At 40.4% G+C, this 72089-nt stretch overlaps 1 protein-coding gene across 1 annotated transcript; it reads right to left on the bottom strand.

Moving 5' to 3' along the window:
• Positions 1–35727: 35727 nt before the first annotated feature.
• On the bottom strand, positions 35728–69580 carry LPL (lipoprotein lipase). Its single transcript, XM_042447961.1, has 10 exons — positions 69296–69580; positions 57711–57886; positions 56531–56710; positions 51089–51200; positions 48920–49153; positions 47176–47418; positions 44227–44347; positions 43026–43208; positions 40386–40488; positions 35728–37888 (listed from the first exon to the last, which is right to left on the bottom strand). The coding sequence occupies exons 1-9, from the start codon at positions 69441–69443 to the stop codon at positions 40401–40403; spliced, it is 1485 nt and encodes a 494-aa protein (XP_042303895.1). The 5' UTR covers positions 69444–69580; the 3' UTR covers positions 35728–37888; positions 40386–40400.
• Positions 69581–72089: the final 2509 nt, after the last annotated feature.

The raw sequence follows: 72089 nt of genomic DNA, 5'->3' as shown, positions 1-72089 counted from the left end.
CAGGATGCCGCCTGATTTAAGATTTAAACTGGCTAGAGGTAAGCCAATTTTGCAAATGATGCAATAAGCTCCTCACTTACTTTCATGGTCATGTTCGGTTAAAAAACAACAATTAAAATGCTAACTAATTCATGAGGGAGGCTGTAATTAATGACTTCTATAATAGTTTTACAAGGTCTGCAACATAGTCGAAGCAGTACAAATGAGAGCAAATATCATCAGGAGATTCTTCCAGATTCAACCCCAGTTTATAAACTGAATGACATAACAGGAAAAAAGGATGGTGAAGGAAGGGGGGAGAAAACTCAGACCAATTCTTAAAATTAAATCGTAGATCCTACAATGACCTATTGGATTCAAGGTGAACTGTAGCAAATTCAATAGTTTAACCCTACACTATATGAAGTTCTATTTCTCCTGAGCCGTTCCATTTAACTAACTGTCCCTTGGTACTAGTATTGTGAAAAAAGAAGAAACACTTCTCTCGTCCCGCTGCCCTGCATAGTATATCTCCATCAAAGTCCCAAATGTTGTAACTTTCCCTTATAGGGGAGTTGCGCCAGGCCTTTGAGCATGCTATTTTTTCTGCTACTATGGTCAGCTCGGTGGCGTGTGCATGACAACTGCCTCACATGTCCAGTCTTGTGTATCCTTTCACTTCCTGGGTCCTTTGTGCAATCTGCTCTTTAAAGAAGGCCAACATTGTGCAATCTTGCTGGTGGGAACTTGCACATGTACAGCTTCTTCTCTTCACCCACTTTGTCCAGAACTTTAAGTTTGACACAGTGTTGATGTGATGACTCCTGTCAATGTCCCTTTTTAGCAGTGTTTTTGCATGTAAGCATTTTGACACTGGTCTCAGCAGCATATTTATGTCTCCTTGCTTTGATACCTTTGTCCAAATATTGCGGAAACTGAACAGAGAAGTAGATGAGGAAGAAGTTGAGTCAGGGACAGGATCACAGAATCATAGAATTGTAGAGTTGGAAGAGGCCACAAGGGCCATCCAGTCCAACCCCCTGCCATGCAGGAAATCACAATCAAAGAACAGACAGTGTAGTGACCAAGTGCTGGGCTATATTTCCCATCATTCCCAATGATAGGCACTGTCATCCAACACATGATGAGAATGCAAGTTTGAGGAAGGCTGCACTTGCAATTAAAATGGAACAAAAGATAAAACTTGGTGCATATCAGACAATAGAGTTTTATTATGCTTGAAATTATCAGGATTAATTTCTTTCCAAGGCTATATTTTTCACATTCAGACAGAGCATCGAATGCCTTGAATTCCAAATCTTGCAGCATACCTGCTGTTCAGTGACGTCTTATGCAAGAGACCTACATGCATTTTGACCACATTATCTCTGGATTATCTTATGCATATTGGACATACATGTCATGTGGCACTGAAGCTATCCCAGGCCCAAATTTAAAGGAGTTGTCCAGGGTGCTGAACTATTCCCCAAATGAATTTGGCAGCTTTTGCAGCTCTTTTAAACCTGGGACAGTTTCCTTCACCCCACTGACATTGACGTTGCTTATGGCATTACTATATCCATTCTCCTCTGGGCAAGACACCCTGAAATCAACAAGGGTTTATGTCTGAGTATGCTTATGACTGCTTTCCACAGGCATGTCTACATGAGCCAAATGGACCGTTTTTTCCTACCATTGCCACAACCTGTCTTCACTACACAGGGCCAAAGCCCTGATTTGACTGCAGACTCTCTTCATGATGTGAGGCCAGTTCCACACCAAATTCAGGTTGTCCCTACCTTAAACCACATTTAAAAGATTTACTTTTGTTCCAGATTTTCCAGGAAAATCCAGAGCGCACTGGAGTGCTCCCTCTGAGGTCACAGTGAGGCACCCAGTTTTGTGATCAACACTGGACACCTCATTCTCGACCTCAGGGAATGGTGGCGCCAGGTGGCACAATGGGACATATGTGTAGACTGCTACCTGGTGTCACTCCAGAATGTGGAGGTAATGGAGTAAATTCACATTTCCTGGAACAGAATATTCCAGAAGCAACCCAGGGTGTTCAGGCTAGTGAAGACCCATCCTACACCTACACATTGCACTGTAAGCCTTCATTTTGGAAGTCTAATTCTTTTATCTGAGCTTTTTTTCTTGTTCTTTCCCTTCATTCTTTCTCTTTGAGAAGAAAAATACATACATAGAAGAATATTAGCTCCATAATATTCCACATTATGGAGGATTTCCATTGGGGGGGAAAAGTACTTTTTTCCATTTCAGAGCAGAAGAATGGCCATCTAATAAGAGATCTTAAACTGACACCAAAATATTTATGTTAGGGAAATAAGAAATGTGATGGGTGGGGGAGAAACATGTCCATTGCCTATGCCTTGGTAAGGATGCAAATTGGACAGAAAAATGGAGAATGAGTTTTCCCAGCATCCTTAAGTGAGGAGAACAAAACATCACCTTTGTGTGAGTGAGTGCTTTTGATTATAATAATAATAATAATAAAATTTTATTTATTTATATACCGCCTTTCCATTGATCAAAGCGGTTTAACAACATATACAACTTACAATATATATATATATATATATATATATATATATATATATAAACATGAATATATTAAAACCCCCATATACAACTAAAATAAACCATATCTCATGCCAGCTCAACAGTGCTGTATGTTTATGTAGCCAAACAACATAAACAAGAGGAAATATCAACAGATTTAGGGTAAACTCAAAGTTGAGGGTGAGAGTTTTGCTAAAAGCAACTGAGATTTGTACCTGTTCCTTATGCACTCATTATCTGATATGCTACACTATGCCTTGCCTGGCTATGTTGTTGTTATTGTTGTTGTTGTTGTTGTTGTTTTTGTTGTGTGCCTTCAAGTCATTTTTTACTTATGGCAACCCGAAAGCAAACCTATCATGGGGTTTTCTTGGTCAGATTTGTTCAGAAGAGGTTTGCCATTGCCTTCCCCTGAGGCTGAGAGAGTGTGACTTGCCCAAGATTACTCAGTGGATTTCATGGCCGAACTGGGAATCAAACCCTAGTCTCCAGAGTCATAGTCCAACATTCAAATCACTATGCCATGCTGGCTCTGAGATGACCATAAAGGCTCATCCATTTTTGTGTGTGTTAAATAAAATAAATAACATCTTGGGGAGGTTTGGTTTTTTTTTTAAATGTATTCTTTTACAATAATTTTATACTATTTTAAATGAGATTATTTTAATTGTTTTTCAAATTAAATTGTTATGAGTTCCTCTGTCAGCTGCCTTGGGTCCCACTCCAGGAGAAAGGTAGCATATAAATAAAATAAATATAACTAAACTAAAAATGTGTTGCCATGATTGTGCCTATGTACACCCAGCTTAGGCTGTGTATTGCAAGAATTGTTAAAGGAAAAAAATGCACTGTTGGTACTGTTTCATTTACAGGTCCCCCTTTGCTCTTGTTTTTGTGCCTTGCTAGGCCCTGAAAATATCTAAAACTCCTTACTTCATGAGGAAGTACATACTGTGAATATATATATATATATATATATATATATATATATATATCCCAAATAATTTATCATTACCTTTGACACTGCTCCAACAGTGTCTGGATCAGCAACTCAGGAAAATTCCACTAAGGTTTGCTGCAGGAAAATGAAAATACTTCAGATAGTTTGGTTAGATAAGTGGCTTAACTTATGTGTGCAGACTGTGCCAAGGGCCCCAGACTGAGCTGAAATAATGGACACATCTGAACAGAGATAGCTAGCGATTGCTGGAAGATTCCCAGTGACTTTCTTCTAGCAGTCACAATCAGATTAGCTACTCTTAAGGCAGTGCAACACAACAGCCATTTCTACATTAAAATGACAATTAAAAAGAGGAGGGTGTCATTTGAATTCACAGCCAGCCCATTAGCAAAGCTTATTGATAGGTAACCGTTGAGTGGGGCGGAGAGGGTGCAACAGAAGGATGCTTAAAAAAGAAATAAATGTTGATAGTAATAGTTTTCATACCCCATCAGCAGCTTGGAATGTTAAATACAATTCAATTGTGTGTATATGTACATACAAATGCACACACAGAGTGCACATAGTTACTGTTGGGATTGTAGCCACTGAGATCAGAGTAGCCTACATCTATTCATCTAGTTTTTAAATGTTACAGATTCTCCATACACTGAAGGAAAGGATTTGCTTCTGAGACCCCTTGGGCTTACCATACATTCTCAGAAGCAAATTCACCCCCTCAATGTTTGGAAATTCTGTAACTTGAAGGGTGCAAACAGGATCAAAGAAGTGCTTGGCTATGAGAAGAGAGCAAGATGCAAATTGATTACAGCAACCCTCCAGGGTCAACTGGAGGTGTCTTGATGTCATCAGTTTCTAGTGTAGGTACTAGGTAACCTAATGTAGGCCCACATGCATAAGTACTACATTCTGCGGAGCCATAAGGGACTGTAACCATAGGCTGCGCCCTGATTATGATTTAAAGTGAATTGCCTATTGGTTTATATGACTGTCGTTCCCATTCTTATCCTACTGTGATCAGTTTCAATCATGATGAACCCACTCTTTCCTGACACTAATCCTTTGGTGTTTCTTTTGAAAAGAATAGATTCTGATGCATGTTCAAGAAGTGGGAATGATGGATCTGAATCCTATCATTCTGGAGGGGAGGGACTAATGGCAAAGGGGTGTTTACCAGCCCTCCTCAGTTTTTGGTAGGCTCAACCACTCCCCCCCTCCCCGTGCTGCCTTTGGGCTTATGGTTTGACCAATGGGCACATTATTTTTAAAAACAAAATAAAATTGATAGAAGATTTGATTCATTGTTTTTTCAACTGTTTGCAATCAGTGAGGCAAGTAGTTGCAAAACCAGTGAATCGAATCTTATATCAATTTTTACTGCCCAGGCTGCCGCTTATGTCACTGATGATGTGCAGATTATTGACATGCATTTTGAAGCGGCGCAAACTAGTAGGGATGACAATCATGCCAAAAAAGAAGCAATTACAAGGGAATAATGAAAAGATCCACTTTCATAGTTCAAATGATGGATCTTTTGGAATCGATTCACCAATACGGAGTGAAGGCAAATCGCAAACTGGTTTAAATGTAAGTGGGAATGAGCCCATAGTGTGATAAGAAACACATGCAAACCTCTCTGGTGATCAATGAGAACATCTTACTGAACTGTAATTCAGCAGCCTCTTGCTCTAATTTCCCCTTGATTTTTTTCCCTCCAAAGTTAGCCAGTTTAATGTCTCTGTTGAGTGTCTTGAGAGGCTGAAATGTTCTCCTCTTTTCCTTAGAGACTGGATTGTTTGCCCTATTTAGAGTTCAGAAGGGCATTGCTGACAGAGGACAATTTTGCAAGCTCAGAGTGGAATACATTCCAGAGCTGTATTTTCTGGCTCTAAATATCGAGTCTCAGTCCAGTGTGGCTACCCCGAGATCTGAGGAAGGTCAGTGAGTAGCTCTGTTATTCAAGTGATGTGTCTTCATAGGAAGTAACACTGCCCATGAAGACTAGGATGGGCAGGAGCAAGGAGATATGACTATAACATTGTCATTTAAGGGAACACCCATGGGGCATGGTTCAGAGCAAGCAAAGAGGCTCTTAGCCCCATTGTAAACATTAATGGAGCTCACAATGCAGCCCTAGAATAGATTTCACTGTGCAGTAAGGTATGCAGCAGGAGTTCTGCATTCTCAGATATATGTATCTACTGGTTATGTTGCTTCTTCTGTTTCTTTGTTGTAAAAATGCAGGGGGACTACAAATGAAATTCAAATGTCCATCTATTTTTAAAAAAAAAAATCAGTTCACAAAATGTTGTAAACTAAACTGAAGCATTAGATGCATTCTTTTTAAGTAAAAGGAAGAGAAGAAGATAAATCTCTTTAGTATAAAAGGAATTCTTTGACAGTGAGGCATATTAACATATGCAGTGCAAAGAACATACAATCACATCTCTGACAGCATGGAATCGTTCCAGAGCAATCTTCCAACATTCTGTCATCCTCAAGTATGGCCAAGAAACAGAACCATGACAGGCAATGCAAATAGGAAGAGGTTTGATGTTTGTGTGGGTCCATGCAGCAGAAACTACTCCAATGGCTTTCTGTCATGTCAGTGGTAAAAAGAACTTGTCTCCAGATGTCATGGGCAACATGTTGTCTCCAGATGTCATTTGGCCTACAACTCCCATCAGCCCTAGCCAGCATAACTAGTAGTGAGAGATAATGGAACCTGCTGTCCAATAATATCAGGAGGGCAAGAGGTTGCCTACCCCTGCCTTAGAGGCACCATGTACTTTCTCTCATATCTGAGCATCACAGCCATTCACCCATATGTGGAAAAGTGAAAATCTATGATCATGAGGGCATTTCTCCTGCAGTTCATGCCCAACTAATACACAAATGTTTCCTGTACTGGGTGAAATATGTCCTCTTTTTTGCTCAAAACAAATCTCTTTCGACTTGCAGTTAATGGCTTTCATGTCAGTGGATGCTGAATGAACTAAAGTTTGCTGTCTGAGGTTGCTGCAATAGTGCAAAATTAATGCAGCTTGACACCATTTTAACTGTCATGGCCATCCTATGGAATCCTGAGATTTGTAATCTGTTGTGGCACCAGAGCTCTCTGAGAGAGAAGGCAAAATATCTCATGAAACTACAAATCCCAGAATTTCATAGCACTGAGCCATGGCAGGTAAAGCAGTGTCAAACTGCATTAATTCTGCATTGTAAATGCAACCTAAGTTTGAATGTAAAAGAGCTGTCCAAGGTCCTGAAATCATCCACACTTTGGATAGCTCTTTTAAAGATCATATTAAAACTAGGAGGTGATTCAATGCTCCATGGACATGGAAACAATTAACCATAACTGCCTGGTCTCTTTCAGTATATACCTCTCATACAGGTTCGTGCACACACAAACAGTGCATCCTATTGGTGACATATGCAAGTATATAAGTCCATCTTACACTTGCATATGTGTTGTTGATGTTTGCTGTTGTAAGCATTGGTATTCACTCTCTCTCTCTCTGCAATGTCCAAAGCTTCTCTCCCAGACTCACAGTTTTACTGAGAGAGCCCCCACCCAATAGCCATTCTGTTAGTAGAGGACAGCAGATGCCATTGGGAAAGGGCGCTAGACAATGTTTTTATAGCTAGACATGGATCAATGACTTCATCTGCTGAGACCTCCAAAGAACCCCAGTTGGAACCCCTGGTGGAAGATGACCTCAGCCTGCATCTGGTTATGAGAACATCACCAGATACTTCTCTGATTCACCATCATCCACCAGCAAAAGAATGGCCATGCCAGGGGCTATCACAGCAAACCAGTGGGTCCTGGAGGTGGCAACAGAGAATTATTAGTGGACTTCTGTGTGCAGAACTCTTAACCTAAACCCACCAGTCCATTTGTCTGTCTTTCATAAAGTTGTGCATTTATGGTGAATGGTCACAGTATGATAGTGATGACACCAGTTTTAAGTTTCAGTAATATTCTGAATGCTATCTTCCATGACCCACAATTCATAGAGCATACGAGCATCTTTGAGTAAAATGAACACCATGATGCCAGGGAAAAGTCAAAATAAAGTGTGCTGGTCTCACCTTCAGCCTCTGTATACTCACTATAACCCCTGAATAGCCCAAACATATAGCAATCTGTACCCTGGCCATTCCCCACCCGTTCCCAGGTCATTCTCCTCAGGCATGTTGTCTGAGTTTGGGGGCAGCCAAACACCACTAGAATAAACTATCTTGGATAAAAATTTAGTCTAGGTGTAGGTGTCACTCCCGTTGGCCTTAGCAAGCACACATAATGGTGAGTGTGAGCTGCAATTCAGCAATAGTCACAGAACCACAAGTTGTCCACTCTCAACTTAGACCAATCAGTGTTTCATTTAGAAGAGATTATTATGTCTATTATATTGTATTTTGCACTGGGTTGTTTCTGGGTGACAAAATAACATGAAACAGCTCCCCCCCTCCCAAGCATAAAATAGCCCCATAAAGGTACAGGTCCCAAGCGCTACATTTCCTCTCTTTTATATTATACACATATTATTATTATTATTATTATTATTATTATTATTATTATTATTATTTGTATTTTCCGCCTCTCTCTGTGGATCGAGGCAGGATTACAGCAAAGAATAAAAACCACAATACAATACAAAATACAATATTATCTATTGTAGCATAGCAGCAGGGAATGATGAGAGGATTATTCAGTGGCAATGGAAGAGAAACTAGAATTTATTCCTGCCAAGATGAGGAATGGGTAACCCTTTTGATGTAGTCAAATTGCAAGTTTCCTTAACCATCACCATTGGCTAGGGCTGATCAGAGTTGTAATCCAGAAAGAACTGTAGGGTCTCACATGCCCTATTCCTGTATTAGTGATTGGTCATAACCCAACAAAAGCTAAGCTGGGCTAGGACAAAAGTATATAAAATAAAAAATAGAAATGTAAAGGCAGGTAGCTAATACTGAAAGTTATCCACCTCAGCCAGTCACTCAAGTTTGAATATCTCTAATGCTGTATCTTTCAGTCTGCTGTAATTCTTGAATACATAAGCATGCTCTGTAATATTGTGCCGATCTTGGCTGCCTTCAGGGCCATGCTGGGGTTTTTTTTCCCACTGGCACAGCAAGACTGGGCTATGACTTCAGAAGTGGAATAACCCCATAAAAGAGATCCCAGTGTTATGCAAAGTGGCAGAACATACTTGGGGCGGCTGTCTTGGCATCTCCCCATTCAGAGATAACCTATCATTGAGAAGTGTATATAGCCACAACAATCAGTGGTTGATGCAGGGTCATTGGGTGTGCACTGACATTTTTTGTCTGAAAAAACAGTTTGGATTCAGATAGATCACATTTGCTGCTCTTGTCTCTCTGTTTTTTATTTATTCATTATATAAAGAAGGTAGAATCTAGGGTACAAGACTGTGTTGCAGTGCATAGCTGCATTGCCAGTTTGTGCATAAGAGACACATACACACACCCCAATTGCAATGACTTGGACTGTACATGGTATTGAAAATGTGGTTTCAGCATAGATTTGTGGCATGGGGCAATATTATATTCACAGTTCTCTTTTCAGTACCTTTTCTCATTCTGCTGAACATGGGATCTGTGGCTATAGACTGGATTTTTTTTAAAAAAGTTGAGCCTCATTTTGTGATACATTTAGGGGTTTAGAATAATCCAGGAGAATATCTTCTAAGAACTTTCTCTGAGTAAAGTTGGATTAAACTCCCATTATCCACAGCCAGTATGGCCTCCATCTATATGTGACATATTTGGCAGTTTGCTGTCTGATTTCAGGAGAAATAAGAAATTTCAGACCCTTATAGAGAGCATCTCAGTCTATGTCTTGCTGAAGTGTGGTCTCAGTCTCCATGAAAACACAAGTCACCACAAAATTGCAAGCAATTATGTTCCAGCATTTATTGGAGTACAGAGATATTAATAGATTTCACCTCCCAGCATTCTTCACCACTAGCTAAGCTGGATAGAACTCACAGACATTGCAGTCCAACAACAACTGAAAGATACATACTCCTATTTTAGGAAATGAGGAACAGAAACTTCTTGATGATGATGATGTGTTCCTTCAAGTCATTTGTGACTTGTTGTGACCTATCATGGGATTTTCTTGGCATACTTGCTAACCATAAAAGCCCATTTTGTCTAACAATTTATCTATTAAATGATGTACCTATGCCATATGATATTGTGCTCAGATGAAATCCACCATGGAGATTAGAATCAAGAATTACTTGTAACCTTTCCCAAACTGTCCAGATACTTTGGAATACAACTGCCACCATCTTCAGACAAAATGACTAATGGTTGTGGAAAGCATGCTGTTTGGAATCCTACGGAATCACTGCCATTCAGCACTGACAATACTGTGCTGGGTAGACCAGCCATCTAAGGATCAAAGACTATTGTACGCTTAGGACATTTTAGAAGAGGTGCTCTCTCAAATAGTGAAAGGCTTCTGTTTGTCCTATCACATAATTGTCCTCAACTATGTATTTTGCATTTTGCCTACTTTGCTTTAGAAGTGCCATTTGAAGATAAACATAGGCTTAATCTGCAATTCTGGCTGCTTGTGGTGCAGTTTCAAATAGTGCCACTGACAATTGGACAGCCTCCTAAGGGTGCAAAGAGATGGTATGGTATAGTGGTTTGAGCGTTAGACAATGACTCTGGAGACCAGGGTTATAATCTCCACTCAGCCATGGGAAGAGAGGTGTTACTAGGGGGTGCAGGGGGTGGACAACATCAGGTGACAAGCCAGAGGCGGGTGTACAACTGATGGGGTGGTACATCTGGAGAGACCGGCATGGCTACTGGGCAAACAAGAAAAGGTGCCACCTCCCTTTCTCAGCAGCTGCACTAAAGCCCAAACAGGCCCTCCTCCTGCTGCTGGGAGGATAGTACTTTCTGTTCAGAGTCCGGTGTGGCTACTTAAAAAAAAAAAGCCTGATCATGTTGCAAAATCACCAATGCATTTCCTAATTGTGTTCATTTCCCAGTCTCCAGTACTTATTTACTTGGTAGGGGAAGTAACCTATTGGCTTTGTAACACAGAGTAGAAGCTCATAAACCACAAGATTATGAGTTCAATACCAGCCAAGGGCTCAAGCTCGACTCAGGCTTGCATCCTTCCAAGGTCGCTAAAAAGAGAACCCAGGTTGTTGGGGGCAATTAGCTTACACATTGTAAACTGCATAAGGAGTGCTTAAGTGCATTAATAAGCGGTATAGAAATGTACTTGCTATTGCTATTGCTATTGTGAGTTTGTCTGACAGGATATAATATGACTGCCAAAGCACATCAGCGCATGATAAATTGAACTTAATTAAAAAAAAAAAACCTTTTTTTTTTTTTTTATTTAAAAAAAAGATTTTACTCTCCTAATATTAATATTTTGATGCAATATTGGTTAGCTTTGCGTGGTGCCCATCTTGCACTGAACCCTGAAAGGGCCCTCTGGAGGCCACACTGCCATCCTCCTCGGCAGCAGCCATTCTCAGGGGAGTGATGCTCTCAGCAGCTGCTCCGGACTTTGAAGGCCATTGCTTCAGAGCTGCCTTCATAGTCTGGAGCAGCTGGGCCATTCCAGACCCTGAATCTGGAGGCTACAGTGCCATCCCCCTCAGCAGGGGTCTGGACAGGCATCCAACTGGCCAGACAGCTCCATGGACATCAAGGAAAGCAATGCACAGGGACAAAGAGAAGGAGGGAAGGAGGGCAGGGAAGTCTGCCTCCCCCACCAGGTGGCACCAGCTACAGTGACAATACTGCAAAATGCCATCACCTTATCTTCTACTTGGGCAAATCACACTTTCTCAGCGAAGAGGAAGGCAAAGGCAAACATCCTCTGAACAAACCTTGCCAAGAAAAGCCCTTGAAAGGGTCACCTTAGGGTTGCCATAAGTTGGAAATGGCTTGAAAACAAATAACAACAACAACAACAATCCTTTAGCTATCATTTCCACTTAAACATTTTTATTTTATTTATTTATTTTGGAACATGTGGACTCGCTTATTACTCTATATGCTTTATCTTTGTTTTCTCAGTCCTTGTTAATGTGATTGTGAAGTGACTGTTTCTTTTACTCCCACCTCCTTTTTTCTTGTTTTCTCTTTCTGCTTTTTGTTGCATTAGCATTTTGAATATGTAAAAATGTGAACTGGCCAACATGTGTGTGGGAAAGAACGGTTTATGAATGAAAATGTGTTGTTCTGCCTCTAATTTATCCTGTTAGTAGCAGGATCCAAAGGAATCACCCACAGCGTGTAGGAAGGAATACTTTTACCCAGCCATATTGGATCAAAGGTGCTCATGGGTCAATAAGCAGCCAGCCTTGTGAACTGCAAAAAGTGATATGGGGGATCATTATCTGGGTGCTAAGATTATCACAAGGTTGCTCTGGGTCAGAGGTCCAAATATGGCTGAACTGCAACTGTCTTTATGCTTCACTAGTAGCTTTGTTAGAGAGGGCAGGATCCATTATATGACATACAATGTCACAACACTGGGGATTATGCCAGTTTATCTACATTTGGAGGAGCTGATGAACATAGATATCCAGTACCTGCTTACCAAGCCCTGTCCACAGTGCAACCACAACTTTATGATCTTAGGGTGAACTCTTACAACTAATTCATGGCATTGAGAGGGGCAGGCATGCCTGGGCAACATCTGGTTGCAGATGTACAGTGGGGAGAAAGGAACAGCCATTTTCCTTCTAGACCAGTGGTCCCCGAACAGAGATTTTGGACTTCAGCTCCCAGAAGCCTCAGCCATTTTGGCCAGTAGTCTGGACTTCTGGGAGCTGAAGTACAAAATCGTAAGACCGATCCTAAAGAAGCCCTCCCTTGACCCCCTGGTACATAATAATTATCGGCCTGTTTCACTGCTACCATTCTTGGGGAAGGTGATCGAGAGAGCGGTTGCGATCCAGCTTCAGGCGGTCTTGGATGAAACGGATTATCTGGACCCATTTCAAACTGGCTTCCGGGCGGGTCACGGGGTTGAGACGGCCATGGTCGCCTTGGTCGATGATCTCCGTCTGGGCATCGACGGGGGAAGCGTGTCCCTGTTGGTGCTCTTGGACATCTCAGCGGCTTTCGATACCATAGACCATGGTATCCTTCTGGGACGCCTGGCTGAGGTGGGGATTGGGGGCACTGCGCTTCAGTGGTTCCGTTCCTACCTCTCCGGGAGGTCCCAGATGGTGCAGCTGGGGGACGTGTGCTCCAGCGAGCGGGCCCTTAAAACCGGGGTCCCTCAAGGAGCCATTCTGTCCCCCATGCTATTCAACATTTACATGAAACCGCTGGGAGAGATCATCCGGAGACATGGGGCGCGGGGTTATCAGTACGCTGATGACACCCAAATTATTTTCTCTATGTCTCCGACTGATGCAGTGACTGGGGATGGCGTCTCTCCTCTCGTGGCCTGTCTGGAGTCAGTAATGGGCTGGATGAGGGAAAACCGACTCAAACTTAATCCAGAGAAAACGGAGGTACTAGTGATAGGTCCCCCTGGTCCAGGAATGGCGGTGGTTCCACCTGTCCTGAATGGGGTCACGCTCCCTGTGAAGGATTCCGTGCGCAGTCTGGGGGTGCTTCTTGACTCGTCCCTTCACCTGACTGCTCAGGTGAATGCGACGGTCAAGAGTACCTGTTATCAGCTTCGGCTGATTCGCCAGCTGCGCCCATATCTGGCCCAGAGGGACCTTGAAACTGTTGTACACGCTCTGGTAACTTCGAGATTGGATTTCTGCAACGCACTCTACATGGGGCAACCCTTATACCACACTCGGAAGCTGCAAGTAGTGCAGAACATGGCAGCACGGCTGGTCACTGGTGTTTCCAGGACCAGCCATATAACACCGGTGCTTAAAGATCTCCACTGGCTGCCTATTCGCTTCCGAGCTCAATATAAGGCGTTGGTTATTACCTATAAAGCCCTAAATGGCTTGGGCCCAGGATTCCTGAAGGACCGTCTCTCCCCGTACATTCCGCCTCGCACCCTCAGAACATCTGGGCAGCAACTCCTGAAGGTGCCTGGGGCAAGGTTGGCCGTTACGGCCAGAAGATCCTTTTCCACAGCTGCCCCAGCCCTTTGGAACACGCTGCCCATAGAGCTCCGCTCATCTACCACCCTGGCCCAATTTAGGAAGGGACTCAAAACCTTCCTATTTAATCAGGCATTCCCCGACTAAACATCCTATGGGCCTCCCTCCTCACTCGTGGCCGTGTGGTTGGGCTAAGGGGTTTTTATTGTTTTTATGTAATGATGTTGTTTTTAATCTGTTTTATATTGTATGTGCTGCACTAAGGTGCTTTTGTAAGCCGCCCTGATCTATTTGGAAGGGCGGGGTATAAATAAAATTTTATTATTATTATTATTATTAAAGAGCACAGTTTGGATCACTGTTCTAGACCCACCATGTTTGCACAGAGTACATTCAGTGTGTTTGCTGAAAATCTGGGCTAATAAGAACTTTTCCTTTTTCTTGACTGAGCAATAGTAACTGCATGTCACCTAGGTGCTAACTGGCTTCCCTGGAAACTAAATGGCCATAGGCATGTACCCCAGTACCATTGTGCTAGGGTCAGAAGTGGCCCTCCAGTATTGTACACTGGCCTGGCTTTCTGCTCTGCCATGCTACCATTGGATCTCAGTCTAGGCTACCTGGGGGACTTCCACTCCACCTCCATTTAGAGGGTTGTTCATTTGCCATCTCTGTTCTATGTTCTGAATTGGTACCCAAACAATGGTTCTTTATGAAAGCCAACATGGTGTAGTTATTGAGCATTGGAATATGACTCTGCATTACAAGTTTGGATCCTCACTCAGCCATGAAACCCACTGACTGACCCTGAGCAAATCACACTCTCTCATCCTCCGAAGATGGCAATGGCAAATGCCCCTCTGAAGGAACTTGCCAAGAAAACCATGTGATAGGGTTGCCTTAAGGTTGCCTAAGAAAAAACTTGAAGGCATGCAACAACAGCAGCAAATGGTTCTTCCTAGGGAAACCGGCTTAAACAATGTTGTTGTGCTCCTCCAGAGGGCACTGTCTTCTAATGCTGGCTTCTCAGAATGCCTGCTTAATTCACAGACAAAATGCAAAGCAGACTGGCAAAGGAAAGAGGAGCAAACAAAACAAAACAAAAGGATTGTGCCAGTAACAGACGCAGCTTTCATTAAGAAGACAAAGCCTTACACTAGAACTAAGCAACATGCTGTCAGTGCTCTTTACATCAGGAGGTAATACCACTGAAGCATCAAATTCAAAAAACCTCAAATCAGACATTTGTTTATAGTCAAATGTTTCAGATCATCATATATAAGTGATGTGTTTTATTATGTGGTACACCATCCTGGACTCCATGGTAGGATTATGAGAATGATGGGGATAATGAGGGTGGTGACTGTAGGGTTATTTGTTTTGTATATTAAGCAGAGTGCAGCTGCTTAATACACAATTAAACAATATGAGCTTGTCTTAGGGACATGGGATGCTCTTGAGAAGTGAAAAGAAGAACTTAACATTTACTGTCTCCAGAAATCCACTAAGATGCTGTCCTATACTTGATCCCTGAAGGCTGGCTCTCATATGTGGGGGGTAAGGTAGAGCCATTGATGGGGCTGAAGCCATGGCTGTTGCCAGGCAAAGGGAACAAACTAACTTTTTGAAGAAGGGGGAATGACCTCAAAAGTAAGCAGGTAGCAAAAAACTTGAGTACAAAGATCAAAGAAAGGTAAAAGTATCTTTACCTTTATACAGATCAAAGAAAGATCAGGAGTGAAAGATAGGACAGACATTCTCTAGGATCCTTTTCCCCGCTAATCACTTTATGCCCCTTTGGTTTGGAGGAGGAGGCAGCGGGGGATCATGATCATAGAATCATAGAGTTGGAAAATACCACAAGGGCCATCCATTCCAACCCCATTCTGCCATGCAGAAATACACAACCAAAACACTTGCGATAGATGGCCACCAAGCTTCTGTTTAAAAGCCTTCAAAGAAGAGACTCCATTACAGTCTAAGGCAGCATATTCCACTGCCAAACATTTCTTATTGTCAGGAAGGTCTTCCTAATGTTGAGTTGTAGTTTGAATCCCTTGCTCCAGGTCTTTTTCTCTGGAACAGCAGAAAACAAGCTTGCTCCAAATATTTAAACATGGCTATCATGTCCCCTCATAACCTTCTCTTCTCCAGGCAAAATATATCCAGCTCCTTAAGTCACTCCTCAAAAGGCATGGCTTCAAGAGCTTTTACCATTTTGGTCAACCTCCCTTGGACACATTCCAGGTTGTCCACATCCTTCTTGAATTGTGGCACCTAAAACTGGACACAGTATTCCAGGTGAGGTCTGACCAAAGCAGAATAGATCTAGACATTATACTCCTAGTGATGAAGCCTAGAATTGCATTGGCTTTTTTAGCTACTGCATCACACTGTTAACTTATGCTCAGCTTAGGGTCTCCTAACTAGGTCCCTTTCACATGGACTGTTGTGAAGCCAGGTATCACCCATCTTATATCTCTGCATTTCATTTTTCCCCCTGCCTTAGTGTAGTTACATATCTCACTGCAAAATTCATTTTATTCACTTTGGCCCAGCTCTCTAATTTGTTAAGGTCATTTTGAATTCTGATTCTGTCCTTATTACCTACTGCTCCTAATTTAGTGCCATGTGCAAATTTGATAAGCATGTCCTCTATTCCATCATCCAAGTCATTGATAAAGATATGGAATAGCACTTGGTCCAGGACAGAAACCTGTGGCATCCCACTAGTCATTTCTCTCCAGGATGAAGAGGAGCCATTGGCAAGCACCCTTTGGGTTTGGTCCATCAACCAATTACAGATAAACCTAACAGTTGCATTGTCAGCCCACATTTTACTAGCTTTTTTGCAAGAATATCATGAGGGACCTTGTCAAAAGTATTACTGAAATCAAGATATACTATATACACAACATTCCCTTCATCTACTAAGCTTGTAACTCTATCACACATCACAATGTTATTAGTGGCAACTTACACATAGTTTTTTGTGGGTTTTTCGGCCTATGTGGCCATGTTCTAGGAAAGTTTCTTCCTGATGTTTTGCCAGCATCAGGAAGAAACTCTCCTAAAACATCAGGCAAAACATCAGGAAGAAACTCTCCTAAAACATCAGGCGAAATGTCAGAAAGAAACTGGCTATATATATATTGTGTGACCTGGAAGATGCCAGCCACAGATGCTGGCGAAACGTCAGGAAGAAACTCTGCTAGAACATGGCCACATAGCCCAAAAAGCTCACAAAAAAACTATAGATGCCGGCCATGAAAGCCTTCGACTTCACAACTTATACATACTTTGTATTTATCAAACAAAGATCCTTCATATGGTTTGTAAAATATTACTTTGTTATCATTTTCTGACCATATATCTGTGGGTGAGTGAAATAGAGCTCCTGGCATGACTGGAATGTAATGGTTGATAACACAAGTGAGAATCTTTGGTTTCAGCACCTACCCACACAGCTCCAGCCTCACATTCCAGATCTCACACATTCAGGAGAGTACTCAAGTTCTCTGGGGTTCTGAGGCTGTGATGTAATGGGTTGGAGCTTGGGACGTTTAGGTAATACTAGGCCATAAAACTCACTGGTAGGCTTTAGGCTAGTCTCCCTCTTCCCCCCTCTCTCTCCATCTCTCTTTTTCTTTGCCTGACCTGCCTGTGAAGATAAAAAGCAAGAAGATGAGAGAGAGAAAAAAAAGGGGGGGGGGACACTTTGAGCTCTTTTGAAGAAAGACAGAATGTAAATATAATATACAGAAATAACTGATGAAATAAATAAGGCTACAATGCAACAAAGGCAGGAGAAACCACTATGTGAGCAGAACCATTTTCCCGTGTGCTGGAAGATCATGTTTGTGACTCATTGGGGACTTATAAAATGTCTGTAACTTCCACCCACATTCCATCTTAAGACTGTGATTAAATGAAGACATCAGCACCAGCTAAGGTTTTTTTTCCTCCACCTCACTCTACCTTTTTTGTTTTGTTTACCATTTATCAGATGAAAAATTCTAGAGAAATCAAAAGGCTGTGTGCAGTTTCAAGTTGGCCCAATAAAAATATTTTAGACTTTCTCCCTTCTGTTATGAATATGCTGGGTGGGGATGATGGAAACTGTAGTCATTCAGAGGACACCAGGTTAGAGAAGATTCTTTTGTATTTTGTTGCATTCAAATATATATACACAGTTATATATGCACACTGCATTCCCTTGCTTAGAAACCACAAGAGCTTGTTCTGCTAATTCTCGGCTGTTCCATTGACCTAATCTGCCCTCTTCTCATGTGGATCAGTACAAAGACAGTTATTTCATCTATGATACAGAGAGTGTTTCCCAAGGAGGAGCTCAAGTTATCTGTCTGCTGGTCAGAGAGTGTCAAGGGAAGAATAAAATTATAGACAGACAGACAGACAGACAGACAGAGAGAGAGAGAGAGAGTCAAGGGAAGTAGGTTTTGTGGAGAGGACTGAGTCAAAATAGTCATTAACAGATATGCCATGGTTTACTTGAAGCCAGCTACAAAATTAGACCAGGATCTTTGTGAAAAGTGAAGAAATTTGCCTTAAGCTCCATCCTTTCCTCCCTTTAAATTTAAGTCGATGTGGAACAGCCACCAAACATCCTATCCATTCACTGGTGAATGTAATACACAAACAATACAGGCTTTTGACTTGGGATGAACAAACATTTATTGTCTAGGGGCAAAGGGGATTTTGTGGTTAAACCAACCACTGAGCTATGCCAATATTGCCCACCCCCCTTTTGTTTTCTTCCTCTTCCACTGGGGTTAGAAAACTGTAGTCTTCCAGATGCTGCTGTCTGGCAGTTCCATCAACCTACAACGCTAGCTTTGTAGGCTATTGCTGCTGAGAACTGTAGTCCAACAACATCTGGAGAGTCAAAAGTTGCCTACCCCATCTTACACACTACTCTCACCTAGAGTGGTGTGCAGTCATTTGCTAACACTCCTATGCATGAAATCTATGCTGCAAAAGAATTGAGTAGTAATTCACTCTCTCCAGGGAAAGGTAGGAATTGTCAGTGACCCTGCATTGCCACCACTTTAACCCTCCAGTTTCCCTCATGTGGTAAAGTCTGTTGTGCGAATGGGCTAGAAATCTCTGACAAAGAGCTCCCAGCCTCTTCCTTCATTCTTTGGCCGAACTCATGAATAGGGATGAAGCAAATATAAGTTACAATGGATGCTCCCAAATGCAAACTTGCAAACACACAGAGGCACAAGATCTGTGCTTCGTAGTAAAGAGCAGAAAAGGAGAAGAATCTTATTTGAACTGGCATAATGAAAGAGGGAATCTTCCATTTCTGTCCCTCTTGACGGTGCAGAAAAGCTTGAAACTACTATCAACAGCCTAAGGATAAGGGAGAGAATTTCAGCCTTCATGAAATTACAACTCTCAGCACAATTTGCCTCTCTCCATCTAACAGTTTTTCGATCAGGCTGAGGAACTTCACAGTGTTAACAAGTTGTTCCTGTGAGGTTTGTTTGTTTGTTTGCCCTTTCCATCCCTATCGTCTTTTCATTTTTATATCAAGCCTTTTTAGATTGTAGGCCTGAAGACAGAGACCAATCTGTCTTCTTTTTTAAAAAAATATGTTAGACCCTTGGCAAAAAACATCATGGTGTATTGGTCTGAGTGTTGGACTAGGATTCTGGGATTCCAGGATCTGAATCTCTGCTTGGCCATAGATACAAACTGGGCAACCTTGGGCACTCTCTTGCACACAGAGGTAGGCAATGGCAAACCTTATCTGACTGAATCTTGCTAAGAAAATCCCATGATAGTATTGCTATAAGTCAGTCTACTTGAAGGGACTTAACAACAGCAGCAAAACCTTCTGAGGGTCTTTCCAGTTGAACCACAAGAAATAAAATGAATAAACAAAGATGTAAAATCAATCAATCGGCATGATGACTGGCCCCTTCCTCTTGAATCATCAGAAATTGTTTCTGGTCTATCCACTCTCTTTCTGCCAGTCCTTCCTCTGACTGAAAAGTCTATTTAAAACATATTTGGCAACTAAAATAAATTTAGGGAAGGAAGCTGTTATTTGGAAACAGGCCTAATTTATTCTGCTGACAGTGTTTGTGGGTGGCTCATGTGCCATAAGCTGGGACTGGTACTGGCAACCCATCTGCTTGAAAGAGATAGTCCACATTTGAACTTACTGTGCTGAGTCACATATTATATAAGCCAAATGTAAGGAATGTGTGGTCCCTCTGAATATTGTTGGACTACAACCTCCATCCTAGCAAACATAACAAATGTGCATTGATCGGGATCATGGAGGACCAGATGCTCCACAGCTCTGATATAAAACAAAGTGTGGGGGAGAGATGTCACCTTAGAACTGATATGGGAATAATGCAGCCCTCCAGATGTTGTTGGACTGGATTCCTCAGCAGTCCTAGTCAGTCTAGCCAATGGCAATTTATTATTTATATATTTCCTTAATTTATATTTTTTTTCTCCCAGTATGGTACTCAAGATGGTTCCTCTTCATTAATAACCCTTGCCATCTCAACCACACCCTCATGTTGCTAGGCCATACCTGCCCCAGTTTTCATCTGTGAAATTTAGGAGGATCAAGGAGGACTTAGGGGATGAACAGACCACCCCTAAGGGGCAGCCTGCAGCTGCCCCTTTCAGCACCAGATCGGGTCCAAGGCAACTACATGCCATGGCCCTACTCTGGCATTTGCACGACGCAAAAAGGAGCTGCAAAAGGCTAGGACTAACCATGCAACAAACAGTGGGTCTACCTCTGCCTTTCAAGTAGTTACAAGTAAAAAAATCACACAAAAAGAAGGATGTGGAGATTACCAACAGATTTATTGAGGCATATACTTTCAGGGATCAAATTCACTTTAGCAGATGCATGAGGTGACACTCAAGAGACCTTGAATGGCAGGAGGAACTCTCTGTGACATTGCTACTGAAAAGCTCAAATATTTGCAAGTTAATCAGTAAGTTGCTCCTGCCTTCTATGCATCCAAGCTTTGTACAGAAATGCTACTGATGGCACTTTCTGCCTTGCCTTGGTATTTGGTCCACATCTTCCTTTTCCCTTTGCTCTGATGTGCAACTTTGCATGGATCAGCTTTCACCAACCTCTCCAGATATGTTTTGCTGCAGTCCCTCTCACTTCAGTTAGCCATACTGACTCAGGAAAATGGGTGCTTAGAACTGGTATGGTGCTGTAGTTCCAGTGCTGGACTGGGTCTTGGGAGGTTCAGGCACGCATCTTAGAGAAGTTGGTGAGCCATACAATTCACCAGGAAAACATTTGGAGCAGACACTCTGCTTCTCAGCTCGATTACCTTACAGGATTATTATGAGGATGAAGTGGGGAGTTGAAGAGTCATGTATGCCACCTTGACTTTATTGAGGGGAAGACAGGATATAAATGTAGGTAATTTAAAAATCCATAATAATTGTGGCCTGACAATTGTTGGCACCAATAAGAAGAAGGACAAGATAAATAAATACAGTGGGCCCTTCGCATCCACTGGGGTTTGGCTCCAGGACCCACCCACACCACATGGGTAACAAAACCTGTGGATGCTCAAGTCCTGTTCTATGCAATGGCATAGTAAAATGATGTCCCTTGTATAAAATAGCAAAATTCTGCCACCCTGCAGAATTAATGGAGTTTGACACTGCTTTAACTGCCATGGCTCCACCCTATTTGTAGTTTGTTGTAGCACTGGAGCTCTCTGAGAGAAACAGCTAAATATCTCCCAAAACTACAAATCCCAGATTTCCATAACATTGACCCATGGCTGTTAAAGCATTGCCTAACTGCATTAATTCTCCAGTGAAGATGCATCCTCAGTCTTTGCGTGGAGTTTTGTATATGGCTGTCTCTTGATGGATGAAGAGGATTTTTGCTGTATATTTGGGCAGGCCTAGGGCTAACTTTTATCCCTGAAAATGCTGCCTTGATGAGATTGTCTCTCTTTTTTTTCTTTTCATTCTTGGCAGCTCATCAAGTAGTAAGGAAATTGCTTGCTTACTCAAAGTCAAGCGAATGCCTTATTAGGCAATGAAACTTGATTCCTTGTCACCTTTCATTCTATGCCCGGCTACCCACTGGTTTCTCACTGACAACAGATTGTTGAATCACGACCTCACCCTCCATCTCCCTCAAGAGTGGAGACCATATGGATAGTTAGCTCCCTTTGGGCGGAGTGAAGGATGGGCAGAGGAAATGTCACAGAGGAAAAAGAGGGGGAGATCTGTACACTAAAGAAAGGCATCACTTAAAGGAATATGTTTCCATTAAGAGAGGAAAGATGCAACTAGCCAGCTTGGCACAGCACGTGTTACAACCCTCCCTATTTACTAGGAACAATCCTTGTTTTCCAATATTTATTCCTTCTCAAACATTGTTCCATATTTCGCTCCTCATTTTGCATTCTGGAGAAAAGGAGAGAGGATCTTTTAAACAAAAATATGTGAATAAGCTTCCATCCATTCCCCAGCCTCAAAATGAAGAAGCTCATAAACCAAGCTCACCTCTAACACACACAATGCTGTAGATGCATTGCTTCCTTCCCATCCTACCATAACCACCTATTACAGGCAGTAAATGCAGCTCAGTGCATTTTGAGTTGCATCTTAAAGGAAAAACCCTAACTCTTTTCACACTACATAAATATAGCTGTATGATTCCATTTTAACTTCAATGGCAACATCCTGTGGAATCCTCAGATTTGTAGTTTGGGAAGGTAACAGAGTTCTAAGAATTCACCACTATCCTACACTGTCTGGAAGGACTCTTGCACAGCTTTTGATAGCCAGCACAGGTTTGTACTGCCCTCCAGGGTTGGCATCTTTGGAAACTGTCCTGGTCACCCAGCCAAGAGGGCCTGGTTCAGAGAAGTCCTTAGTGCCATGAATCAGCTACAGGCAGGAAAAATCAGCTTTGAATGGAGTGTGTGACTATTGCTCTGCTTCTGTTTGTTCCTGGCCCAGAACCAAACAGAAGTCCTGACACTGGAATAGCAGCAGGGCTGTTTGTGACTCTGTGGTTTGTCTCCTTAAAACACAGGAGGGGGGAAAGAGTTAGACAGAACAAGGCAAAGATTGAAAACCCAAACCACTGAAAGGTCAGAAAGTGCTGTTATGAGGAGGTGAACCCCATGGCAATGAAGTGCCATTGTCATAGCTGCTTCTATCAATGCAGTTATCACCACCACCCAAAAAGTTACTTTTTAAGGCAGGCAACTCCACAACTTCTGTGTTTTAAGCACTTAACAAAAATCTAATGACTTCTCCTCCTTTGAATTGCATTCTTAATACTTCTCAGATTTCATGGCTACCCTTTTAAACAAAAAGATACCAAGTACAGTACAAATCTTTGACTACAGGTCTCTAGTACTAAGAGAAGTATAGGGCTTAGATTGCTGGGGTTTTTTTTTTAAGTAATTTGTCAATATAAATTGCTACATTTTAAAAAAATAAAAGTAGCACACTACACTTTTCTTTACCCATATGTTTTTCAGTTGTTTTTGATATAAATACTAATTTCCAAAAATGACCAAATAACCTCCAAAATAAATTTTAGAAATGAACTAATGGGTAAATATTCTTCATCACTCTTTTTTAAATGACAGTTGTTAGCATTAGTCTTAAAAGTAGCAGTGTTAGTAACATCACTACACACACACACACACACACACACACAACTTGCTACAGGAAGTAGTTGGCCTAAATCCTATTGTTAGTCTTGTGTAGAGAACAACCATTTAATCAATTGGATTTCCCTTTGTGTTGACTCATTCATTATTCAACAGTGGATTTAACAGGTCTACAGGGATTAACTAACAAGATTCCAGCCATCACTTGTAACAGGTTGCTTCCAAACTGAGGTGTGTGTGTGTCTGTGTGTATGATAAATATGTTATTGTTGCTGTTGAGTACTTTCAAGTCATTCTTGACTTATGGGGACCACAAGGCCTGAGGCTGAGGGTGTGTAAATCGCCGAAGGTCATCCACTGGGTTTCTATGGCTGAGTAGTGAACTGAACCCTGATTTCCAGATTTGTAACCCAGCATTCAAACCACTACACCATGTTGACTGTCTATAAGGATATAGATATAATGTTAAATCTGGAATCCTTCACACAATTACCTGGAATTAAGGTCCATTGAACACACTGATCCCAGCTGGACATACATAGAATTATGCTGTGATTTGTGAGTGAAGCATTTTAAGATATCTCTCTATGAAATCTCTCCATGGAGATGCATGACAGCAACTAATAAAGTAGAGTGTGTATTCAGAGGCCTTGAGATGTGTGTGTGTGTGTGCGCATGCACACGCACACACACACACTGATGTCTGACTGAACAAGATAAAGGGAGGAGGGGGGGAATTCTTGGTACAAACCAGCTCCCACTCCATCATTTCTTTGATAGCCCCCAGGGACCTCAGCCAGGACCAAGCTCCCCGTGTTGCTAGGCATTGTGCCAACATATGATAACACTCCTTTGCATGACGTTTTTTCAAGAAAAGCAAAAGATAACTTTATATTGAATTTTCTTTTTATCTTGATCAGCTTTCAGATTTCTTTTTCACAGCTGGCTTCAGATGGCCATGAAGCGGGAGGAGGAGGAGGACAAAAACACAAGACATCTCTGAAATTAATTGAATATTTGCTGACTTAAAGAGTTTCACAAAGAACCCTATTCTGACTTTTCCCTCCTCCTCTTTCATTTTACTCTAGCAGAACTTTTTTAAAATATCAGGTAATTTTTTTTAGCTTTTTGGTGCCAATCTATCAAGAAACTGATTGTACATTAATGCCAAATTCTTCTGACCTGGTTGCCTGCACTAGGCCAGCTAAACACAAATACATGAGTAATACAAAAAAATTGTTTCTATGATATGGAGAGGGTGTACAAACAAAGAAAGAGCATCCCCAGTTCTGAGATTAGAAATGTGTTTAAAAACTTGATATGTTGCAGTTATCACTTTATAGTTAATAATGACTGCTACCGTTACAGTTTTAAAGAAAGTACAGTAATACTTTTCCTTTCCCATTTCTCTAAAGCAACTAAAATAGATTTTTCCAATCTGGCTACTATGAGCTACTGGCTTGCAGTAGTCAAAATGCACTGTTTACCCATCTAACTTGCCATCACTTCAAAATGCCCAAGGGAGCACAAGTTCAAACCAGTTGAACCCCATTATATTCTCTTACCCATAGTAAGTGAACAAATACATGGTTTGGTTACGCTGCACATGCAGTTAGCTTATCCCTGTTTAAGCTACATTTGTAATGAAACTTAGATATCCAGTCGGCCCTCCATATCCATGGATTCTTTATCCATGGAGTCAGCCATCCACAGCCTGAAAATATTTTAAAAATATAGTTTCCCAAAAGCAAACTTTGATTTGGTCATTTTAAATAAGGGGCACCATTTTACTACACCATTGTATTTAATGAGATGAGCATCCAGGGATTTTGTTATCCATATATATGGGGAGGGGGATGTCCTGGAACCAATTTCCAGCAGATAGCAAAGGTCCACTGTACCTTCCTTTTGAAAAGAGGAACTAATTAGAAGGAACTAAATATTGGTATCTAACTGCTTCCCAGCTCTGCTTTTCCAAAGTTACAGAAATTGCTGGACAATTTGTGGTGGGGATCTTAATTCATAAGCTCTGTTACTTTATTACTGGCTTTCTGGGCTTGCAAAGCAATACATAGTATTAAAAAAAATTACAAAACTACCACAGTAAAATAAAGCAATATAAAGTGAACAAAAGTAAGAAGTAGAACTAAATAAAACCAACACCAGTCACCTGTCAGCAAATCAAGTTCTCTTATGAATGAAAAAGTTTTCCCTTGCAGTCAGACACAGACTTTTCCCCCAAATCCATCTATTTATTATTACAACTCCCTGGGGGAAACCCAGAATAGAAAAACCTGGGAATAGAAATGGAACTTAAGTCACAATTATCTCTCATTACTATTTAGGGGAATGGAGAACAAAATGTGGCCCTCCAAATGTGGTTGATCCATTCCCAGCAGTCCTAAACACCTAGCCAATAGTGAGGAAAGCTGGGAATTATAGTACAACATCTGGAGAACCTCCTCACTCTGCAAGGGGGAGAAAAGTGGTTTTGTGTGTGTGTGTGTGTATTGTGAGACCAGTAAAATATAGCTAGTATAGAAATCAGAGGCTAAACTCTGCTCAACTCTGGTTCACGGATTCTTCTGGCTTAACAAATGTTTGTTGAAAGGTTGTTGGATTTTTCCTCCCTTCACACTCATACAGCCTCCAGGCTTTCCTTTCCAAAGAGGCAGAACATCAACCTCACCAACACCTTTGAAAAATCTACAGGGACCTGACTGATTTTTTACAACAGGTTTCCTAGAGTGAGGAGTTCTAAAGGAATGAGCCTTAGGACAAAACCAAGCATTTGAACTGAGCTAGGAAAACTACCAGTAACCAGCACATCTTGTGTGAAATGTTGCATACTTCTTCAGCTGGTACTACTCAGAAGACTAACTGCACCATGCTGGAATAGCTGCAGTTTCTGGACACTTTTCAAAGGCAGCCCTATGGGAGTAATCCAATCCAAAAAGTTGCCACCACAGATTATAGCTCAGACAATAGAGCATGGATGTTGTTGCTGTGTGCCTTCAAGACATTTCTGACTTCTGGCGACCCTAAGACGACCCTATCATGGGATTTTCTTGGCAAATTTCTTCAGAGAGGGTGTGCCATTGCCATCCTCTGAGGCTGAGAGAGTGAGACTTGCCCAAGGTCAATGGATTGACATGGCCAAACCAGGATTCAATGCCTGGTTTCCAGAGTCCCAGTCCACTGCTCAAACCATTACACCATGCAGGCTCTTAGCATGGATCATGGATAGATCATGAATAGCCTTGCACAAGTTGGACAATGTTTGGAGAAGTTACTTTTTTGACAGCTCCCAGAATCCTCCAGAGCCAGAGTGACAACCATAGTTTCAAAAAGTAACATTTTCTAGTTCTAGCAAATGTTTTTAGTTATGTATTAGCAAAAAGCAACATGGGAATGGATGTTGAATTGTGCAATGCCACTTGCTTGGAGTGAGCCATGTCACCTGTGCTTGCCAAGTAAATGTTCTCGGTAGGGAGATTGCAGACATTACTTTTCCAGCCCTCTGCTTTCAAATCAGGTAGCTGCCCCTTACCTTTGCCCTTTTCTCTCGATCCTTTTCCATTGTTGTCTTGCTTCCAGATAAGTGCCCAGTCTTCTGACCATATTTTGCTATCCTTTTCTATGCTTTCTCATTCCCAGTGGGCATCTAATCAGATATTGCACCATGACAATCATGTCCAAGGTCTCCGTCTGCTCTCTTTCACTGGATGCTATTTCAAAAGCTTTGTAGTCCTGTGGGATTTCTTGCAAATGCCTGCCTTCAATGTGATGGCATCCAAACAGAGCAAATGGTAGATGCCAAGAGACACATTTCTTCCATTTCATCCAGATATTGTGACTACTTCATGTCAGCAACCACCGCTCCAGATATTGTGACTACTTCATGTCACCAACCACCACTTAGGAATATCTGTCAAGCAAGCATCAGCCATCACACATCCCTGGATCTTATCATTCATCTAGTCAGAGGAGCTGGAAAGTTAACCCATGACATACTGGTGCAAAGTGGGAATTATGGAGGGAGAGATTTAGGGAGAACCAAAGGAAGGCTATTCTGCCTTCTGATCAGTTTGAGCATGAGTAGAAATGGTACACCAGCACATATAATACATTAGGGTGGCCAGATCAGTATCTCCAGATGGTGCGGTATGAGGAGTGAGCCCTTGACTGTCTGTTGCAAAATGATATGTGTGACACAGATAGGCTTATTACGCAGCACTTGGAGAAACGGGAATGGAACGGAACAGGGGGGAAATGTGTGTTAGTGCACAGGAGAATGCCACCGATGCCTCTGGGAGTCTCCAAACTGTTCCCCAGCCATTCCATGGCAGCTAATTATGATGGATGACTTTGAACCGTTCTTCAAAATTGGCTGCTGTGGAATGGCTAGGGAACAGTTTGGGGACTCCCAGTGGCATCGGTGGCATTCTTCCATGCACTAACACATGTTTTTGCCCATTCTGTTCCGTTCCATTCTGTTCCCATTCTTCCAAGTGCCATGTGATAAGCTTAACACAATACATAGTCCCTGCACTACTTCCTCAGTAAATATTATGTACAATTTTCTAAGTAGGCTAACACCACTAAAATGTATCCATCTATACTAATGCAAGTGTGTCACAGCAGAGCATTAGGACAAACAGTGCAGTGCCCTCCTAAGGCTCAGCCTCACCTCCTGTAGTCTGCCCATGGAGTGGCAATAGCTAGCTGTTATACAACATTTGTGTGTGTGTGTGTGTGCATTTTGACAACATTTATATTGAATTTTGTACATGTTAGGCAAAATTTCAAGGTACAGAGCATACTCTGTGACCAGTGTCTTTACAGAGTTAACAGCATATAATGAAGATGCTTCTGGGCATTCAGCCACTTTACTATTTATGATATGCTAAATAAATATTGATTTTGAGAACCAGTGTGGTGTAGTTGTTTGAGCGTTGGACTCAGGAGATCAGGGTCTGAATTTGAGCTCAGCCATAGAAACCCACTGGGTGACCTTAGGTAAGTCACACACTCTCAGCCTCAAAGAAAGGCAAGAAAACCTTGTGATGTGTCCACCATAAACTGGAAACAAGTTGAAAGCACACAGCAACAACAAAATAAATCTCAACAAAAAGAAAAGTACTTTAAGTCATAGACAGAATGGAAAGTTGGCCTGGTGCAGTTTAGCTTTGCAATCACCTATGGCAAGAATCCAGAATAGCAGTGACCAGTTAAAGATATATATCTGCTTAATGGCCTGTCAAAAGTATAGTTACAATCTTATATGACTGAATGAGTAATGGCCTTGTACAAAAGTCCAGTAAAATCTAATTTCCAGTAGATTGATAGCTGACCTTGAATAAAATGAACTATTACAAGTTAATTGGCTGAAGACAAAAACCTGGTTAAAATCTTCTCATTGGGGAGTGATGCCATTTATGCAGATAATCTGGCAGTATTTCCACTGGACAGAAAGTGTAAAAAGAAACCTGCATGTGAGGTCCAAAGAAAGAAGGTGGCTCTGTCCAATTTGAATCTCTGCCCACAAGAAAGATAAGATACCAAAAACAAGAACAGAAGTTACTCACTGTCTACTGTCTCCCAGGATGAATGAGATTATGTTTAGGCTTGAAGTGCTGTGGTAATATATCAGTGTTAGTTTCAAAGGTACAACAAGATCCCTTTGCATAATATATGGGAGCTAAAGTACTTGCTCACACAGAGTTCAGCTCTCTGTGATTGCATCTATATTGCAGAATTAATGCAATTTGACATTGCTTTAACTGCCATGGCTCAATGCTATTGAATGCTGGGATTTGTAGGGTTTTTGAAAAGATATTTATCCTGCTCTGTCAGAGAGCTCTGGTGCCACAACAACCTACAGATCCCAGGATTCCATAGCATTGAGCCATGGCAGTTAACGTGGTGTCAAACAGCATTAATTTTGCAGTGTGGCAGCAGTCAGTATAACTGGCTGAGATGTTGTGTGTATGTCCCTGTGTGTAATAACATAGCTCTTAACAAAGCATAGCAGAAACATGTTGTGAGAAATATTGTTTTTAAACTGCTTTGGATCCTGTACAAGGAGAAAATTGGGGAAATAAATAAATAAATATCTTTCATCTAAAGATGAAAATGTGTAAGAGGAATTCTTCTTTGCATATAATGCCTATATGAAACATCTGTATAGAATTCCTCAACAGAAGATTCTGCAGTGGTACTGTGTACAAAGTTTAATTCCATATCATCTTAAGGGTACAGGGCCACCCCTTACTGAAGCTTCCTAAGATGAATATAATGTTTCAGTATGTGATAGAATGCACCAAGACTGCGAAATCTATATTCTTCCCCAATAAAACTGTATACAGTCAGCCCTCTGTATTGGTGAGCTAGCTAGCTGCAGATTGGAGCATCTGCGGATGACCTTGCCCCATTATTTTCAATGGCTGTACATGCATGAAGCTGCTCCAGTGTGATCATGTGCATGTAACACATCCATTGACAATAATGGGACTTGAGGTCCTGTGTTTTTTTACTATCCTCAAGGGAGGGTGGTCCAAACAGAATTCCTGCTAATACAGAGGGCCAATTGTATATGTATTTGTTACTGATTTGACAGTGTAAATAAATCCTTTAGCCATCATTTCCACTTGCACATTTTTGGACATGTGGACTCTGGGGCTAAACAAACTGCTCCTTTGGAGTGGCATCCCACTGCCCCTTTCCTCACTACATGCTGTGGCCCCTATCCGGCATTTTTCTAGCCCTAAAAAGAACAGCAAAATGCCACTCCTTTTGGAGCCAGAAGAAGGGTGCCTTTGCCGTAGTGGCGGCACTTTCCAGCACTCCTTTTGGCATGTGTCATTTGAACTCCACATCAAAGGAACAGTGTGACGGCAGCTTGGGATTGGAGTTGGGGCATGTGTCATGCGCCAACCATGCCCCCACTCTGTCCCAAGGCCAGCGTTAAATGCCGGTCTGTTCAGCATCTCTCTTATATCTATGTGGTTTATCTGTGTTTGCTCATTCTTTGCCAAATCTTGTCAAGAAAGCCCTAAGATAGGGTTGCCTTAGAGTTGTCATGCATCAAAAATTACCTGAAGGCATATAACAAGCACTGCAACATAAACATATGAGCAATAACGGCTTTCAGCCTTGTTTCAGCAGTGGCAGTAGGAAAGGACCCTCCACCGGACTTAAGAGTAACAAGCCAGTTTAGGGGTGTGGTACATATGTCTCTGGCCTACAAGAGAGAAGAATCCTTTCCCCTTCAAGAGAAGGGAGGCTCAGGACAAATGGCTGGGAGGCTGCCTGTTACCTCCGTCCATCTAACAGTAAGGTTGTCCCAAAGGAATATAATGCACTTTCAATCTATGTCTGGAAATCCCAAGATTATTTGCTTTCTATAAAAACAGATGGAGTGGAGAGGTGCTTTGAACTGAGGTTGGATGTCAGGATAAGAGGTTTGTCTAACCCTTCTCCCAGATTCAATCCAGGCTGATATTAATCACAAAGGGGGAAACAGGCTTACTTAAATGTTTCCAAAAAGAGAGCAATGGCTTTTACAATTTTTAGATGATGTTTCCTTTAGCTTGAAGCCTGACTTCAAAACAAATGTAGCAATAAACCAATTCACATCCTCTACACTTAGCAAAGTAAATTTAGTGAGTAGAGGTTTGTATGTATAGTGGCTACATTTGGGGCCAACTCAAGATGTTTTGCTTCCTGAAGTGAAGAACAAGATTCTTATAAGTTCTATATGGTAAAAGATTTTCTGTGTACATCAGAGAGAGGAGGGTATACTCCACTTTCAGAAGTTGACCAGATTGTCACTTGAATCCTAACAGTGGAGTAGTACCATCTTGAGAACAGATCACATTAGGGAAATACATAGGACAGGTCAGGTGACAGCAGGAGCCAGCTTGGTGTAATGGTTTGAATATTCAAGTGGGACTCTAAAAGGCCAGGGTTCAAATCCCCACTCTGCCATAGAAACCTACTAGTGGCCTTGGGCAAGTCACACATTCTCAGCCTAAGAAGACAATGATGATAAACCTCTTCTAAATGAATCTTGCCAAGAAAACCCTAGGATAGGGTCCTCATACACTTGAGTTGACTTGAGGCACATAACAACATGTGGGATGCACTTTACAAAGGGATCTTGTAGCACTTGCTCCACATTTCTAAGGGGCTGTGCAGACCGGCCATTAAGGCTGGCCTGGGGGTGGAGTTGGGGCATGGTGTCCATACGATGCATACCCTGATTCTGCCCAATGGTGGCATGAGGCCATGCACTGCTCCACGTAGCACGTGGTGCCACAGCACTTCTCTGGTGCTGCATCCACATGACGTGCCTTAAACCATGGCGCTGCAGCTATCGTGCCATTTGCAGGGCATGAAAAGGAAGCGAATATAGAACGTTGTTGTCAAACAAAGGAGAATATCCCAAGGTTTCTGAATAACAGCTAAAGGACTGTGGAGTTCCCACCACCTGCCAACCAAGGTGGTTGCCTCACTCTCCCTAATGCTAGGGTCAATTGTAATTATGTTCCATGGCTCTATTTAAATGCTTCCCTGTGCATGTAAGGTTCTATAAGGTAGAAGATGCAATGTTCTGTGTACATCAGTTTCTATAAGGTAAATAGCCTGTTGGAAGGGGGGGGGATCAGCATTTAGAAAGTTGCAGGGAGGTTGATAGTTGGTGAGGTGACTGAGAGGTTGGAACTGAAACTAGTGCTTCACAGTTAAAAAGTGATTGTTGGGTGTTGACTAATAGAGTACAGGATCAACATTGGTTTATTGTTTTGATTTAGATGGTGAAGCTGGAGTTATAGTAGGAATAACTAGGTGGACAGGATAGATAATTTATCTATATAAATCCACCCAATAACATAAAAGAAAGACACGTCCGAGGTATATTGCAACCATATGCTTTTGAACACACAGTAAAGTTGTGTGTCTTATAAAGTACATCTGTTAAAAATAAAGATTGTTTTGTTTCACACAAGCACCTCTTCCTTGGCTACACTAGATATATAGACAGATACGTGAGATCTGTGGTGGGAGTAAATACAACGGAGAGATAAAATCAGAGTACAGGGGCCCAGGTCATAGCTGCAAGCTTTGTACGGAGAACATATTGCAAGGGAGTTGAGCTCTGTCATGGGATCTGAGCCAAATAGCAACATCACTAAGGGAGTACAGAATGGAATCCCTCACTTGCATTGTTATTCTGGCTGGTGTAAAAGAGAAATCAAAATCCCCTCAACCTAATCTCTGCTAATGAAAGAGTACTGAAGAGAATGCCACTCCAGCCCAGTCTGAAATAACCTTTTTTTTTTTTCTAAACAAGCTGTTCTTATGGAAATAGTGAAAGTCACTGAAACCACAGCCTCATTCTTCAATAAAGATTGCAAATCAAAATAAAAGCAAAATGATAAATACAAATTAGGCCTTGTTCAAACAAATAATAAAATGCATGTCTGACTTCTTGGCTGGGCCCATTGTTCTTTAAAGTGAAAAAGTAACAGAATGTAGGTATTAAATGATTATAAGGAGGATTGTCCCAGGAAATGTGGCTAAGGGGACAAGTAGTAGGGCCACAGGTCCTACTTTACACAGGGTGGTCCTGCATTTTAAGATATCCTCTGTTTGAAGGGCTGGCGGGCCCAAGTCCAGTTTTAAAGCCACTAACAGTTTGGAGCTACCCATCACTAGTGAGCTACTAGGCTGCAAACTGAGCAGGGACATAAATAAAATGGTGGTCACAGTCTGTATTTCTGCTCCAATGATGATGATTACTTCTTTGCACTTCTATGTGGCAATCTAAGTCAGGATTCACCCAACCACTGTGGGAAATCTACAGTGCACTCGCACCATACGCAGGTGCACTATACGCAGCTTTCAGCTTACGCTGGAGCCATGCAGCAAAAGAATGAATCGCGCATGCACCCATGGCGCATGTGCTCTGCTGTGCCACAAGCACCAGCATGATTATATTCAATGGAGCTTGAGCATACACGTTTTTCGCCTTATGCGAAGGGGTCTGGAATGGATTCCTGCATAAAGTAAGGGCCTACTTTATATAGAAAGAAAAAATACCACTCCATACAACTGTTGCTTCTGCCGTTAGGCCATTTTATTTAATGCCTCCTCTTTAGACTTCACTGAGAGGGAAAATCAGACAGCCATCCCTGTAGATTTTAGATGCCCTGTACAGGATTATTCAGTACCTTCTATGTATCAAACAAGCTAGTCTCTCCTTCAATTAATAAGCAGGTGTTTTATTTGCCAAGCTTTCTATCTTTCAGCAGTTTTATAAAACATTCTGAAAAGCCACCCACCATGCTGGAGATGTGCTTCTTGTCATTACCAATGAAACTATGCTGTGTTGCAACTGATATTTCATGTCAGTCCCTCATCCCATCTCAGTTATGTAACAAATAAGTGCAAGCTTTTTCAAATACTCCCACTTTGTAACTTCACTTTGGCTTCCTCTGAATTATTGTGATGAGCAAGTCTATTTCACAAGGTCTACTACCTTCATTACCACTAGATGCAGTTACAAAGCCATTTACTTAGCTTTTTAAAAGGAGCAAGGCAGAGCTCTGTTGTGGATTGGGGGCAGAATTCAAAGTGCTGAATTTATACAGGAGGTCGACTTATAGTCGAGTATATACGGTAGGTCCAAGTTATCTGCAGGCAACCCTAGGCAACACTAGACAAATATTTGCCCACATAACCCACCTAGGTTTCTCTCCATCCTACCATCTTCACAGACATCCAACTATAAACAGAAAAGAATGACTACTGACTAAGGTTAACTAAAGGTAAGGAGGAAAGTGCAAAAAGCAGGGTTATGGGTGAATATTAGGGAGACAAAAATAAAGACCATAGGAGATTTACATAACTTTAAGGTTAATTAATATATCACAATTGTCAAAGATTTTCTACACCTTGGCTCAATTTTTTAATCAAAATGGAGACTGTGGAGATTATCACACGAGAGATGGGATGTCATTGTCCGGTCCCTGTCCTGCCCTTGCTGCACGATAGCAAGAAGGACTTACAGATGACTTCACACTTATCTGGAATTTTATCTCATCCGGAAAGTGCAAGTGACAGTGATCATGCAAAAGACTCTCATCTGACGTTGCACTGATCCTGTCATTGTCCCATCATTGTCGTATCATTGAAGTGGCATTGCCCGGCATTTTACATTAATGGGAGTTTATGTTGCTTCAATGACAGGATAATGAAAGGATCAGTGTTACTTTAGGAAAGGCTTTCGCATGATCGCTGTCATGGACAGAATAAGGATGGGAGAGTAATCCTGTCCATACCCTGTGAGTGTGTGATAATCTCTTATAATCAAGAAATCAGAAGATTTAGAAAAAGGGAACACAGCTGTTGAAGGGAACTAAACAATCTAAAGATATACCATTCAATACTAAAGTCGGACATCATCCATACCATGGGTTCTATGGTTTTTCTGGGAAGGCTGGACAATGAAAAAAAAGGGGGAAATGTTATGTGGTGCTAGAGAAAGATTTACAGGTATTCTGGGCTGCCAAATGGCAAACAATGATCTAAGAGGAAATCAAGCCAGAACTCTCACCTAGAAGCCCATACAATACTCAACAGAATCATCATGCTTAGGACCTAAAAACGTAAGAAGAAAAATAACTCATAAGAAAAATTATGACTGTGCTGAGAAAACTGGAAGGCAGCAGGAAAAGAGGAAGAATGTATTGCCAGTGGGGTAGGCTAAATCAAGGAAGCCACAAACCTTGAGGTTGTAAGACCGAGTAGGGATATTGATGTTAATGGAGATTTCATTCATAGGTCACCTGCAAGTTGGAGCCAGCTGATAGCAACAACACCAGTTCCTGCTTGGTTGGGAAGTTCTCTGTTGCTGCTGGTTGGCTATTGGGGGGGGGGACAAAAAATGCCAGACTAAGGAGTGTTTGGGGGCTGATATAGTAAGAAAATCATAGTAATTAAGGTTCTCAAAATTGGCAGAGATTAGGGAGTAGACAATGTGGTAAAAAGAGCTCAGGGATGCAGAAAGGCACAAAATTTAAATCCATTCTCTGGTACCCGTCCTTGCCCATCACTGTTCTTGTTCATTTTCTCTATCTTTAATCTTCTCTGTGCCTCCTTTCATCTTTAGTTGGCCACAACATTTATCAAAATCTTTTTTTTACATTGCAGTGTAGCTCAATTAATGCCTCCTACCATTGTGTAAAGAGCTGCAAATAAGAGAAGTTCTTCTCTGCTGTCACACAACTACTTGTTATGTTGGAGGGGGGCATTTATTCAGGGCGCAAAGCAAAACATTTACAGGACTTAGGCAGAAGATAGGTGGCATTCACCTACACCAAAACGTCTGTTTTTCTTTTTGGTTTCTTCCCCCCACCCCCCAAAAAATCACTCCAACAACTTATTCCATAATAGCTTGTTACTTTTAATAAGTTTGCAGACTTCAATGCAGTACAAAACAGAGCTGTGTCTTGAGAAAAAGTTGACCACGGCAGCATTTTTCATATAATATATCATAAATTCTCATTCTAAGAGCTATTTACAGAGATTATACCACAAAACTGTATAAATGCATTATAGCCTTGATAACATCATCAATATATACAAAGTAACTTTTTTACGCATATACATAGATGTATTTTACAGACAATAAATAGTCACAGTTAAAGCCACATTATACTTTCTCACATATAAAACATTTCACCATTTGGTGATTAAGTGCTTTTGGTGTTTATATTTGTGTATTAAAATGTGCAACTCATAATACATTGTCTGTCAAAGCTTCAAACTTCACTCTTCAGGCAACTGAAAGATGGAAGCATGAACTTAATAAAAAAGAAACTATGACTCACTTTATTTTCTAATTCAGAACTGTCTATATTGTGAGAGACTGGAAAACCATTTTTGAGAGAACTGTGTATTATCGATTCTTTCTTTTAAAGAACTCTCAAAGATTTTGTTTCTCTTGTGTCGCAGATTTTACTTTAAATGGGCTTCATTCATTTCTCTGTAATAAACTTTTGTTGTAATAATAAATAGTGAATGTCAGATAAACAGGTGGTAGAGGACCAATATATAAATTCAGGCAAACCACAATTACTGTCTTCACACAAACATGACTTCCATTGCAAGTTTTAAACATATAACTTAATAAACCGCCTAAGCCATGTAATGCTGCAATTTTGTTTGCAAGGTTTGAGTTTTTGGTCAATCAAGGAACAAATTATTTTCACCTTGCTAATCAATATTTCTTCAACTGCCTCCTTGTATTAAAACTCTTTCAAGTCTTCATGACTTTGATTCAAAGTGTATAATGTTTGCTCATACTCAGTGTGTAGAATACAGCATTGTACCTCAAATAAACACTGTTTTCAGGTTCTGTTATTTTTATTATTTAGCAAGAGATACAGGCTCTGCTCTCAAAATTAGGCAAACTGATATATAAAAATAAAAGAACATGGCCTTTGGAATTTAGAGAGCAACAGTGAACATAGTTGTGACCACTGTCCAAGATAGTGACTTTGGTCCAGTTAATGAAAACTGATTATGAAACCAATGCTCCTGCAGTTTTCAACAGTCAGCTTCTCCTTTACAGGGGTTAATAATTTGATGCCTCATTAAAGCGTGCCTCGGAAAAGCACTGGATTCATATTTTAAAAATGAGCAAAGAAAACTGGAAATGCTTGCTTCTCTTGCAAAAAAAAGAACTCCTATAAAGACTGTATGAATAAGCCTAAATCTAGATAACTACTGACAAAATATAAAAGAGCTAATCTTGGAATCTTTCAGAATGCATAAATACTCTCCATTTATTCCGTCCTACCCAGGTAAGGGAAACAGACATGTGAGAATATATCTATTCCCATGTAACAGAAATTCTTAGGGTTTAGCCAGCAAAGGATACAAAAATGTATAAATATACTGAATGCACATTGTCCAGCAAGGTATCCAGTTACAGATGAAAAGAACAAATTTATAATCTTAAAAAATATGTAGCTTTTACATAACATTTTTTAAACATGGTTCCTTATAAAAATTGAGACACTTTTGTTACAAGTACTATGAAAATTGTTGTAGCTTGTTCCCAATAATGAATCTATCACCATTTGTAAATGGTTTCTTTCGTGCTTTGATTTTAAAATGTTTGGCTAATATGTCCCCACTCCTCCACCACCTCCTGTGTTGAGATGATATAAAAAAATACACTGAACCAGATAAAATGGAAGTAGGCTTCTGCATAAATATCTCCCATGGAATCATGAATCAGTGATATTAACTGGAATGAAAATATTATCCATCAGCACTGCACAACTTTCAGCTGGATATGCATTTGACTGTGCATCCCCAATCTAACTCTGGTGCAACAAATCCTACATGCTGGATTTAGGTGAAAGTTATTCAAAAGTAAGCTTGACAGTATTACAGAAGGCTGTTAAGTATTTCTAAACACTCAGTCCTGATTATCCAGCACTTGGGGATTCCTTTCCTGGAACTGAACTTCTTCATTTACTTTTTATTCTTTGAAGAACTCAAGCACCAGTATTCCATAACTTGCCAGAGCTCTACAAAAAGAAAAGAAACAAGAACACCATACATTTAGAGACTACGATGTTAACTGTATCTTCTATATTGCACTGGACTGGTGGATCAAACTAGAATTGAATAACCTCACCAAATTACAAATATATTAAGCATTAAAACTAGTGTAAATATTGTATGTATAGTACTGATCTGTCCCAGGGCCCTATTGTTTAGGATAAAATTCAATGGTGTTAAATGTTATTCCACGCTGCTGGCAAGAAAAACTTTCCTTTGACTAAGGCATCTTAAAAAGTAAGCAGTAAAGCATTCTGGAGACAATGGAGATTATCCCATGGAGGATAAGGACAAGAGCAAAGTAGGTTGCTCTCGTCCTTATCCCATCCTACTTGTGCGATTGTGCAAAAGATTACCACACATGGCACACTTATCCCATTCTTCTTCCATAAATGAAGTGTAATGGCCCTGCCATTTGGTATTAATTCACTGAAGGGAGAAGAATGGGATAAGTGTGCAGTGTGTGGTAATCTTTGGTGCAATCGCACAAATAGGATGGGATAAGGATGGGAGCAATCCGCTTTGCTCCTTTCCTTATCTTCCATGTGATAATCTTAATTGTCTCCAGAATGCTTTACTGTTTACTTTTTAAGATGCCTCAGTCAAAGTCATCTGCTTTGCTTTCATCCTTATCCTTCATGAGATAATCTCCAGTGTAGATTCTCAATTGCTCAGAAATGGGAACTGCTATTTTTGCTTTTGCAATGATGATGGTATTGATACTGAAATTTTAGATTCCATAGACACAATTTTAATAACTGCTTTAGCAGTATATAAAACAGCAGAGAATCAGTGCAGAACTGTTAACATATAATGTACACTGGCAATATATCTATTTCCTAAATGGTTGATCTGTCAGTTAATATGAACTCAAAACCGAAGAGACAGAATATTTACAGGAAGCATCACTAGAAAACAGAGAGATGCTTAATATTTACCAGAACTACACAAACTACCCTGCAAATCTCTTCCAGATGGTTTTCCTGCTGAGCTGAACGTAAGGTCTTAGATCTGGGGGCAGGCAAAAAACCCTCATTTTTTAAAGAATAGAGGTACCTGCAGGGGAAAGTGGCACCTACAAGTCTGCTTAGTCATTATCTTGTCCACATATTCTCTCCTGCATTAGTCATCCCTGCATTACTATTATTAGGGAAACACTAGGGAAACTTCCCTCATAAAACATACTGATTTCTCCCCAGATTAGCCTGAATCTTTTTAGTCAGTTCCCAGTACAACAGTCCCACAGAAGCAACTGCTGAATTGTGCACCACATCACGAGTAAGTCTCACTGGTTCAGTGGGTCTACTCTAACTGAGATGAGCAGATTCAGGCCAATAAATGTCTGACTAAGACTCAGTATGTTTTGTTGCTGGACTTTTAGGCCCTGTTGGCATTAGAGTTTATTCAAATTTAGAATCTGTATAGTGCAGATAGTTTTCACTGGTGAATGTGAGGTGATGAGAGACTGTATTCAACCTGATATGACTAGAGCAAGCCAGGACATTTTGCTACCTGATGTGGAGCAACACCACTCAGCTTAGTCAAAGGTGTACAGTGCTCAAAGACAGGCTAGCCATTAAGGCACATGAGGTAGAAAATCCCACAAGCATTCCTCCCCATCCTCAGCAGCAGAATTACAACACAAATTAAACAAAATTGGGTTAAACAAATCAATTCAAAATCTGTTGCCAGAGGCTCCAAATGACTAATTCTGCCTAATGACAGGGCCGGCTCTCTTACAAGCACTGGTAGCTCTTACAGTGTGGACTATATTATGCAGTATCTTCCTAAAAGCTAGGAATACAATAGCTTAAGTTCTGGTATTTCTCCAAAGCTCACCTTCACAGGTATAGATGAATTAGCTACCTATGACTCCATATTTCTCAGGGCACATTCTATGAAATTAAATGCTAACCAATAAGTTGAAGACAGGGAAGTTCTACATGAGTTCTCCAAAACAATGACTCTTAAGCCATCTGATGTGGGGGTCTGGCTATTTTTTTTCCCAGTATGCCCAAGTACCATATTTCTATCCATAGGTTACCATGGTTTATTCTTTCTAGAAATTCTCCAGGGACCAATTGCTGCTGGCTTGCAGACTGGCACTGGTCCATGGACCACCACTTTGAATAGTACTGCCCTCTGCAAGATAGCTAAGTCCTTAATTTTAGAGCCCAGTGGAACCATGAAATTCAACTCTCACTTTCAAAATGTGGGTAAAAGAGTTCATGTTTAAAGGGTCTCCCATTGTGGAGCAGGGGGCTGGTAAGGGTACCTGAACATAAAGAACTAGCATGTCAGAGAGCAGGGTTATATTCTGATCCTCTCCCTTTCTGTAGTACTAAGAGACATGGATCTGTATGATTACACTTTTATGATTCTGCTCATCAAACACTGCTTTAAAAAAAGAAGCATACATTGAGTTCTCAGTCACACTCTGTGTAGCAGATGTAAAGGTCTTACCATGAATCTGCAGCATTATATTTTTCCATGGCATCTTACAAATTCTACAGGTTTGCCCCCTTTTGTTAGAGAAGATAATCCATCTGGAGAGCAGAAGACCAACCTGCAAAAAAAGCATTATGAGGTTACTGAAGAGCTGTGTTTAAAGTTAATTGCCAACATCCAACCCTAAACGAAATGTCTTATTCTCTATTTAAAATGTTCCCTAATTGTTTACAAAGCATCTTCTCAGAACATTGTAACTGACCTATTAGACCAAGAGCTAAAACCAATATTTACAACTGACAAGAGTTTATTTGCAAGCCAGTTATATGTTTAGTAAATGTGCTTAATAGGAGGTTAATAAGAAGAGAGTCAGCCCCCATTGGTGACAGAACCAACATCAATCCATTTGTAAAACAGATAAATTCAGAAAACAGGTTAGAAAAGTGTACAGCTAGAATTGTTGTTGTTTACCTTCAAGTCATTTCTGATGTATGGTGACCCTAAGGCTATCATGGGTTTTTCTTGGCAAAGTTTGTTCAGAGGGGGGTTGCCATTGCCTTCCTCTGAAACTGTGAAAATGTGACTTGCCAAAGGCAACTCAGGGTTTTCATGGCTGAGCAGGGATTCAAACCTTGATCTCCAGAATCGTAGTCCAACACTCAAAGCACTATACCCCACTGGCTCCCACAGCTGGAATACACTAGCTCAAATTTAAATATTTATTTAATTTACATCCTGTCTTTCCTTTTACTGTTTCATTTCCTCTAGTACGTGTAGGATAAAGCCGATATGAGTTGTAATATTCATTATGATAATTTTGGAGCAACACAAATACAAAAGTCATATTACTATTTTAAAAATAAGGAGTGATTAAAGGACCAAAGGTTCTCCCTTGTGAAATGGGGCTGCCCTTTTGGGGGAGGTACTACAGTTATGGCATCCTTCTCTCCAATCATCTTCTACCTAATCTCTAAATGTAAGCTTGAATGCTTATCCATAGGGGAAGAAGAAATCTGTGACAACTGGGAAATGAGCATATCTGGAGAAAGAAGACATTAAATCCCCAGTTTTTGTTGAAAAGCATTAAATCACACACACACACACCATCCACAGGTTTTACTGCATTGTTCTATTAGTTGTGTAAAATTATTTTTCTTAACATGGGGAAATCAATTGCTTTCTCAGGAAAGGCTCCTTTCCCTTTCACAATTTCCATGGCTGTACAAAAGTCACAGTCCTCACCCCCAGAAAAAGGCTTGTCTGTGTTACACATTCTGCCTAATGTCCCCATGTCATGTGGCTATTAAACAAATCCCTTACAAATAGGAACTGGCAGCTTTGTATTTGCTCTGTAGGAAGCACTGACTCCCACTTGGTGTTTAGGACTACCTATTTAAGGTCTAGCAGTAAGCATGAATGTGCCACACTGCCTTATGCAGGGTGAGCTCATGAGCCAGCCTGAACTCACATACTTTAACCCAGAGAGCCAGGACCAGTTTTCCGCTTGCAGAATGGGGCATTTTCCTTCCCCTTCCAAGTGCTATCACCCACCCATTAAGTAATTAAGTAATTCTTAAAGTCAGAAAATCCTTAAGAATACTATGAGGCATTGTATAACAGACTACTGACAGGGACTCTCTCTGAGAGAGAAAGAGAAAGCAAGGAGGACAGAAGTGCCTTTTTGCTCACACAAGGCATTGCCTGAGCCAACTCTAATTTACCAGAATCTCAAGCAGGATAACAAAGACCCTGTCGATGAAGATGCCAGGGAATGTGCTTTGCCACTGAAGTAATTAATCCGGGATACTTTACTCACTATACTACTTAGAGTGAGTGAAGAGATGGCAACAATGAATTTGTTGTTGTTGTTGCTGCTGCTGTGTGCCTCATGTCACCTTCAACCTATGGCAACACTAGCATAGAGTTTTCTTGGCAAGATTTATTCGGAGGAAGTTTATCATTGCCTTCCTCTATGCTGGGAGAGTGTGACTTGACCAAAATCATCCAGTGAGTGGAGATTTCAACCCTTGGGGTTATTCAAACAGTGAAAATAATCCCGGTAGAATCTGGGTTGAATCTTTGCTGTTCACATGCATTTCAAATGCATCTGATTAAGTTGGGGGAAGGGCCCAAAACCCCCCATTTAACCCAGGATAATTGATCTCAAGGGGTTTTCCAAGTTATTATTTTGTATTATTATTTTTTATATAATAAAAAAATCTTTCTCCCAATATAAGGACTCAAGGTGGTGTTTTCCTAAAAGATTTGCATTTACAGCTGTGTGAATAACCAATGCAAATAGACCTGTGATAAACCGGGACAAAATTCTGCATGCTTTAAACATGTTTCGAATACATCTCCATCATCACCTCCATCTTTGTTCACAGTACTGACATGTGTGAGCAACAGAACTTGTAGAGATACGCATAGACATGTTTCCGATTTTTTAAAAAATAGTGTGAACAACAAAACCAGAATGTGTGAATGAGACTATTTGCATAGTCACACTAAAAAAAAAGTCTGAATGATCCCTTAGTCTTGAAGAGTCTTAGTCCAACACCAAGGCACTACACCGTGCTGTAAAATAGACAATGCAAAATATGCCATGAGATGCTATGTTATTCTATTTTCTGCAACAAATTTCTTCTGCCTTACTTTTTCTGGGTTTCTCCAGCCTTGACTCTAATCCTCTGGATGCTAAACTTGGGGGTACTCCACCAATCTGTCAAGCTTAAAAAGGAGTCCTTTTCCCACTGCAGTTTAACTATGAGTAACTCTCCAATATCGACCTCTGTGTATATGAGGAAGGAGTGGGTTTTGTTTGTAGAGATCTTAGGCCTGTTAAAAACAAATATGTTTAGTATTGTTTGTTTGACATCTTATACACGTTCAATTCTCTTATTTAGTAGTAATGTTTCTTTACTGAGGAATATATAAGAAACTGATTTGTTAGCTGATCCTGCCAAACATATTTAAAAGATGTGCCACTACATCACCACCTCCACCCACCATGTACATACATCTTTGTAAGTAATAATCCAGTAGACATTGGATTTAGAAAAAGCTAGATATCCTGCCCTTTGTTAAAGTTATATGACAGCATCTGCCATAGATTTACATGTGAGAACCAGGATTAAGATTTTTACAATTTTGAAGACTAACTTTTGTTTAAACTGGGTTTAGGTGCAACAAACATGTCTCACGATCATGATCTTTGTATATCTACATATTGGAAGAATATGGCCACGTAAGGTCAAACATAAACAAGAGATACGCAATACAAGAGCATTTAAAAATGAGTGACTTTTTAAGATGAACCCTTCATCACTCCTTAAAAGTTTTTAAAAGGAGAGGAGATCTGCATAAATAAGATCCCCAAATGCAAAATGGAAATGAATAAGACCCTCCTTCCTCTTTTTCTGCCTCCAGAGTAAGTGTGCCAAAGGAAGACACAGGCCCCAAGGATATGTGCTATGCACACTTCCTGGACTCGTGCCAGGGAGTGGGATGAAGTATTACAGCTCTTCTCTTATTTTTGAACTTCTGCAAAACGCCTTCACACTTCACAAAATACATTCACCCCATGACAGTTTAACTGGCCCATATATGCTACCTTTGCCAGTGAAATGCCTCCTCTAACAGTTGCTTTTGCACAGTACTCCAAGAAGAAACAGGAGTCTTTGCAACTCTGTAGACAATTTCAGATTACCATAAAAAAACACAAACTGAGGGGAAAGAGTGGAAGTTGCATTGCCATTTTAAAATTCTGAACTTGACTCAAGTGTTTCTTTTGGACTCTAGACAACACATTAGTCTACAAACTAAAACAAGTACAGAAGTTTTTGTTGATACTCACAGTACAAAATCAATGTTCTCACTTTCCTTCTTAGTGCCATAGAGAGAGATAAGGAAAGGCTGGCTTGTCTTAGTGATGCTAGCGTTCCCAAATAAATGCATCTTAACTTGGTAATGAAAAACTAAGGAGCAAAAAGAACAAAAGAAAAAGGAAATGAAGAGATGAAGATTATTACTTTTAGAACAGCTTGGTCTTGTATCCATTGCCCTTATTCATTCAGAGTGATATTTTGAGTTTCTTTTATGGTACAGTTTAACCAGAAGCTACAAAATCCATTTTTTCTCTAATCTGAAAATAATCTCTGTTGTACAGTATTTACAAATGGTGGGTGTGAGTCATAACGTCCTGTTGTCTGATGTCATACTGAAGCAGCAATCACAACTCTCCCTCTGAAGTATTTCAATTACCCTGAATGTCTTACAATCAGCATGCATTTAGCATCTTTGTACTGCAAAAAGTAGTAAAGAAAGGCCCCTCCAAGTGAAATTGCTCAGGAAGGATTCAGATATGTACAGTTGGCCCTCTGTATCCATAGATTCAACTATCTATGGCTTGAAAATATTACAAGGAGCCCTGGTGGCGCAGTGGTTAAATGCCTGTACTGCAGCCATTCACTCGAAACCACAAGGTTGCGAGTTCAAGACCAGCAAAAGGGCCCAAGCTCGACTCCTGCTTGCATCCTTCCGAGGTCGCTAAAATGAGTACCCAGACTGTTGGGGGCAAATTAGCTTACTTGCTAATTAGCTTACTTGCTGTTCACCGCTATGATCTTTGGAATAGCGGTATATAAATAAAACAAATTATTAATTATTATTTATTACTCAAAACATCCAAAAAGCAAAACTTGATTTTGCCATTTTTAAATAAGGGACACCATTTTATTATGCCATTGTATATAATGGGACTTCAGTCTCTATGAATTTTGGTATCCACTGGCAGGGGAGTGTCCTGGAACCAAGCGCCAGCAGATGCCAAGGGCCCATTATACTTATTATAGCAAAGTTCTTTTGTATGATTTGTATTCTTCAACATTTCTTGCAGATACATGTCTGAAGAGATTGTTTCTAGTAATGCAATTGCAGGACTCAACAGATCAAAAAGATCAAATACCATAGAGCAGCGGGGAACTTCTGCTTCCCTCCTTTCATTTTTGACATAGAAGCCAGGATTATGGGTCATGGGGGATGTGATTGCTCTTGAAAGTGTGGCCTGGCACAGTATCAACAAGCGCATCTTCCTAATTACAGAGACATCATGTCCTACTCAATGCACCAATAATGTTCAGTCAGTAACTTATGACTATCTGAGTATACAGTCCTAAACAAAATTGGGGGGGGGATGTCAGCACCATAGTTCAGATACCAACAAGAAAAGCAATGGAAAGCACGGTAACATTCAAGTGAATCAAATATTCTCCAAGTGAAAAGGATTCCTGGAAAAGATGTAGACTGAAAGGGGGGAGGGGGAGCAGTATATTCATGGAGTATGGATTCTCCATAACAAGTTAATGAGGGTTGTTAAATCCAGACTGAACCATTAGTGTAGAAGCACTCTCAGCACGTAGTACTGTCTTTAAGCTTTTAAGGTGTACACTTGACTCAGAAAAACAGAAGGGGCATGTTGTGGTGGGAAGGTCTCCTAAACAAGCTCTTTTAGAATCAGTAAACCTATGCAAGAGAACTATCATGTTTTACTACAGCTCACAGTTATTTAACTTATGAATCAGTCTTTCAGGCTACAAAAGAGGTGCCAAGGAGCTTACATCCATAAAAATATACAAAACAAAGGGCATTATAACTAGTGATGGGCGCAAAGAGCCCATTGTAATTTATAAACTGCTTGCCTAATTACAGATCCAGTGTGTGTTTTTGTTGTGTGCCTTCAAGTTAGTTCTGACTTATGGCAACCCTAAGGCAAATATAGCATGGGTTTTCTTGGCAAGAGAATCCAACAGTATAACCTAAATAAACATTCTCTATTTTTACAGGATTTTGAATCATCTTTTGGAGTTTTGCACATCCAAGTGAATCTTGAACCCCCCCCCCCCAAGGAGGATCCTCATTGTGATCGTGAATCATGGCACAATTCTTCTGTGATTGGCTCTTAACACACACATTTTATTTATAATACTAGATCCACACAGAGGCACAAGCAGCAAAAACAGACACAGTGTCAGTAACAAAAATGCTTGTCTCATCACTTGGGTTTCTGGGAGGACGTTATACAAGAGGTTTCATAAAGGAATCATACTCCGAGACAGTAAAAGAAGGCCTTTAATTTCTCCTTCTAACTTTTATTTTGACATTTGAAACACAGCATCTACAGTTTGTTTTGTTGTATTGTTGTTTGTTGGTTGTTCTTATTTAATTCATATATATTGTCTTGACTGATCTTCTACAAATTACTTTATTTTTTAAAAAAGGCTGTCTCACAGGACTTGGTGTGTTCTGAATGCTGTTTTTCCAGTGTGAATGGTTTTGTCCAACTGTAGATGCAAACTTTCTTTTCACAAAGACTAAGGAACAAGTTAAAGGGAACTATTCTTATACAGTACATGTATTTTGAAATGGAACTTTTCACTTCCTTCATAAAGAAAGGAGGTGCAACAACAAACAAGTGAGTGTGCACAACAAAGATGACAGAATTTGCTGATAAGTTGTGCCAGCCATTTGGGTGCAAGATATATATATTAACTCATATTCAATCTTGAAAATGTTGACGTTTAGTGGAATGAAGTCAAGGCTCATTTGAGAGCCCTGCTTAGAGTCATCAAAGAGTCGTTGGAACTGATTTTTTATAAATAAAATAAAAACATGGGGACCTGTACAGCAGACCTTCCCGCTCACTCATAGTCCAAACCCATTTCTTTTCCCATGTTATGAAAAGGGCATAGTCATAAGGCAAAGAACCTCCCTGCAGATCACCATTTCAGTAAGCAAATACTCTTACCTTTGTAAGGCATTTGAGCTCGGGTCTTCAAATACATTTTCGCAGACCTCTTGCTTCTCACTCTGTTGACTTTATAGCCTAAATTGTTGCAGCGGTTCTTTCTACAGCTCAAGCAGAGCCCTCTTTCAAATGCTTCTTTTGAGTTACAGCGGTATGCCATAATTGGTTCTTTCTGATACAAGAGGGAGTCAATGAAGAGGTGGATGGAGCGTTCATGAGAACATTTCACCAATTGATCTGGTTCTTTAAAGAAAAATGATGCAATATTTAATGGCTATGCAGCATACAGATGCCCAGCTCTTACAGATCAGCATATTTACAACAAACAAGTCTACATGAGATGCTCTCAATAATATTTTGATCAAAACAAACTAAGTTTGGTGAATGAGATTTTATTTTCTGAAATTCATAGATTATAACATTTGTCTTTTAATAATCATGCTCAGCACCACTGTTTCTCCTAGTTTCTGATTCTTCTGTGTTATTCCACACCACCACTTGGCTGGAATTTCTCCCTTCCTCCCAAAATTAGTCACATCATTAATCTCTTCCAATCAGGAATCACACAGTGTAAATGGATGATGCCCTGTAATGCTCCATATCTTATCTTATCAGGCTAGCTACATGATAATGTGTATGTATGAGCCTTCAGGTTGCCTGTCGATTTATGGCAACCCCATGAAATTCATAGGCTTTTCGTAGGCAAGGAATACTCAAAGATGGTTTTGCCAGTTCCTTCCTAGCAGAGGGTGAAGTCAAAGCAGTATAAAGGAACACACACTTCTGCAGAGATTGCCAAAAATGGAAAGAAGGTGTGGCCTTAGTTTTAAAAATATTTTTGCTGAAAATGTCACTCTCCAAATTGTGATTTTTCTTTTTAAGAAATAGTTTAAGGATCTATGAAGACTAGTTCTTCTTATGGAAAAGAAATATGGCTTGTAATTGAAACTACTATCAAAGTTAATTATCAGTATTGTACATATATATCTTTGGTACCTATAGTTAGTTTTTATCATTTTCATCAAGACCTGTATCTTATTAAGCTGCCATCAGTGAAAAATGCTAGATAGTATAGCACAGAAAAGTGGAAGAGATTGAAACAGCCTATAACGTGGGTGAGGTCCTCATTTGCAGCTGATATACGGGAAATATCCAAAAGCAGAACTCATAATGCATAGTGCCTCTGTGGATAACTGCATTTTAAATCTGTGCTTTTAACTTAACTCTAATAGCTAAATTTGTTCTGTGATTTAATTGTCTTCTCTTATTTAATATTACTGCAAGCTACTCTGTCTCATTTATGAGAAAAAGGAGTTGTAATTAAATCAAATAAATAGATGAATAAAAATTGTATAATTTCCTTGTTGTCAATAATTTGATCTGGAAACCATACATCCAGCTAAGTTGCAAATACACAGGTGCAAACAGAAAGGAAGCAAAAAGGTAAGTAGCTAAGCAAGACTACTGAATTAATGGATAATCTTGTAAAGCAATGTTTCTCAAACTTTGGTCTTCCAGGTGTTTTAGACTTCAACTACCAGAAGCTCTGGCTAGTTGGGACAACAATTAGGAATTCTGGGAGCTGAAGGCCAAAACATCAGGAGGACCAGGGTTTGGAAAACACTAAAGCATCTAAAACAGAGAGGGAATTTTCAGTAATGAATTATGTTATTTGATAAAGCAAGAAGACAGTCTGTTTCCATTAGATTTGAGCTTTTATTGCCATTCAGATCTGAATACTCACCTTGAAGCCATGACTTGGCAACCATTTGCATTGTTTCTACAAAAGTGCAACCTGGTTGGAAGCCACCCCCGTTAGGGTAGATATCAATATGCCCAACAGGTTTCTGTATCCCAATACTGAGATCAGGGGTACCCCTTGTGTAAGTGTGCAGGACATCTACAAAGACAGCATCATCTGGGGAAAGGCGTACAGATTCCTCAGCATATTCAAAACGGGGTCCTGCTGGATCTAAACCTACATAAAAAGGACAGTAGAAGAGAAAGCAAATTCAGTGTCTTCATATTGCTACTGTCTAACACACAGTGCCATTAACAATAAATCTTAGAGGTTTCATCCACACTGCAGAAATAATCCAGTTTGACACCATTTTAACTGCCTTGATTTAATGCTATGGAATTCTGGAAACTGTATTTTATGGTGGCACATTTAGCCATCTGACAGAGATGGCTAAATGTCTCATAAAACTACAATTCACAGAATTCCATAGCATTGAGCAAGGGAAGTTAAAGTCATATCAAACTGCATTATTTCTGCATTGTGGATGCAGCTGAAAAAGCAGGCCACATTGGGAAATACTGCAACCAAGGTGGCATCTGAACTACATTTGCCTAAAAATCTAATTGAAGGAGAGGTTCTAAAAAGGTCAACCTATATTCATAACAATGAAGCAATTGTCTTAATCTATGTCCTGTTACAGACTGCCAAAATAAAGCTGCTTCGAGTCTCTTTGGAAGTATGCTATTTAAATGATGCATGGGTCCTAAGAGTCCGGAGGTCGCACCAAAGCCACACTCCATTCCTAAGCACTGGAGTGCAGCTTTGGTGCAGCTTCCGGATTCTTAAGATGCATGCATCATTTAAACAGCATACCTCCAAAGAGACCCAAAGCAGCTTTATTTTGGCAGTCTGTAACAGGCCATTGAATATTTTATTAAAAATTCTAAGATTTTTTTGTTGCTGCTGTGTGCCTTCAAGTTGTTTCCAACTTATGGTGATGCTAAGGTGAAACTATCACAGAGGTTTCTTGGCAAGCTTTGTTCAGAGGGTCACACAGTGGGGTTCCATGACTGAGTGGGGACTTGAACCCTGGTCTCCAGAGTCACAGACCAACACTCAAACCACTACACCACACTGGCACTTTCCTAAGATGATACAATGGTACAAAAGAAAAGTTTGGGAAAAAATTGTCGCTGCAACCATGCCAGAAAGCAATTATGAAAATGTTACATAAATGCTTTAAAATCTTTTTGAAATGTCAAGTAGCTCTTACAATTTTAAAAGATTTGGTTTCTGTCTTATGTACTTGAATTGCATAATTGTTTTCTGAAGGCTGCTTATTACTAAGACACTATTAAGTATCTAGAGTAAGAACACATGTGAAATAAAACTGTGCGCTGAAGTCCAAAGGCTTTATTCCAGACCAGATGCTAATTTTAGAAGAATGCAGTCCAGAATCCACAAATCCCACTCAAACCAATGACTACACAGAGGAAGGATTTTAAAACAAAATTTTTAACAAATGTTAAAACATTTTCTTGCTTTAGGAAAAATGTGTGGGCCAATCTTTAATTCACAATGGCCTAAAACTAATTATCAGTTCTCACTGAAGCAGAGTCACCGAGTCAGTGGAATGTATACAAGTGCTGACATCATCATCATCATCATCATCATCATCATCATCATCATCATCATAATAATAATAATAATTTATGTATGTATGTATTTCTTATCCACCTCTCCCCATGGATTGAGGCAGGGGACATCAACAATTAACAAAAACAATTAAAACACTTGAGCTAAAACACATATCAGTTTAAAAGTACAAATAAAATGTACACATATTACATCAATCCACATCTAAAATTCAGCATTTAAAATCCACAATTTCAAAATCATCAAGATAAGCCTTATCCTGAATTTGACTTATCCAGTTCCCATTGATTAAACTGGACTATTCTTAACTGGGAAGAATATATGCATTTGGCCTAATATCTCCAGAAACTTATGAAGAATAATGGCCCTTAAACTGGAAAAAACTATTTTCAGTACCACCATCATATATAACATTTATCAGTATAGTGTCCTACCACTATCCCACATCATAATTTTCTATCACTAATGCTAGCATTCCACCTTGTCTTTATTGTCTGAAAGCCAAAATTTGTTTACCAGTGATTCTATTAATCTTTTTATCAGTCAGACTTCCAGCAATACCAGCTGCATGTGCACCAAGGCTGTATCCCAACAGATGGACTTTGTCCAGAGAGTAACCAAATTGCTCCTATGAATGAAAAATTTTAAAAGATCAAGCACTATTAAAACACTTCTCAGTTTATTGCTTCTAAATAACAAATGAACAGATGAAAGGAGTATTTAATAAGACTATCATCACAAAACACAATGTTATGGGACAGGCAGAAAACCTGCCACAGTTCCACGCAACTTTAAGAAAAAATACTTATTGATAAAAAATTAGCATTGTTTTTCATAGACGCTGAAAAGGCTTTTGACAGGATACATTGGGACTTCATGTTTGGGGTAGCGAAAAAGCTGGAACTTGGAACGAGATTCCAAAAAGTAATAGAAACAATATATAATAAACAAAGCACGTGTGTTGTGGTGAATGGAGAAAGGACGTTACCCTGTGAAATTTTTAGAGGTGTAAGACAGGGATGCCCCTTATCACCTCTATTGTTTATTATGACTTTAGAAATTTTATTAAATCATATTAGACAGGAGGAGTCAGTAAAAGGATTTAAATTAGGTAAGGAAGAATACAAACTTAGGGCATACGCTGATGACCTGGTGTTGACAATTGTTAATCCAGTGGACAGTATAGAACAATTATTAAAGATCCTGAAAAAATTCAGCAAAGTGGCAGGCTATAAGGTTAACTCTGAAAAATCTAATATCATGACAGTAAATCTAAATAAGGAAGAAAAGGACTGTTTAAAAAAGAAATCAGGCTTTCAAATAGTTAATAAAGTTAAATATTTGGGCATTACTCTTTCAAAAAGGAATACAAAGTTATTTAGGGATAACTATGAAGCACTGTGGAAGACAGTTAAAAAAGATTTACAAAGTTGGAGCAAATTAAAGGTTTCTTGGATGGGGAAGATAGCATTAGTGAAGATGGTAATATTACCCAAAATACTTTTTTTGTTTCAAAATTTACCCTTAATTAATAATGATCTGGTTTTTAAAAGATGGGAGAAGGACATTGGTCAATTCATATGGAACAACAAAAGGGCTAGAATAAAAAATAATGTTTTACAAGATTCAGGAGACAAAGGGGGATTAGCTTTACCAAATCTCAAGTGGTATTACCAGGCTTGTGTTTTAGACTGGGTAATAGACTGGATAAAATTGGATAAGAAACGAATTATAAACTTGGAAAAATATGATTTAAAATTTGGCATCCATGGGTACTTATTCTATGACAAAATTAAATTGGATAAAAAATTTAAAGAGCATTTGATAAGGAAAAACCTGTTCAGGATTTGGAATAGATTTAAGAAAAATTGGTGTCCACATATCCCATTGTGGACCTCACCAAACGAAGCAATTTATAAGAGAGAAGTATTGAAAACAAATTACTGGGTGACATATGAAGATTTGTTAATAAAAAAGGGTGGGAAGAAAGTATTAAAATCCCAGGATGAACTGAATAGGGAAGGGATGTCATGTAACTGGTTCACGTATAGGCAGATAAAAGAAAGATACCTAGTAGATGTGAAAGGAAAAGGAATTGCACTAATGGAAGAAAGTTTGGAGAAGATATTGAAAGACCCAAGAAAGCAAATTACGAAATTATATAACCTAATCAGAAGTTATGAATTGGAAAAAGAAATAGTGAAGGAATACATGATAAAATGGGCAAGAGATCTAAACGAACCTATAATGTTGGAAACATGGGAAAAATTATGGCAGAAAAAAATCAACTACTCCCCATGTGTTTTGATAAGAGAAAACATTTACAAAATGTTATATAGATGGCACCTAACACCATATAAACTATCTAAAATGTACAAGCAAAATAGTAACAAGTGTTGGAAATGTCAAACAGAGGTGGGGACTTACATGCATTGTTGGTGGCGTTGTAAAAAGGTAGAGAAATATTGGAAAAACATCCATAAAGAGATTACAAAAGTAATAGACTGGAAAGGGACATTTGAACCGAAACTGTATCTTTTGAATATGTCGGACGGTTTAAATTTAGAACAAAATATTGATAAATTGCTCTCATACCTGATTGTGGCGGCAAGAATGGTCTTGGCTCGCTGTTGGAAAAAAGAAGATATACCGACGATGGAAGAATGGAGATGGAAAGTGATGGAGGTGTGTGAGATGGAAAAATTAACTGCTTTGGTGGGTAAAGACAAGAATACCATTGGAAAATACAATGATATTTGGAGACCATGGAAGAAGTATATACAAAAAGAAAAAGGCTTAATGGGATATATATAATAGGTTATACAACAATATATAATAAAATTTTTGTAGAAATATAAGATTGAAGGAAAACAATTAGGGAAAGGGAAGGATAAGGGGTGAAAGGAATTTGTAGGTGATATAGGAGATAAGCTAAGGTATTTTAAGGGATTTAATACATAGGTATTAACGGATTATATATAGTATAAGGAAAAGAGTTAGTAGGGGCGGAAGTAACAATTAACCGTTTTTTGGATTATAGTCTAAGGAAGTGATTATAGAAGATTTGTTAAATAATTGTGTTGGAATATTGAGAACATAGTATGATGTTAGTTGAAGATTTTAAACTGGCATTTTATGTTTCATGTTATTATGTGTTTTGTAATTAATAAATTTCTAATAAAAAAAAAATAAAAAAATAAAAAAAAATACTTATGTGCAAGTCAACTGCAGGACAATATGAGGAAGGACTTTTAGTTTTAAAAACAAATACATTTAGCAGGCCCTTTTAAAGTCAGTGACTTGTACTTTCAAAGTATTTTTATTTCAGAGTTTTGCCTCAAGAAGATAATCAAGGGAAGCCACAGTATTACATGTCAACACCAATTACCGTAAGTATAACTATCCTATACAAAAAAGTTAAACAAAACCACCACACAACACAATAGAAAAAACCAACAAAATAAAACAAAGACATGAAAATGTTAAAATAGCATCATACAGCATGTCCCCTCTATCCCAGGGATCTGCTATACAGAATATTTATTTTCCTACTAAAAGAGAGGAAAGTGAGGCAAGAAGATTGAGATCTGATTCATCAAGATGTTGCTGATGACGATGTTCAGCCTAAGTGTATTTCAAGTACTTGAACAAGATGCTCTCACATATGAAGCACTTCTTATCCCTCAAGAGTTGGGTGATTCAGGGATGGACAATACAATCTTGAATTGTAACTTTCTACAAGTTGGATAATCAAGATAGAGTTTGCCCTGAGCATTGAACCCTGCAATATCTCCTTTTACAGTAGAGTTAGGGATCATGAACCCATCCAAATGTTATGACTGCAACTCTTATTTAATAAACCTATTCAAGTCAAGGGTGAGGGATAATGCAAAAACATCTGTAAAGCCACAGAGGTCTCATTCCTGCAAGTCTAGGTTGGAATTTAATCCAAGATCTGGCCTCTAGTAAAATAAAATCTGTCCCTGGCATCCTGCTATGTCTGCCACATCTTGTCTACTACCTGAGGAGAGGGTTGAAGATGGAATCCTGGCCCAGGGAAAGTGTCTGAAGCATCAGGCAGAATGCAAGCATAGGGAGCACTTGCAACACACACTTCTTTGTAAGTGTTCAGCTGGAACATGCACAAAAAGCCCAACCACTTCTGGGCCAAACAACTGACTGTTCATACAATATGCAGTCCTATTCCAAGCAGCCACCTGCCTATATCTCCTGAAAGGTGACTAAGGAACAGAACTTCATATAAATATCTATGCTTGGAGGCAGACTTTTGGGGTTTAAAATGGTCCGTTAGGCCCCATACAGACAGGCCAAAATAAAGCTGCTTTGGGTCACTTTGGAGGTATGCTGTTTCGATGATGCATGCGTCCCAAGAGTCTGGACACCGCACCAAAGCCATGTTCCAGACCTAACGATTGGGGCACAGCTTTGGCATAGCTTCCGGCTTCTTGGGACACATGCATCTTTGAAACAGCATACCTCCAAAGTGACCCGAAGCAGCTTTATTTTGGCCTGTCTTTATGGGGCCTTAGATACTTCACTGGCTCTATAGGTCTTTTATAGCTTCACACTTCAAAACCCAGAGTGCACCCGGAAACCAATGAGAGCCATGTGTGCTCAGACTGGTAAGAATCTGTTTATAAATGTATCACTATAGCCTAGAACAGGGCTGGGCAGCCAGTTTTTGCCTCTATGGCAGGCTGTGCCACATCAGTTTTGGTCCCCAAATTAACCCAAACTCACTACATCCAGTTGCTTAGAAGTTTTGAGGGGAGTCTTAAGTTAGCCAACCATTTTTGGAGGCCTCTAGGAGAAGAGTATGGATTTAGGAGCTAAACACTTCCCAATTTTAAAAGGAAAAAAAATAATCCAGGGGTTTGTGGAAGTTGGAAAAAACTTCTGAGGCTGAAAAATTAAAAAGTCTCAGGGTAGGGTTGGGGGGCAAAAGTAACATGCAGTCCATGGTGCATACAATTCCCACCCCTGTCCTGGAAAAGCCATGGTTTTCAATGGCAAATCCAAGGGAAGTAAATTATAAGTGCCTAATTGTAGGTCTAAATCCAACAGCTAGCCCCCGCCAGAGGATACTCAATGAATCAACTGCTGAATGGTGCATCACATGACTCTTATTATGTAATAAATTCATAAGTCTACTCCAGTAGGAAATAGCAATTGGATTTAAGATATAATTTAAGTCTGGATGTTGCCAATGCATGACTAGGAATAACAAACATTCCCCAGGAATGTGTCCAGCTGGCATAACATCTAAAACTAGTAAAAGGCAATGCTGGCCAAAGATGTCAACTAGGCACCCAAAAGTAGAGGCAAGTCAGAGTGATTACATTACTATCAACTAGATCCACCAGCTTCAAATCTGATACTTAAGAGGAAAAGCACCCAATTCCTTAAAAGGGTTCAGCTCCAGGGAAGCATACCACCCTATTGTCAATCTGTATCTGGTTAGAGACTAATTTATTTGTAACTCAAGCATCCAAATACATTTGCTTTCAATAAAACAAGTTGTACATAATCGTAATGACCATTTATACTGTTCATTACTCATTGTGCAATAAGATTTATACTTCAATACCTAGGGGACTAAAAGCCAATGATACAATTGTTGCTAGAGTTCTTCTGCTTGTACCTGGAATCTTGATTGTTTGGACATTCCTCTGTTCCTCTATGTATAGAGAATTAGTGTCCTGGCAAGAAAAGTTCAAACCAAGTTTTCCCTCCAGTATGCTACTACTCTACATGCACAGCTTGTTCCCTGTGAGGAAACATTCAAAATTATGATCTCCTTTAGCCCCCACATGGTACAGTTCAGCAAAAATTGCACTCATCACACAGCAAAGATTTGCGATACACTGCTTGTTCCCCATGTTCTATTTGTTTAACCCTTTCCAAATTTACACTGTAAAGGAACTAAGTATGACTCACCTCCATCCAGTTAACAAATGTGGCAACATCTTTTCCCACTAACTTTGTGTAGCCAGCAGATACAGGATAATGTAAACTGGCCAAAGCCAACCAATCGACAACAATGACATTTGAGTCAGGCTCCCTCATGTACAGTGCCTTTACCAGCTTTGAAACCCAGCTCTCATACATGCCAGTCACCTGGAAGACAGGAAGATAAACAGCTTTAATCTACAGGAGGGATCCAAATTAGTAGACAATGTGTACACACACCACACTGGAGTAACTAACTCCATTAACACCACCTTTAAAAATTTCTAAAGCAAGATCATCATGGATGATTATTTTTTATTGGCTCACAGCAGCAACTATGGCATATTTTTACCTAATTCATAAAGGGCAGATAATTCAGTCACTAGGAAATTCACCATCCCAAATTGTGGTGACTGCCTAGTTTTTTCAGACAGCTTTTAAATACCAGTGGCACAAGGGTTCTTTTACACTACTTAGTTACAGTGCTATGATTCCACTTAAAGGGCCATGGATACACCCCATAGAACCCTGGAATTTGCAGTTTAGGGGAAAGCACTTAAAATTCTCAGCCAGAGAGTTCAAGTGGCTGACCAGATCACAAATCCCAGGATTCTACAGGATGTAGCCATGACAGCTGAAGTGGAATCATAATGCAATAATTAGGTAGTGTGAAAAGGGGTCTCCTACTTTCTAGTAAAGCTGGAAACCATTTTTGTGCCACTACCAGCCCATGGTTCCCTTCCTGTACTTCCTTCTCCCATCTAGACATTTGGCTAACCACAGGTAGCAAAAGAAGAATGTTGGATTCAGATGACATCCTACTTCGATCCACCCAGGCAAATCTTGTGTGTGGTTTTTGTTTCTTTGTTTAGTTTTTTTCCAGAGGCACGATGAGAACAATGCAAAGTGTTTTTACTTTTTTCCTAAACATAACTTCATAAGAAGATAAGTTTCTACAAAAAGTATACATTGTACTTTCTAAACTAAGAACTATAAGAGGTTTAATGTCAAACAGAGCACAAAGCTCAACAACTCTACTTAGATATAAAACAACTATTATAAAGCACTATAAAAGTGGTATATATAACAAATGAACCACCGGACCTCTATTCAATGCAGTCTGGGAATTCCTACTGAAACGTTTGGAGAAATGCCCAACCCCTCTTACCGTCCATCCATGTATCACCACAAAGGTTTTACTTGTGTGATTGAAGTTGCATTGTGCTACACTTGTGTCCTGCCCAGGAACTATGAGACAGGTGTCTTCATCAGTTTTCTCAGGTGTCCTTAGAGAAAATTTGCTCTTAATACCGCTGAAGTCTCTCCGTTTTTCTGTAATGGCTCCTGAAGTGAAAACAGAAACATTGTTTAAAAATCATTTAAAAACTCAATGCATCACAAAATCATGGGTGCAGGGCATCACTTCTGTGGTTCAGAGAGGCACCATTTTGGAACAGACTGGCTGGAGCAAGGAGTTAGAGCATGTGGTGGAAGGGGAGAAGTGGCAGCAAAAAGGATCTGGGATCCTGCTTAAGCTCTGTGAGCTTTACTGGGACTTGGTTTGCAGGTTGGAATTGCTCTGCTGCTCCTGTTTCTTTCATCAGACAGGCTGAGAGAAGAGGTATCAGAATAAATAATGTTTTTGTTTGTTTTGTTGAGGGGAACACTTGAAGCTGTGTGGGGAAGACATGTCTGTGGGCAAAAGATGTCCCTGTGGAAAGCTGGGGAGGAGTCTTCTTGGAAAGAGTCCTTTGCGTTGGACCTGCTCCTGTAGTTAAGATCTCTCCTTTTCCCCATCCATGCCGGTCTCCAGTCCAGAGTATGTGGCCCCTGTAAACCTCCTACTGCCCCCCCCCCCAAAAAAAAGGACTGACAATTCTTTCTCACTGGGGAAGCTTCTCCCTTTATACCTGGGCACCTTAGAAGCAGCAACCAAGCAGCTGGCTGAGCAATGACTAAAGGCCTCTTGCCCATACTGACCCTTGTTGCAAGGCTGGCACAGGAGAGAGGCTTCTAGGCTGCTGCTCAGCCAGCTGCTCTGTAACTGCTCCCAGGGTGACTGGGTGCAAAGGGAGTAGTGACCAAGTAGGCAGGCCCACACAAGTAAGAAGCTTCTTGGTCATTGGTCATCCAGCTGCTTGGCTGCTGTTCCCAAGATGAGTGGGTGCAAAGGGAGCAATGACCAAGAATGGCTGTTTTGAATTTGCAGTAGAACAGCACACATTGGGCGGGGGGCAGGATTGTTCCAAGAGGAAGGGGGCAGTAGCCTAAAAAAAGGTTGGGGTCCACTGGATCAGCTGTTTCCTGATGTGCAAATACAAAGGAGCTATCATTTGAGTAGCAACAGGGCACAGACAGAATATTAAATCTGTGAGTAACCCGGAGATCCTCGTTTGTAAGTGTGGTCATCATATAGTTAAGAAGCACAAATTTAATAAATGAGTTATCTTTTTAAAAGCTAGGTTTTGAAGGATTCTTAACAAAATCCTGCAGGCCTGCCACACAGATAAAGAAAACAGAGCTTGTTAAGAAATACATTTTCCATTGCAGAACACATTAATTCTTCAATGGAAGGAGTAATGTCATAGTGAAAGATAGGCAATTTTTCCTGCATATGAATAGCCACTTCTTACGCTCATTCCAAGTCAAAATAGCCAAAGGCAAGGATCATCTTTTTAAAAAATTGAACTATAAGTCACTATGGGAACATTTTCAGCTAACGAGTGATGCAAAATGTTTTGGTAAAGCAATTAAAAACATAAATTGCTTTTTTTAAATGCACATGTATATTTTACATGTCTTCTAGAGCACTGAGAGCATAGCTCAATCACGGAATAGATGCAAGGCATGCCTAAAGTCTCAACATCAATCCTCCAACACCACCAGGTAAAGCAAAGGTGAGAAGTGATCTGTGGTGGCATGCATGCATGCATGCATCCCTCTGTCTTTTTTTGCAGCTCCCAAAACACATTTACCCCTTCAATAGTTTTTAAAGACTAGAAAAACACAAGTAGTGATTGTCCTCCCTCCACCCACCCACCTTGCAAAGATGGCAGGTTTTTGGCTGAAAAGCTGAACGGGAAATGGCATGACATAATTTGCAGTAATTCCAAGAGCAATGCTAAAGGCCATGGCAGGGGTGGGGCGGTGGCCACAACCTGACTTAATGTGATCTCTCTCACAAAAACACCTTGAGAAATTCTGGTAGCTAGAGTAGACAGTACTGGGCTAGAACGAACCAACAGCCTGGTTGGGTAAAAGGCACTCATTAGTCTTTCAAAAGCAGTGGCCGTAAGTGACAATCAATAAAGGCTAGTTTTGTTCATATATGTTATACTTTTCACCTGACAATGAAAAAAGCTCAGCTTTAATAGATAGGCTATTACAGACCATTAATTCCTAGATGTCAGTACCACACACTGGTTATCAGTAAGCAGATGACACCCAACTCTTATCCCTCCATCCAATTCAAAGGAAGCTATTTCAGTACTAAAGTGTATGCTGTCTTAACAGACTAGAAGAGAATGAACAAACTGGAGCTTAATCTAGACAAGAAGGAAGTACTCTTCGTCAAACAAAAGACAGATCAATGAACTTATCCTATGCTAGATGGAATTATCCTTCTCTGAAGTCTCACGTTCATAGCTTGGGTTCAGCTTTGATTCTAGAGGCCTAATTACAGAGGTAGCCAGGAATGCATTTGCATACTTAAATGTTGTATGTCAACTGGGCTTGTTCATGGCCATGTCAGATCTGGCCACACAGACTTGATTATATCCTGTTTTATTACTGTAACACGCTCTAAATGGGGCTGCCTTTGAAAACTTCAGTGGGCTCAAAAGCCAGAGTACCAGTCAAGGCTGGTAGCAATGAATGTGAAGTAACCTCTGTGTTGTAACAGCTTTACTGGCTATCAGTCTGTTTCTGGGTACAACTGGAAGTGCTCATTATGACACATAAAGCCCTATACAAATTCAGTTCAGTCCATCTGAAGGATCGTATTAGTGAATCAGTGTGGTGCATTGATTTGAAAGTTGAACTATGGCTCTGGGGACCAGGGTCTGAATCCCCATTTAGCCATGGAAAACCACTCGGTAACATTAGACAAAGTCACACACAACCTGAGAGGGAGCCAAATGCAAGCTTTCTCTGAACAATTCTTCCAAAAAGAAACAGAAAAAGAACATAGGTTCAGCTTAGGGTCTGCCATAGGTTGGAGAAGACTTTAAGGCACATAAGAACAACAAATAAATTAGAAACTCACTCTCAACATGAGGACCAATGGAATACCCATCATTAGACTAGGTGTACAAAATGGGCCTAGATATTTCAAACCTGCCAACTCACTGCACATACCCACAAGGGCTCCTGTCAACAAAGTGTATGATTTCAGATAAGTCCTTTGATGTGCTCTTGAGTCATGTGAGTAACACTGCAATTACTTGGTCTACTTCCATCTACCAAATATTTATCTACTTTTTTGGAACACAGAAAGTCAATATAGCTGCATTGTATACTTAGTTATGCACTCACTACAACATTTTCCAAGAGGGTTTCTCAGTGTTCTCAGAATTTATTTGCGAACAAATATGCAGAAGCAGTAGAAAAGAACAATGAACGTCCAGAATTTGTATGCAACAGAAGCTAGGACTACTACTCTCAGAGTGAGATTTTGGGTGAGATTATAACCAAAGAAACAAACAGTGATTAAAAAAAGCCCTTAAAATGACACATATATTATCTTTACTACCATTCTGCTATTAAGTGTACCCAAAATTGACTTTATGAATATACAGTAAATGTGTATTTTACACCAATAGATTTGCAAACCCACTGATTTGTCATAAATGATGAATCAGAATAGACTGAACATGACAAATCAGACCAGTATCCACTTAGTAAAGGGCACACACTTACTGGTAATGTGTTAGGCTTTCACTGAAGATATGCCAGCAATTTCCTATTGAAATGTGAGGCATGGGTATATTTGGAAAGTAAGGCCCAGTACAGATGGGCCCTTTGCGGCATGCCCATGACATGCTAGGGTTGCTCGAGGGCAGGGCGTGCACATGCCCTGCAATCCTAGCACTTCATGGACGTGCCACAGCTGCGCAATGCTGTAAAGACAGCGGGTGCAGTGATGGCATCGCAGCTGCTCCACGTCCAAACAACGCAGCACAGTTGCGATGTCACCATGCCGTCCCTGGCATTTTGCAGCACCGCTACAAAAAGGAGCCGCTTCCAGGCGCTCCTTTTTTGCTGCACAGCAGCGCCACACTATTTGGTTGCTGCGGCGCTCCTGCAGAGCAAAGAGAGGTGCCAGGGAGGCACATCTTTTGGGCATTGTGTACCGCGCTGAAGTCCAACACCAGAAGTCCACTGCAAAATTCCCCTGTTTGAAGTGGGAACTTTACCTCCCTGACTTCTGTGCAATGGTGCCACAAGGAATAAAACCTATGTTTGTTGAGAGGAAAATAAGGGAAGCAATTGAACTCATTTATTTCCAAGGAAATGATTTTCAAACACTGGAACCTATGACCCTTTAGTTCGCTCACCTCAGAAGGAAAATGCTTTAGTGTGACTAGATTCACACATACCATTGTCTTAATTAAATAATTATTCTATATTCTTGGAATCAAATGTTCCATTTGCTTGTATTTTTTACAACACTAACACCTTAGCACTCACTACAGGAAATTCCATTGCAAGAGAGATCAATTTATTCCCTCCCTGTACACCTTCTGTCACTAGGGAAAGATTTTTCTTGTTGTTGTTTAGCCAGACATTCCAAGTTCAGTGCTGTTGAACTCTGATTTCCCTTTTAAAAAAAGTTGGCTGACACTGGCTTATGTACTCATTTTTATGGCCATTTTTTCACCTTGCTTTTGTATGCTTCAGGGAGTATTCCTTGCAGAAGAACTATAGAACAAATGGCATGAGCAAGTTATATAGCCAATTTTAAGCACGTCTTTTAAGACTATTGTAGAACTGCTACACAATATTAAATATTTATTTCATCCACCAAAGAAAGGAAAACCTTCATAACTGAATAAGATTTAAGTACTGTACCAACATTTGGTCATCCATTCAGTGATGAATCAACAAAATTCTGAATGGACTAAAAAGAGCTTTTAAGCATACAGAATGTATGCCCAAAACTCAAAAGAGATTTCTGGTCATTAAAGGCTCCTATTCCAAAGAGGAAAGCCAAGAAAAAGCACCATGCCTGCTTTTTATTTATACCCTTTTCTTTAAAATACTTACTAGACATCAACAATATGTTAAAATTATTCCATAAATATATATGTTACCAGTTTGTGCCCAGTGACGTAATTTGGTGTGAAAAGTCAAGTTATTTCCATTAAAATTGCTACCCGTTAGATAAGATATACAAAACATGCTTAGGACTTATAGACAAGTATATCACTTATCAAGATTTCTATAGAAACAGTGAAGAGCTGAAACGCTTTACAAATTTAAACTGTCTGTGTGCATGTGTATGCATTCAAGTCACCTGTTGTCTTATGGAAATCCCATTAATTTTATAGGGTTTTCTTAGGCAAGGAATACTCAGAGATGGGTTACTTCCTCAAAAATATAGCCTACAGCAACTAAGATTCATCAGTGGTCTCCCATCCAAGTACTATGCAGGGCTGACCCAGCTTAGCTTCCACAATCAGATAGGATCCGGTGCCATTAGTGTTGAGACTGACCTATAATCTTGTGAACCAGATGCAGAACAGTAAGACATTGATTCCTACCAGTGAAGAACAATTACTTCTGGGAATGCTAGCAACTTTTCAATTGAAGCCTGAACAAACAGTGCACTTAAACCTTTACTATATTTGCATAAACCCTTTTTGAAATACGACATCATAGCCACTGGGGGGTACAGTAAAATTCAGGGAGAAGGCTTAACTTTTTCCCTCCTCCAAAGCTCCAACAAAATCCCCCTACACTAATGTTGCTATTATCCACAGGAGTAGATTTACCCTTGGCCAATGTCAGTGAGAAAGTGGTGCTAGTTAAGTGCCACTGGTGAATACTTGTACAGGTCTAGATACAAATCTCCAAAACAGCATTTTGCAACTATCAGCTATGTCAACTGAGGATACCAAGAGCAGTATTTATTGAACCTCATGTGCACAACGTCAGTATTACCATACTGACTCATAAAACAATACATCTAGAACTGTTTCAAATGTTTTTGCATATACTAAAGCTGCAATTCAGACAAGTTAAGCTCCTACCTCACATAATTATTTTGAAGATTGCTTTGAAAATTTATATAAAACACTGTGAACCCTAGAGGTGTTCTATAGACAATATGAGCCTTGAGGCTTCTTAATATGACCAAGGTGACATCTGAAAAAAGAATTATTTTTGGACTACAACTCTCAGAATCCCACAGCAACTGGGAAGTGTAGTCCAAAAGAGGAGCTTTTCAAAGCTCTGGGAATTTCTCACTTCACGGCTCTTACTCTCAGCCACTGTTACAGCAGCCATCACTGAATGAAGTCAAGTATCCTAGTCTCTTTCTAGTCTCATCAGTGCATCTATGCTGTAAAAACAATGCAGTTTGACATCACTTTAACTATCAGGGCTCCATCTTACAGAATTCTGGGATTTGTAGCTTTGTGAGGCACCAGCAGAGAAGGCTTGTAAAACTACAAATCTCAGCATTCTATTAGATGGAGCTACAGCACTTAAAGCAGTGTCTAACTGTATTATTTCTACAGTTTAGATACACACACACAGCCCAATCTACAGTGTAGCCACAGAGATTATGTCAACAGGAGGACAATTGTTGTAGCAGTTCTGGTATACTGAGATAACCCAAAACAAGCCTTTCTTTGCTACCTTATCATAAAGCCCAGCGCTTAAGTGGGCTCATATGATAGTGTATGAAATTTGGATACATTTGATCTTCACTCAAGTTGAAATAGCTACTGGGTATTTCCCATTCCTATCTGTTGCAGACATGATACAGGAGGGGAAACTAGTTGGCAGAATCCCAAACAGTAGGGTGGGGGGGGGGGAGAACAGATGGCAGAGAAAGCTCTAGGTTTAAGGATGTTGTTACTTTCCCTGAAGAAAGCCTAAAGAAAGTCCAAAGGGAAATGATACCAAATTCACATTTGCTTTGGATATGACCAAGTATGGCTGTTCTAAACAGGAAAGAATGAACTTTAACTTAACTAAAAACTTGACATCATGCATCAGTCTTATTAAGTTCTTGGTCAGAGTTTTTATATATCATCATAATCCACAGTAAAAATCAATTTAACCTACAAAAGCCTTTTCAAAAGAAACAAAATTATATGCTATATTTTACCAGACCTGGAAATGTATATTTTAAGTATATCACTTCCCTAACTTCCTGTGGTCTTAACATTAATTTTACTATTGAACACATAAGAATAAGTTGTTTAGAACTCATGTAAGAGAGGTGAACTCTGTGAATCCAATTTAACCATCAATAGTGGGTGAGTAATATCTTGTTAACATTCATAGCTCTGTAATTAGGAATAAAAGCCCACCAACCTGTGTTCAGTGCTGAACTAGAACCAAACCTAATCCTTGAGGAATGAGTATTTAACTTGGTTTCTAGTGATATATTTGCAGAGAAGGATTATGAAAACATTTACCTCTGCAAGCTTAATGGAAGACTTCTCGCGGCCATTCTTTTCATGCTTTGCATTTCAGCAACGTATAGCAATCTCATAAATTAGCTTATATCCTACCCACCCTAGAATGGTAACAAAATTGTGCTTGTAAGTATATAGAACATATAAAGATCCTGTTTAGAAGTTTGACTGGGACATGCCTGCTAGACCTGCTTACAAAGAGGCATTCAGAAGGCAGTCTGAAAAAAGTGTGACTTGCCTAAGGTCACCCAGTCAGTTTCCATGGCTCAGTGTGTATTCGTGTGTTAAAGCTATATGCTTAAAGTATCCATCCATTTCATTTAGGGGCCCATAAAAGGTAGGGTCTGCAATGAGGTGGACAACTGTCTGTTCACATTATTTGTGCACATCAGAAGTGGCTGGACAGAAAAAGACATCTAACTCAGACAACAAGAGATAGAGCTGTGGTTCTGGAAAGCCAGGGCTGTGTGTACCACCTGCACCCCCTCAATCACCAATGTGGAATCAATAGCCACCCTGGACAAGTTTTGTTCACAGAACAGGAAGAACCATAACTCTGTCCTTCATCCCAACCTATAGGCCAGCCCTGTTTTATAAGCTTAATCATGTTCTACATGCATTCATAAGTATGCCTATGACAGTCAGCATGGCATAGTGGTTTGAGCATTGGACTATAACTCTGGAGACCAGAGTTTGAATGCACACTCAGCCACAGAAACTCACTGGGTGACCTGAGGCAAGTCCCACTTTCTCAGCCTCAGAGGATGGCAATGGCAAACCACCTCTGAAGAAATCTGACATGAAAACCCAGTGATAGGATTGATTTAGGATTACCATAAATTGAAAAGAACTTGAAGGCACACAACAACAACATGAATGCCTATGGTTCTGATATTTAAGACAGCCATCCGTGTACACTTAAATCCCCCACTCAAATCACTGAGATTACCTTTTAATATGTGCACATGATAGAGCTTTGAGTGTTATAAGAGTCAAATTCTATTCTCAGAAGTAAATCCCACCACCTTCAGTGAAACAATTTCCAATTAATAGTTGGATCCATCCTAGTCATTACATTTTGGCAACTGTATTCCAAAAAAGTAACTTTTCCAGGCTTTGTTCGTGATTTGAGTGAATGGTATTACCATCCACCAACTGGTAACCTAGTAGTGGTGAGGACTGATACTTCTCTAACTGCATTAGTTCTGTTGAATGTTAGTTCTACATGATCTTGTTGCCTTCAAGTAGTTTCTGACCTATTGTGACCCTAAGGTGAACCTATTATGGGATCTTCCTGAAAAGATTTGTTCAGAGTGGGTTTGCCATTGCCTTCTTCTAAGGCTGAGAGACTGCAACTTACCCAAGATCAACCAGTAGGCTTCCATGGCTGAGCAGGGATTCGAACCCTGGTCTCCAGTGCTTTAGTTCAACATTAAAACCACTACATCATGGATAGCTCTGATTGCATTATCTAGATCTAGGTATATGAATTTCCAGATGTGCACCACCACACCAGATCTCAATGTTTACGCACCACTATCTTGTCTCCAGTTCACCTCCAGCTCTAGAGATGTAGCATTTCAGAAGGGTGACAAATACCGAATATGTTCACAAAGTAGTATTCAAAGACACAGCCCTGTTGGTCTGGAAAATCAATACTGTAATACAAAGGATCTTGCACAGGGTAACCAGATATCCTAACCACAAAGGAAGACAAGGTGCAAAACATAGGACATTCAAGAAAAATGTAGGGCATTACAAAATAAAAGCTAAGAACATTACTACAAATATAAAGTCATGCTTCTAAGTCATTCTCAAAATGGAAGACGTTTTGAAATTCCTTCTGGGCAGAAGGTTGAAATGTAGGAGGACATTGGGTCACCCCGTTTTGCAGCACCTTTGAGGCTTGAAGAGGTTGGTAGCATAAGCTTTCCTAGACTTGAACCTACTTCTTCTGATGCCAACATGCATCTGAGGAAGTAGGCTTTAGTCTAGGAAAGCTCCTGCTACCAATTTATTTCTTTCAGTTAGTCTTACAGGTGCTACAAGATGCTTTTGCATATTGTGTGTAGTAGTGGAGGTAGAGCCAGTGTGGCACAGTAGTTTGAGTGTTGGACCAGGGCTCTGAAGACCAGGGTTCGTAATCCTGGCTTGGCCATGAAACCCACTGGTTGACCTTGGTCAAATCATACTCTCTCAGCCTCAGAGGAAGGCAACAGCAATGCCCCTCTGAACCAATCTTGCCGAGAACAAAGTGGGGGCTTAGAGGGGAAATGTTTTGGCCCTTGCTCATCTTTCCACAACTTTCAAATCACGGAGAATGGTTCCTCTGTCATCTTTATCCCTGTTTCTATTTGATTCTAAGACTAGCTAGATGGGACCAGCATCTTTCCTCGACCATGAATATGCACCTGCACAAAACAAAAAAGTCTACTAACCCTAGAGTTGTAAAACATATTGACACAGTGGGTGCTGAGCCAATCCTCCCACAAAGGCTCCCTCCTCTCTTCTTCCCCCTCTGGGTCCAGACCTTTTCCTCTCTCCTTCCTCCTTCCACTTGCTTTCGGGGTCCTGGGGCTGATCCCAGGGAGGCTTTTCCTGGGCAGGAGAAGAGAGAGACAAGGCCAAGCGGGTTGACCTTGGAGCCTCATGCCTGGCATTCCTGGCCAAGGAGTTACTAGCGGTCACGGCCGGAGGGCCCCCTTCCCCTTCTTCCCCAGACATCTCTCCCTCTTCTAGGCAGCAAGTGGTACTGTTCTTATTATGGAGACCCTGTCATGGGACTTTCTTGGCAAGTTTCTTCAGGGGGTTTTTTTGCACCGGCCATTCTCTGTAACTTGCCTAAGGTTCTTTTAGTGGGTTTCCATGGCTGAGTTGGTATCCCAGCCCTGGCTTCCCAGAGTCCAAGGCTGCATCCACACTGCAGAAATACTCCCTTCTCAACCCACACTGCTATAGACCCAGCATGATCCAGTGTGAGACGACTTTAACTGCCCTGGCTCAATACCATGGCATTCTGAGATTTGGAATTTGGTGAGACATTTTAGCCTTCTCTGTCAGAGAACTGTGGTGCCACAATAAACACCCTAGCATTGAGCCAGGGCAGTGGAAGCAGCACCAAATTGGATTATTTCTGCAGTGTGTTCTGCACCTACGCCTTCTCCGTCAGAGAGCTTTGGTGCCACAACCAACTACCATTCCCAGGATTCCACAGCATGGAGCCATGCCAGTTAAAGTGGATTACTTCTGCAGTGAGGCTGCAGGCCGAAAGACACTTTTTCTTAGACAATAACTCCCACTAAACCACAGGACCTGAAGTCCCAGTCTCCCAATACCTCCCTGCATCCACACTGCAGAAATGATCCAGTTTGACTCCACATTAGCTGCCTTGGCTCAATGCTATGGAATCCTGGGACCGGTAGTTTGGGGAGACGTTCTGTCTCCTCTGTCGGAGAGCTCTGGTGTCATGACAAACGACAAATCCCAGGGTGTCATGGTGTGGAACCAATGGAAATTAAAGTGGTGTCAACCCACATTAGGCAGCATCTCCTTCTTTGGAAGTCTTTAAACAGAGGCTGGATGGCCATCTGTCAGGTATGCTTTGATTGAGAGTTCCTGCATGGCAGAATGGGGCTGGACTGGATGGCCTTTGGGGGTCTCTTCCAGGTCTAGGATTCTTTCTGCAGTGTGAGTGCAGCCAAGGATCCCTGCAGGGATCCAGTGTATCCCCAGTGCCTCCCTGCAGCCTCATTGCAGCAATGATCCAGTTTGGAGTCCATCTTAACTAGCATGGCTCAATACTATGGAATTCTGGGTCGTTCTATATGAGACCTTTAACCTTCTCTGTCAGAGGAGCCCAGCCAAGCACAAATCCCAGGATTTCAAAGCAGGGGGAGGGAAAGGGAAAATTAAAGAGGGGTCAACCTGGACTCTCCCTGCAGTGCAGATGCCACTTGGGTCTCTCCTCTATGGGGGGGGGGGGTCCAGCTGGCATTTCCCTTCCCTTTTGGGGGAGCCCTTGCTGGGCCCCTTCTCCCCCTTGTGGCCACTGGACCCCCCCCCCTTTTCTGAGCCAGCAGCAGGGCTTTTGGCGGGAAGCACTTACTGGAGGCAGCGGTGGCCAAGGCAGGCGACTCTCCTCCTCCTCCTCCTCCTCCTCCTCTTCCTGCTGCTGCTGCTGCTGCTGCTGCCAGAGTGACCATGCAGTGGCTCCAGACCCACAGGGCCGCCAGCACCGCTCCTCCTTTGCCCATGCTGCCTTGAAACCTTGTAGCCAAGAATTCCCTGCCAAAGAGACACAGAGAGAGACAAAGTTTCCTCCAAGTTGGAAGCACTTTGGAGACAGCCCAGCAAGAGCAGCAGTGCACTCTGCTCCTTCTCCAACCCTGGCGCCACTGCTTGCTGCTGGTCGCCTCCTGAGCCTTAAATGGCACCCCTATGCAAATGAGCAGACCAGGCTCTCAGCCCCTATTGGCTCAGGCCAAGGCGGGGGGCGGGGGGAAGGGGGCTGGCTTGGATGCAAGCTCCAGGAAAAGAGATTCCACCTCAACATTGGGAAGAACTTCATGACAATAAAAGCTATTCAACAGTGGAACACACTCCCTCAGAGAGTGGTGGAGTCTCCTTCCTTAGAGGTCTTCAAGCAGAGGCTGGATGGCCATCTGTCAATAGGGATGCTTTGATTGAGATTTCCTGCATGGCAGAATAGGGTTGGACTGGAGGGCCCTTGGGGTCTCTTCCAACTACATGGAAGTTGGAATAATCTACAATTGGGTTGGCTTGGTTCTCTTTGCCACAGGGAAAGGGATTCTGCAGCTGGATCCCCACTGCAAAAATAGTCCGGCTTTGACACCACATATACGATGGACTGCCCTAGCTCCATGGGAAGGGGTTGGGGGGATTTGGAGTTTGGGCACCACAAACACACTGGAGGAATAATCCAGTCCGAGGCCCATTTCACTGCCCAGGCTCAGTGCTGGGGAATCCTGGGAATTGTAGTTTATCGTAGCACCAGAACTCTCTGATAGAGAAAGTTAAATGGCTCACAAAGGTACATTCCCCAGATTTTCCTAGCATTGAGCCAGGGCAGTTAAAGTGGTCTCAAAGTGGATTAGTTTCTGCAATGTGTTTTGGACCAGTTTGTTAAGTCTTCCTTGACTGTGCTTTTTGTAAACACATCACAGCCCCACTTATTACTCCCCTTATTCAAAGATTCCTGGATAGACGGGATAAATTCCATGTAGGATATTCTACCAATACAGAATGTGTAATATAGACATTCAAAAAGCCCCCAAGTTCCCCTTGACACTGTACTTATAACTTGTTTTATTCAAAGATTCTTGGACAGATGCGATAAATTCTACGTAGAATATTCTACCAATTAAAGGTCAAGTCCCTTGGTATGAATGTTTACTCATAACCAACTATAGACTGCATAATACAGACATTGAGAGAGGCCCATGTTCCCTGCAACACTGTACTTATAACTCCTTGTATTCAAAGATTCCTGGACAGGTGGGATAAATTCGATGTAGAATATTCTACAAATAAAAGGTAAAGGTAAAGGTAGTCCCTTGACATGAATGTCTAGTTGTAACTGACTACAGAATGCATAATACAGTTATTCAGAAGGCCCCAAGTTTCCTGCAACACTGTACTTATAACCCCTTTTATTCAAAGATTCCCAGATGGATGAGATAAATTCAATGTAGAATATCTTCTCTCAGGTCTAAATGAGCAGATAACTGCCAAAGTTGCTAGATTCTGTGCAAAAGACTATCGATTTGCCGTAGAAGGGTAGGGAAACAACATTGTTAAATAGACCTCCCATGACTTCCTTTTGTGATGGCTAAAGTGGTTTTAAAAATGTATATATTATACCCAGACAACTGTCTTGCAACATTTGTATTTATTATTATTATTATTATTATTATTATTATTAAATAAAGTTTTTATTGTATAAAACTCAAAATTAAAAACATACAAGCACATAAAGACGTTTACAATTGACATATAACAAAAACAAACAAAAACAAAAACAAAGCTTACTTCCTAGCTGTGGTTATGAACACGTTAATGCATATTTCCTTTATTACTATCTCTTTTAACTGTCTTTCATTATTATCTAGGGAGTGTCCCCTTTTAACCCTTCCCTTCATGTGTCAAGTTTACGTCATTATGTCTGTGTCTCATCCAATAATTTCTATCTTATCAATCCTATCTATAATTCATCCTAAAAGAAATCAAATAACCTGAAAAACATCATATATCTTATTCACCAAAATTTACTTCGATATAAACCTTGACTCTTCTAGCAAAGTTACTATCTTAATATTTCACCTATTCTTTCTTTTCTTATCTTCTTATTTTCTATTATCCTCTCAGTTGTCTAATTTGTTAAAGCTATCCAGCGACTCTTTAACTCCTTCTAATTTTACATATTGAAGCCACGGATCCCATTCTTTATAAAACCTTTGTAAAGATTGATTTTTCATAATAGATGATAGTTTTTCCATAACAAATATATCATACAATTTAAGTTTCCACTCTTGTATTAGTGGAGCCTCTTTCTTTTTCCAATTTTTCGCGTAGACCATTCGCGTAAACCATTTTATTGCAAAGAATATCACTTTACCTCTTTTTTTCTCTAAATCCTCATCTTCAACAATATTTAATAAATACATTTTGGGGCTCACACACTCTTTTATATGAAGCATCTTTTTCATTTCTTTATGTATTGCTCTCCAGAATTTATTTGCTACCTCACAATTCCACCAAACATCATCATCATCATCATCATCATCATCATCATCATTATTATTATTATTACTATTTGCCATAATAAATGAAATGTAAATGTAGTTTGGTAAGACATTTCACCTTCTCTGTCAGACAGCCCT

Source organism: Sceloporus undulatus, chromosome 2 (assembly GCF_019175285.1).
Source record: "Sceloporus undulatus isolate JIND9_A2432 ecotype Alabama chromosome 2, SceUnd_v1.1, whole genome shotgun sequence".
NCBI lineage: Eukaryota > Metazoa > Chordata > Lepidosauria > Squamata > Phrynosomatidae > Sceloporus > Sceloporus undulatus.
Note: the sequence above shows the minus strand (reverse complement) of the source record. Positions and strands in the feature narration are given on the sequence as shown.

Bases quoted from the DNA above. Each gene is read 5' to 3' on its own strand.
- LPL (XM_042447961.1), bottom strand. From the start codon at position 69,443: ATGGGCAAAGGAGGAGCGGTGCTGGCGGCCCTGTGGGTCTGGAGCCAC. The intron at 56,711-57,710 runs GTAAGAGGGGTT...CCTGTCTTCCAG, and splicing joins TGGTGATACATGGATGGACG to GTGACTGGCATGTATGAGAG. The intron at 47,419-48,919 runs GTGAGTATTCAG...TTTTCTTTAAAG, and splicing joins TGCCAAGTCATGGCTTCAAG to AACCAGATCAATTGGTGAAA.